Source organism: Haemaphysalis longicornis, unplaced genomic scaffold, assembly GCF_048455015.1.
Source record: "Haemaphysalis longicornis isolate Haplotype H1 unplaced genomic scaffold, Haemaphysalis longicornis Haplotype H1 scaffold_15, whole genome shotgun sequence".
Taxonomy (NCBI): domain Eukaryota; kingdom Metazoa; phylum Arthropoda; class Arachnida; order Ixodida; family Ixodidae; genus Haemaphysalis; species Haemaphysalis longicornis.
The window spans coordinates 25723208-25795296 of record NW_027526257.1 but is presented as its reverse complement, the minus strand read 5'-3'; the positions used below and the strand labels follow the sequence as shown (position 1 = coordinate 25795296).

The 72089-nt window shown below is 45.5% G+C and overlaps 9 non-coding genes across 9 annotated transcripts; all 9 read right to left on the bottom strand.

Annotated features, from left to right (window-relative positions):
- Nucleotides 1-53519: 53519 nt before the first annotated feature.
- Nucleotides 53520-53591, bottom strand: Trnag-ucc (transfer RNA glycine (anticodon UCC)). The gene has a single exon. It is a non-coding gene; the product is annotated as a tRNA-Gly (tRNA).
- A 2403-nt stretch (nucleotides 53592-55994) lies between these two features.
- Trnag-ucc (transfer RNA glycine (anticodon UCC)) lies at nucleotides 55995-56066 on the bottom strand. Its single transcript has one exon. It is a non-coding gene; the product is annotated as a tRNA-Gly (tRNA).
- Nucleotides 56067-58501: 2435 nt separating this feature from the next.
- Trnag-ucc (transfer RNA glycine (anticodon UCC)) lies at nucleotides 58502-58573 on the bottom strand. The gene has a single exon. It is a non-coding gene; the product is annotated as a tRNA-Gly (tRNA).
- A 1413-nt stretch (nucleotides 58574-59986) lies between these two features.
- On the bottom strand, nucleotides 59987-60058 carry Trnai-uau (transfer RNA isoleucine (anticodon UAU)). Its single transcript has one exon. It is a non-coding gene; the product is annotated as a tRNA-Ile (tRNA).
- A 420-nt stretch (nucleotides 60059-60478) lies between these two features.
- On the bottom strand, nucleotides 60479-60550 carry Trnag-ucc (transfer RNA glycine (anticodon UCC)). Its single transcript has one exon. It is a non-coding gene; the product is annotated as a tRNA-Gly (tRNA).
- Nucleotides 60551-62483: 1933 nt separating this feature from the next.
- Nucleotides 62484-62555, bottom strand: Trnag-ucc (transfer RNA glycine (anticodon UCC)). The gene has a single exon. It is a non-coding gene; the product is annotated as a tRNA-Gly (tRNA).
- Nucleotides 62556-63509: 954 nt separating this feature from the next.
- Trnag-ucc (transfer RNA glycine (anticodon UCC)) lies at nucleotides 63510-63581 on the bottom strand. The gene has a single exon. It is a non-coding gene; the product is annotated as a tRNA-Gly (tRNA).
- A 5834-nt stretch (nucleotides 63582-69415) lies between these two features.
- Trnai-uau (transfer RNA isoleucine (anticodon UAU)) lies at nucleotides 69416-69487 on the bottom strand. Its single transcript has one exon. It is a non-coding gene; the product is annotated as a tRNA-Ile (tRNA).
- A 409-nt stretch (nucleotides 69488-69896) lies between these two features.
- Nucleotides 69897-69968, bottom strand: Trnai-uau (transfer RNA isoleucine (anticodon UAU)). The gene has a single exon. It is a non-coding gene; the product is annotated as a tRNA-Ile (tRNA).
- Nucleotides 69969-72089: the final 2121 nt, after the last annotated feature.

Genomic DNA, 72089 nt, shown 5'->3' with positions numbered 1-72089 from the left:
CAAATTTCCGAGCCCAGATTGCTACAAATGACGATCAGCCATTTGCGGCCATCGGGATGGTAGGTCTCTTTCTAGAGGAGGCCACCAAGATTAGCAGACTCGGACGCTTGGCGTCGAAGTGGTCGAGGTGCCGAAGCATTCGGCGGGTCCAAAAAGTAGTCGCAAGGTGACACGACCCCCGAATGTTTACGCTGCTCAGACAGCATGTTGATGACGTCAAGGGGCGAGAAAAAGCATGCTGATTGGGAAATTGTCGTCTCTTCATGCAATATCGGGCCCAGGTGAGGGCGCCAGCATCATTATTGCGACAAAAACGATGCACCCCACGAATGTCAAAATTTCGAAAGAGGAGAGCCCAGCGCCTGTCGGCCACACGGGTCCTGCAGGGAAGACAACTTGGAAAGCGCATAATGATTAGTAAATACATCGAAAGGACGGCCACGCTTCTATGGACGGAATATTGCGTGCGCCCTGCCAAGAATTCCCGCTGAGTGCCAGAATATTTCTACTGCGCGGTCGTCAGTGCTCGGCTCACGTACGCTACCAAGTACTCGTCGAACCCGGGCTTTCTTTCAGCCACAACAGCACCCAAACTGACTCCATGTGCCTCGGTGTGAATTTCAGTTCGGGCCGACGGATTGAAATGCCAGAGAAATAGCGGGGACGTGTGGAGTATCCGCTTAGCATGTCGCATGCCGCTTACCATGCCGATAGACCCAGCTTGTTGTCAAGAAGTGGTCCCAATGGCGCAATGGTAGAGCAAAGTTGCGCACAAAGCGGCAGAAATACGAGCATAGCCCAATAAAACTACGAAGCTATTTGATCGTGGTCGCTTCAGGAATTCAGCTAAAGAGCAAAGCTTGGCCCGATCGGGAAGAACGCCGTCTGTGGAAAAGTTGTGGCCTAGGATTGACAACCAGCGAGCAGAAAATCGGCACCTTTTGTGTTTAGTTGAAGACCTGCGTCGTTCATAAAAATCAAAACTTCTTTGAGGCGCCGTGTATATGTCGGGAAGACGGGGGAGGACACTATGACGTCGTTATGGTAAAAAAGATTTATCTTCCATATGAGGGCGCGAAGAATATTGTCCATCATGCCTTCGAAGTGGGCGGGCAGGTTGCACAGACCAAACGGCATGACGTAAGATTCATCTAAACCGTCCCGAGTGACAAAGGCTTTTTCGTACGATCCGCCTTGCCTATCGGCACTTGGAGTAGAGCGGAGCCTAGGTCAAGGAATAAAAAATGTTCTCCTTCTTGAAGGCAATCTTTGGCGTCGTCGTTCAGCGGTAGTGGATCGACGTCCTTGCGAATTTTTTTTAGGCGATAGTAGTCAACACAAAACCGAATGTAACCGTCCCTTTGACGCACGAGCACTACCGGTGACGCCTAGGGGCTATTCAAGAGATGCGTGAGGCGATTTGTCAAGAGATGCGTGAGGCGAGATGCGTGAGATGCGTGAGGCGTGAGATGCGTGAGGCGTGAGATGCGTGAAATGTGTGAGGTGATTTCTCAACTTGCCGAAACAGTATCAGCTTTTCCTTTAACCAGAAAGTCGCAATACTAACTGAGCCTAACACACCGCTATCGAAAAGTCAGTACCAACATATATGCTGGTATCATCGGAGGATGGGAAATAGTGCATTTAAATGTGTTTCACCATGCGCGCACTTGAGAAACAGCCGCGGCCAGCACTGACGGCGACCAGACGTACGAGGTTGAATCCAAGTCGTCCCTCGGTATTCTTTTTCACCAACCGGAACAACGGAGTACGTTTCTTAGTCAGCCGAGGCGCCGAGGTGACCGTTATATCGGCGTCACAAGCCGAAACAAAGATACCTAGTACATCACCCCTGCAAGCTGTAAATGGCACGGTGATAACAACATATGGTCATCGTTTACTCTCACTGAACTTCGGTTTCGCCAGAACGTTTACTTGGCGTTATAGTTGCCGATGTCAAATTCGCCATACAAGGCGCAGACTTTTTTTAGTACTTCGGTTTGTTGGTCGACGTCCGCAACAAACGGCTTCAAGATCCCGTTTGCGGAGCGGTACAAGGCACGCCGTGTTGGCACTCTCCTATCACCCCAACCTTGCTTAGTCCGCCTGCACAAGCGTACTTCACCTCCACATTAAAAAATTCCCAGAGGTGACACGAGAGCCACAGGCATTTCCTGAATGAAAGCACGCCGGACAGCATCACATCTGAACCATAGGCCCAGCAGTCTATGCGCGACCACGGGACTGTCACTCGAGAAGTTACGGCTGGACCGACAGGTGTTTGCCCACATGATAGAACTCTTGATAGTAGGTCCCTCGTCCAGCCCATATGCCTCACCTCTTCACATGGTCTCCAAATCAACAGACGCTGACTGGCGCCCTTGCGGGGAATATCGAGCGCTTAACCGGGTAACCGTACCAGACCATTACCCAGTGCCGCATATCCATGACATCACCTCCTTCCGGAACGGTTCTACCATTTTCTCTAAAACAGATCTAGTACGAGCATATCATCAGATACCAGTAGCCTCCGAAGATATTACCAAGACCGCAATAGCAACGCTATTCATAATGTCCGAGTTCCTACGTATGCCCTTCGGATTACGCAACGCCGAACAAACTTTTCAACGATTCATGAATGGCGTTGCCCATGGTCTCGACTTTGTCAAAGTATACCTGGATGATCTTCTGATAGCTAGCAGCACTCCTGGAGAGCACGAGCGGCCTCTGCACTGTGTACTTCAGTGACTGACAGAGAACGGCATCATTGTCACTGCGCCTTAGTGCGTGCTTGGGGTACCAACGCTATCATTTTTGGGCCACAGCATTTCAAGTGCAGGAGTACAGCCTCGGAAGGGCAAGGTGAAAGCAGTACGGCAATTTCCACAGCTGAAAAACATCGGCCAGCTTCGAGATTTCCCGCCCAGGCGGCACAGAAAGTGTGTCCCAAGACCGGCCCGTCTATGGCCGCTTTCTGGCATGTCTGTCCAGCATCCAGGTTCTGGCAGCCACTGATCATGCGATGAACGGCCAACATTCGGCAACCAGAGCTTCGGTATTTCTCCGGCCGCCCGTCTTCAGACGCACAACGGCAGCTGCCCGGCTGCCAGATATTCAGTTGCCTTTCGGCTGCCGATGTTGATAAAGAAATCGGCAGGACTATGGCTTTAGGGCATCCGTTTTTCCTTGTGGAAACTGTGTTAAGCCGAAGCAGGGCAAGCGACTGGCCACAGTATATCCGTATTCTTGTGGCAGTTGGTGTTTGAAAGGAGACCGGCCGTAGCGCGGCTGCCGCGCATCCGCTCTTTCAACGGTGAACCGCGCGTCCGGCGGAAGAATATTCGGTTTCTTCGGGCAGCTGGTGTAATAGAGGAGACCGGCCGACTTACGGCGTCCGAATGTACGTTTTTCATTTGGTTAGCAGTTCTCGGCTGAATTAAGGCAAGCGAACGGCCGCAGAATTTTCGGCAACCGGTGTTCAACAGGAGGCCGGCCTTCGTAAGGTATCAGGTTATACGTGATTATGCGAACAACGGTGCGCGTCTGGGCGCCGAGAATTCATGCACAGACGTGCTTTGAAGAAGACTCGCAGATGTAAGACCGGTTTTCCCTGGGTGAAGAAATAGCCGTTAGGGAGTCCAATGGCGCAGACACGTTTTTCATCCGCTGGGTCTTCCTACGTTTAAACGAACGAACTTCGTTTGTCAAACAGTAATGAGTTTTCTAGATGAACGGGCAAGGTGCAAGGACTCACTCGACATTACCAGAGAAACATTTAGGCCATTGAAATTTCATTTATTGCCACAAGAAGACTGTACCACACCGACGGGTGAGCTAAGCCTCGCCAGTCATAGCTGCTACAACGCCTCGCCCGTCGGCTTCGTCGACGCATCAGCTTGAGGCGATTCGCCCCCTCAAGAAATGGAGACTATTGGAGACATCGACCCGGCAGCGATGTCCGACTCGAGATATCGGTGGTTCAGCAATTTAAGTGGCCTTAAAGGGTGTCGAGCAAGCGGCCACCACGCAGGAGCTCAACCGGCGCCATGTCAAGGACTCCCCACCAAAGAAAGGCAAGGGCTATTCTTCTCACAAAAATTCATATTTCTTCTCACAATTCTTCTCACAAGGAAAGTTTGCGGCTATTCTTCTGACAGTAATACGGCGAAAAACAATGTGCACTATATTGTTTGTGATAAACGTAGACGAGGCTAAGCTCGTGCATTGGTAGGCTCACCTTCGTGCCCTGCACTATGTTACTTCATGGAATTTTGTGATTGCCTATTTACAAAAACAAGTGTTATTTTGAATTTGCCATAACAACAGAGCCTTGAGAATGACGAAGCCTGGATGTTAATTTATTTGCGGTGTTTGAAATTAAGATTAGCTACACGTGGGATATGACTCATTTGGTTAAGCATAATCACCAGCATCCTAGCAAACACAGATTTTCTTCCTCAACGCATCTCGTTGAGTTCACGCACAATTTGGCTGTAGCAATAGATAAGCTTAAAGTAGCTGACTATTTTCTTGCGCGGCAAAAAAGCATTTGACGGTGTTTTATATCACCTTCTTGTTAGTACATTGCGGGAAATAAACTAAATGAATAGCCGAGTATATCTCTCTAAGACCGGAGTTGGTCGCTCTCAATGGTTTTTCGTCTGGATATGTTCCCACGACGTAAGGAAATCCCCAAGGCTCAGTTTCTGGCCCTCTTTTGTTTGTGTGGCCTCAAATATTTGTGAAAACTGTTCGCGAATGAATGTGTAATATACAGGACTATAGCGAATGAACGTAATTCCGAATACTTGCAGCATGATTCAAATTAATAGAATTATGGTGTGCTTATTCAGAAAAGTCGTTGAATCTCAAAATGTGTGTTAACGTCAACTTGACAAGAAAACCTTCATTCGAATAGAATGCGTATACAGTAAATTATACTGCTTTAAGAACGGCTAGGGAATATAAATAACGAGGAGTTTATTTAACGAGTTGTTAGAGAAATAAGCCCATTCACAACATAAAAATTACGGCTGCACATGTTTTTGGATCTCCGAGATAAAATTTCAGCGAACCTCCACCTAACTTAAAAGAACAACAGTATTTCACTCATCTGCGCTCAATGTAGGAGTACGCATGTGTTTTCTGGGATCCCCACAGCAAAGAGATGGTTGATACGCTCGAAATCATACAGAATGGGGTAGTGCGATTCGTATTAGGTATTGGCACTGTCAACTCAGGATGAGGGAAAGTAAAAGTAAACTTAAATGGTAAGAAGGGAAAGATGATAGGCGAAACCAGAGTTTGAAATTTTTTCGTAATATCTATCATTCGAAAACTGGATAGAAGGGGAGAAGTATATTCAAGAACCATTCTACATATCCCAAAGTGGGATGGCTAGCTTGAAGCAAATTATTAACTTTCCTTTAAGGTGACGCCTTGCGCGATTCATTTCATTTTAGATCAATATGAGAGTGTAATTATCTTCCACGTATGACTTTATCCACTGCTTATAATGATGATTTTCACCGCGCTTTGTAGAATTTTTTTGTTATTTGGTCTCATATTTGATGCTTAGTGTTATGTATCTCCCTGCTGTAAAGCATGCAAGCGCAAGCAGGCATCAAATAATTAAATAACTAAATAAATAAATAACTGAACAAATCAATAAACAAACAAATAAAAAAATAAACAAAAAATAAAATCAAAATAATAAATAAAAATAAATAAATAAATAAACTTGCGGAGTCGCAAGTTCGCCTCCGACAGGTTGAGAACCCTACGCATTCGAACTTGACCAATGAAAAATTTATTGCTTTATTCTTCGCAGTATGCAAGGTTTGCTGTATGAATACTACAATGGCTAAGTTATTTGTTTGAAAGAAAATATGAAACACTCGTCTTACGCCTTTCCTTGCGTGAACACAGAGGGATACAACTGCAGCCATATGAAGAAGGGCGTCATTCGCAACACGTCTAGAATTTTCTTAACGTAGTAAATTAGGTTCTTTTGGACTATTAAGGAGTGTGCATGTAACTCATGAAAACAACATCAAAAATTTACTGAAACTGAAAGTACTTCTTTGATCTCTAGTAATATCAGCCCTGTGAACGACCATCAGAAAAGTTGATCGAGTAGAAAATTTCTTTGCAAGAAAAATGGGCAAATACTGGACATACTTTTTGTGTGAAGTAAATTATATTTAATGCTGCTAAGTGTTTTGTGGAGTACCGAACCGCTTCGTAAAGGCATTCGCCCCGGTTTTATATACAAAAAAACTGGTCAAGCAGCTGTTTTAAAATTACTTGATTTAGTCAGCGCATGAAAGTATTGTCTTAAAAGAAATTGCCTAAAAGCGGCACTTTCATCTTTATGAAATTCAACCCACTAACGTACGCGCCTTCCGTCCCCCTCCCTCCATCCTTCCTTGTTTATTACAGGTAAGCCGCCCCACAGAAGATATCACGATCTGGACAATACATCTATTCCAGCTCTACAAAGAAATGAATATTTGCTGTATTCGACAGTAAAGGAGGCACAACAAATAAAAGAAAGACCATTTGTGAGCACTGTTGAATAAATATTTTGGTGTAAACTGGCGCTGATAATTAGGCCAGGCTGCGCTGAAGGCTGGACGGCTGGTAGTTTCGCGCGGGCTCACTTTGATGTGGGTGCAGTGGACCCACAATGGTGGGTTTGTGCTGCTGGACAGTGCGATTGAGTCATCTGCTTGCGCTGCATGCAGTGGTCGTCCACCGGCCTCAGTACAGTTAACGTACTGTGCCTGAACTACAATGCCCGTAGCACGGCCGAATTCCCGGCAGCTTTAGTCCGGCTGGAGTCCGACGACCGCATCTCGGCTGTCGTCCGGTGGCCGTACTTCGGCCGCACACGGGAGGCTTTGGGATGGCTGGAGCCCTACGGCTCGAATAAGCCGGTCGACTGGCCGACGGACACTGGCCGTTGGACAGTGAAGGGAGTACGGCCGTATACGGCCAAAAGGCCCACATTTAGACACGGGACGAAAATGGTTGCCGGAGAAAGGCCGGTCAGAAAATCACTGGCCAAAGTACACCGGCTTGAGTAAGGCCGAACAGTCCTGTGCTGCCTGGGAGGGACTCGTGAAATTCTACCGTAGGTTTATCCCGAAAAGCGCCAACATCCTTCACCCTCTTCGGAGCCTTCTTTCGGCACCTGGATTTAAGGCAAGTGCCATTCAGTAGAATGACAAATCCATACAAGCAGTGCGGATGATTAAGGAAGCTCTTGAAAATGTTACAATGCTCACGTACCTGCAGCTATGTGTTCCTCAATGCTAATGGGGGACGCTTGTGATGCAGTGATTGGAGCCGTGTTATAGCAGAAGCTGAGCGGAATGTGGCGACCAGTTTGCCTCGTCTCCAGAAAATTGACCTCGCCCTAAAAAGGCTGGAGCACCTTTGGTAGGGAACTCCTAGAGATCTAAGCTGCTATACATTTCCCCCCTTATGTAGAAGGGCAAGAATGTTTTGTGCTCACGGATCACAATACGCTTACCTACGCATTGCGCGTGAACTCTGATACTGGTGCAAACGGTTCACATGGAGTGGGCTGTGTACGAGACCTAGGTGCCCATGAACCTATGAACAGCAGAGGGTCGTCAGAGTGCGGCCGTTGTGCGCGCACTAAATAGGGGAAAGTGCTGTGGTGACGCAAAGCGGCGCTTTTGTGTCTGGTGCAAAGAGCGCACGCGCAAGCAAGAGAAAGTTACCTTCCAGAGGAAGGCTGATAATAAAAGTTCTGTTGTTGTTTGGGACGCGGGTTCTTCACTTGCGCTGCTCTGTTGAGCAGCGCAACGCAGCACAGCGGTTTGAGATAGGTGGTGAGGCAGTGAAGTGGTAAGCGCATATATCTTCTTTCGCCAAGTTGTGACCCCGGATCCCAAGCATGAGGCAGAGATGATTAGAAGGATAAGAATGGGGTGGAGTGCGTATGGCGGACATTCTCAGATAATAAATGGCAGCCTACCATCGTCCCTCAAGAAGGGAGTGTATGACAGTAGCATCTTTCCGGTACTCACACACGGGGCACAAACTTGGAGGCTCACAAAGAGGGTTCAAATTAAATTGAGGACGACTAAGTGAGCAATGGAACGGAAGATGATAGGTTAACCTTAAGAAAATAGACAGCAGTGGATCATAGAAAAAACGCGTGTTAAGGACATAATAATAAAAATTAAGAAGAAATGGACGTTGGCAGGGCATGTAATGCGAAGGCAAGATAACCGTTGGTCATTAAGGTTAACAGATTGAATCTCAAGAGAAGGCGAGCGTGGTAGGTGGTGGCCGAAAGTTGGATGGCCAGATCAGATCAAGAAGTTTGCGGAGATAAATGGGTTGCAGTTAACACAGGACCGGGATAATTGGATATTATTTGGAAGAGGCCTTTGCCCTGCAGTGGGCGTAGATAGGTTGGGGATGATCACCATGAGAATGCTGCCGTAAAGCACTTGTAACGAAGGCCAAGGGTGCCGTCTGAAATTGGCATACCCAGAACTAAGGAAAGCTAACTAAAAATGCGTGCGGTCACTAGCAGCACTCAGGCTCAACAATACTCAACCAAATGATCGCCGTGTCAGAGCACGCGGTTTTGCCAGCTCGTCATTGCTCTCGCAAAGGCTGACGACATCGGCAAGAGTACGTGGATTCTTCGCCAGCAGCATTCGTCAAGCGTATTCACAAATACCTTCCAGGCGGTGCTTGATTTTATCCTCTTCACTTATCGTGGTGCTCACCCCTTGAACAAATATACAAAGCTGTAAATACAACTGGGGAACATCACACCTGGCTGCTTGGTCGTTCTCGCAAGCACTGCTCTGTGCGATGTTGCCATGCTGCAGGGTGACCAAAAACTTCCGAAAATCCTAATTCACATGTGGACCACGTCGGGTATTACTTTTAGTGCTTATCGTACCAAAGATCTGACACAGCGGTTATGTAAAATTAATTGTTGCGTTTAGTTTTGTCTTCCCAGATATTGTGGCTCCTTACTCCCTTATGTGGCAAGCCAGTCATCCACGTTTTGGTTATGTGTGCTACGAAAAAAGAGTGGACCACGCTGACGAAGCTAAGCAGAGCAGACGAGTGGTGTCGAACTAGGCTCCGGATTCTTCTCAGTATCCCGAGGAGAAGCCAAGCCATGGTGCTGGGGAGCGTCCTGTTGTGGAGTTCCAGCATAGAGAGCTCAGGACCGCAGCAACCTGTAAAAAATATAAGGATATGTATTGCTCACCGCACGATAGCTGGCGCAAGGCTTTATTAAGAGTGATCCAAGATGGAGCAGGCCGAAAGGCTTGCGTCGGTCGTCTACATCGTCAATGCTCGCAACGCGCCTGACACTGGCGATGCAGCATTTGCGGCTGCTGCATCTTGCATATTGCTCTTTTCCGGGGTCTGGTGGCTTGCTTTATTAGACTCCATTAAAATATATATATATATATATATATATATATATATATATATATATATATATATATATATATATATATATATATATATATATATTAACCCCAAGGACCCGGAGCTGTGGTTCGCGCTCATGGAGAGCCACTTTTTCATCCGCGGCTTCTTCAGCCAAGCCACAAGGTACAGCATCACATGCCGCGCTCTCTTGAGTGAAGTTTTTACCCAGCTCGACACGATACCATCGAGCGCACAACCCTACAGCGAACTAAACAAAGCGGTGCTGGAGTGTTTCAGCATACCGATGGTTTGTCTTCAGCCCCTCGCTACTCAACCGATCGCATCCACTTCGAAGGCATAACCGCCAGCCCCTCTGATGAAAACCGAGCCTCCTACCGAATCCTCTGAACTCAATGACACAGGTGTGCCTACGGAGACGTCGTCACCAGACCCTTTGTACTCCCAGTCACTTCGAGTGAGTCACTTGTCGCAAAGATGTCGAGGCCCATTTCATTCACGCCGAAATGAAGACGCCGAATCCCTTGCACGGGAGTGACATTCAACAAACGCCTCATTGACACGACCCTGCATCATTGGTTGCGTGCTCACTCATCTTCAGCCGAACGATTCTGCTCCTCAAATAGCACAGCCGTTCTCCACTGAAACGCCAAACAAACCAACAGATTTGCCTTGCTCAGCTCCAGTTCTCTTACCTGATGCACTGCCGTGTGTCTCTGACGACCCTGACCACAATTCCTCTTCAGCTGCCAGAGGCCACCTTAGAACTCGTGCCATTGGTTTTCGTATCCGCAACTGTGGTTTCCATTTCCCGGCGTATCAGGCAAATGGTTCTCATGCGAGGTTCGCCTCAGTCGTTGACCGCCGTGGCGCGAAGGAGGCATTCTCTCTGGCAGTGAGAAAGATAGCAAGACGTGCGAAGCGCAGCCCGTGGCGTCGACGCCGTGGTCGACCACCACGTCGTCACTCAATCTTCACGTCCTTGTCTCCTTCTCAACTGCACGTCTGTAGGTGGCACCATCCCAAACCTAGGATTCTATTTCCACCTGCCTATTGTCGAGAGCGTACCCGCATCATGTTCCCTCGAACTCATCTGAGAGTCCCCGTTCACAGACGTACGCACAGCGGCCTCTGTAATTCGCGGAACTGCGTTATCGATCACGCGACCTGACCTCAGCGGCACTCCCAGCTCAGACCTCCCGAACTCGCTATGTGGTGGCCGGGGCCGCAACGGCGACGACTGGACATAGACATTGGACATATCGCCTTCGTATGGACATGGACACTGCATGTACATATCTTTACCGAGTTCTAGCGCTTTCTAGTGGGCTAGCGGGCTAGCTGTCTAGCGGGCTAGCTGTCGGAACTCTTCACGTTGTCAGAAGAATCAGGGGTGTAAGGCAGTAATGTGTCAATTGTGAGAGATGGCTCGCATCCATAAAGGAAGAAAAGAGGCAACAGGCTAGTAGCGGTGTGTGTGGCGGTGTTGTAAGCAACCGTTACAAAAGTAGAACCACATACCAGTTTTACTGATCACGAACGACATACATGGTGAACATGTCCCCGAGTGTGCGGTTGAATCTCTCGGTGAGGCCGTTCTTCTCTGGGGGTAGGCGGTCGTAATGCGATGAACAATTCTGCATTACGTGAGAAGCAATTCAACAACCTCAGGGAGTTACACGCACCCTCTGTCGCTGAGTAATTCGCGTGGTGCGCCATGGCGCAAGACGACGGAGCGCAAATAGAACCCAGCAGAATCACGCGTAGTAGCAGCTGGTAGAGCTGCTGTTTCGGCGCAGTGTGTGAGAGAGTGGACAGCAACAATATTCCAGCGGTTGCCGGAAGGAGTGCAAGGCAAGGGGTTAAAATTCGATGCCGACACGATTGTAACGACGAAGCCGACATGACAAAGGCAGCAGAGGGCTGGCTGGGTGCGGTGCAGGCGTCTTGCACCGCTGACAGTCAGTGCAGGCACGAATGTATTTACACAGGAAGGTGTACATTTTTCTCCGACAGTATCGCTGGAGGAGGCGCGAGTTCGTTTTAGGATATCCAGCGTGAGCGGTTTAGGGATGAGGGTGGTAAGCAGTGCATACATCTGCAGGCAAACTTCACGGAACCTCAAGAAGGCACTTGCGATCATCCTACATATAATTGGGGCGATAGAGAAGGTGGTCATCCCGTATGGCGGAGTGGGAATAATGGCTCCGAAGCACCCTAGGCTGTGTGGGGGTCTGTGTAGTGAATAGAAACTAGATCATTTTCGCAATCCATGGATCACCTCGCTGCCTGGAAGCTATAGCTGTGAATGTCACTGACACTTCAAGCACATCGTTTTACGCGAGACGTTCCAGGTTACCAGGAATGGGAGAATGACAGTGCATCAGCGTCAGAGTGCTTGCGGCTGGATCTATAAACGCCTCGAATATCATATTCCTGCAGGCAGAGCGTCCAATGACCAAGGCATCCCATAGGGTCTTTGAGGGACTACAGCCAGCAAACCGAGTGATGGTCGGTAACTACATCAAAAACAATTCCTTAGAGATATGGTCGAAATTTAGAGAGCCCATACGATGGCAAGTAGTTCTTTTTCGGTAACCAAAACGTTTGTTCAGCTGTGGTAAGACGTCGTCTTCCGTACGCGCTACCGTACGCGTCGTAGTGAGGCTTGCATTGACCGGGCACTCCACTGATGCCTGCGGTGCGGTAATCAGTATGGACTCCCATACGGGCATTCGGATCGTAGTGCTGTTGTATGGGTGGTAAAATCAACAGACGCCACAAGGTAGTAAACGCTTCATGGCACTTCTTGAACCACAAGGACATTCCGTTGACACCATCGAGGAATTTGTGACTTTTGCGGTGATAGACGCGATATTTTGTACGAAGCGCCAAAAGTACGAACGGAGCACGATGAAGCTAGGGATGGCTGTCATTGAAGTCGGTTTGGGAAAGTCGCGGACAGCACGATACATTTCGGGATTGGGTGGGATGCCATCCTTTGACACGACACGACGGAGGAAAGATACGACATAAATACGACACTTGTAAGGTTCAGTTAAAGCCCTGCAGCAGTTAGGCATGTCATGATGATGAAGATATGTGGGGATTTTTTGGCGCAAGGCCGACTATGGGCAAAGAGCGTTAAAGAAGAAGTTATGTAATGGTTAAAAAGAATAAATACTAAAACTTGGGAGTAGAAGTAAGGGTCGTGTAATAAAAACACAACGGAGAAGGCTGGTGTATAGGGCGACGATGGTTACACGTGGTATGAAAAAAGCTGTAGAAATTTTATATCCGCTAAAAACTTAACAACACGTTCAGTAGAAAACATTGGCTCGTCGGCTAAAAAGAATGATGGGCGCAAAGGAATTTGTCGTCTGTATAATTCAGGGAAATGTTCGTGTCGTGTTGTGTAAAGTGCCTTGAATGTGATTAGTATATGTACTATGGATTGGCCCTTTCCACACCTGCTACACATGGGTTCCGAAGCTACGGTAAGCAGGTGGGAGTGCGTCACATGTGTTGGGCCTATCTGCAGCCTAGCCAGGGCGACTTCAGTGTATCTGTCTTGTGAGTCAGTTGTGTAGCGTCTTAATTGTTGTTGTGTGGTCCCAATTGTGGTCTCACTTGGGGTCAACAAACAGACAACAGAGTTTGTTGACTGTTTGTTGACTCCAGAGTAATCGCCATGTGTTACGAAGCTGTGGTCTGATGTGTGTCTTTAGGTCGGCGTAAGGTACTGTGGTAATGCCAACTCTGGTCATGACAGCAGCATCACGAGCCATTTTATCGGCGGCCTCATTGCCAGAAATTCCACAGGGCCCTGGTACTCAGCATATTGTTATTTGAAGGTTGGAGGCATATGCAGTCATGATTACCTTGAAAAGAGCATTGATCACATACTGGTTTGAAACAAGTAAAATGCCATACGCTTCTGCAATGTAAATACTGTTACGAAAAATTAATTGTTTTGATAACTCAAAATATTGGTCCGTGCGCAGCACAAGAGATTGTAAAACCAGATGTGGATGCGTCGCTGTGGAATTCGGCTCTCCTTAACTTGTCCCGCAGGAAGAGGAAGTGCTGCAGAATTGCATTTGTGGGTACCTTTTTTTTTCTACTAGTCTGAATGATAGGTTGCATAATATAGGATGCAGATACCATGGTGCAAATAAACAATAGATGAGTGTATTGTGCTTGTCTGAAAGAGGAACCGTGATTCCAGACGCCTCCTCCCTAACTAGGAGAGAGAAAGGTAAGGGAATAGATGGCCTGTTAAAAAGATTCGCGAGTTTCATGTATTGTTTATGATGGGAATAAAAGGATGGTTGGTGAGAGACACAATATTCGATGCATAAAGAAGGTCAACATACTCCCGCTGATGCCCTAGGCCCTATTTGTCGCACTCGACGTAAAGACTTTTGAAAAGGCTAGTGCGGAAAGCGCAGCATGAGAGGCGAAGGCCAAGAGGCAGCACTGGGTCGAGCATTATCAGTGCTGTCTTTGTCGCCGACCGATACACGACACTGCCGTAGTCGACCAAAGACCCCACCAAGGCTGTGTAAAGGCAAACCAGGAGTTGTTTCTCGCCCCATAAGAATCATGGGAGAGGACCTTAAGAACATTCATTGTTTTAAAGCATTTGCATTTGAGCTGTTTGATTTGAGGAATGAATGTAAGTTTTTTATCGAATAAAATACTAAAAAACTTGTGCTCCTTGCTCACAGGAATCGCCACTTTCTCAAGAGGAATGTCTGGGTCCGGGTGGACCCCATGATGCTTCCTAGAGAACACAACACAAGAGCTCTGTCCGGGATTAGTTTTAAAACTATTCTTTTGAGCCCAGCTGGAAAGTTTCCTCGCACAAAGCTTGAATTGACGTTCGGAGATGGAGATGTTAAACGATTTAAAGGATATCTGCACGTCGTCTACATACATGGAATAAGAGATTGTAGGTGCCAATTTTTTTCCAAAGACAGTTCATCTCTTCTACGAAGAGAGTGTAGCTCAGCCCGCCACCTTGCGGCACGCTATTTTCTTGCACGCGGACATTTGAGAGTGCACAACTAACTCTCACTCGAAACGTCCTCTGCGACAAGTACCTAACAAGAATATTTAATATGTTCCTAGAAGCACCGAATGAATTGAGCTCACTAAGGATCCCATAACGCCAAGCAGTGTCGTAGTCCTTCTTGACATCGAAAAACACAGCTAAACAATACTGTTTACGCACGAAGGCATCATTGATGTATGTTTCAAAAGCTACGAGTTGATCTTTTATGGATCACCCCGCCCTAAAGCCTGCCTGGAAGCTCTCAAAAAGACCGTTGTACTCAAGGCAGTACATGAGCCTGCGATTTATCATCTCCTCGAGAGCCTTGCACAGGCAGCTCGTCACAGCTATAGGACGGTAGCTCGAAGGCGAAGACGAGTACTTCCAATGTTTCAGGAAAGCTACAACTATACCCTCCCTCCAAGACTTTGGACTGTGCCCCCAAAGCCATATCTTGTAAACATGAAGGAGTGAAACAAGAGGGTTTGCATGAAGGTGCTGTATCATTTTATATGTGATGTCTGGACATAGACCTGAAGGTTGACAGGTACTGAGAGCACCACTCAGCTCATAAAGTGCGAACTCAGAGTTATTAAAAGTGGCTTATCTGTCATTGTCACGTAAAGGCTTTTTTTCAGCAATAGGTTTGTGTTTCTTGAAAGCGTTTGTGTAGCGTGCTGAACTGGACTCGTGTTGGAAGTGTTGTGCGAGTGTGTCAGCCTGGTCTTCGAGTGTGTCCTCTGTTGTGCCGACTAGAGGAAGGCTCTGTGTTTTGTCCTTTGAGTTTGCGTATTCGTGACCATACCCTACGTTTGTTTGTGTATGAGTTTATTGATGTTATGAATGAGCGCCAACTATCTCGTTTTGCCTCACGGCGCGTCCGTTTACCCATCGTCGTTGCCCTGTTGAACAAAAAAAAGGTTTCCTTACATTGGGTACCTACAAAGGATACCCCGTGCCTTGTTCTGGACCTCTCGCGACCGCCTACAGTCGTCATTGCCCCACGGCCTCCTCTGATTGCCCAGGGCACCAGAGGCGTGGGGAATGGACTTTTCGGCGGCGTCGAGGATGTGCACCGTAAGGAGTTGAGTGGCTTCATCAACGTGTAGGTGTCTTATGGTTGTGTAGTTCAGTTTGGATGTCTCTGTAAATGTATTCCAGTATGATCTTGCTTCATTGTACCTGTTCTAAGAAAATGGAGTGCTTTTGCCCTTACCTATATATGTTAGTGAAGTTAGGTAGTGGTCACTACAATATGGATCTGTGCCCACACCCAACTCAAGACACGGAAAACGAATTGCAGAACCAATAGCCAAGTCAAAATTTGAGTATTTATAGTGTCCTAGATTATGTTATGTAGGCTGTTTTTTGTTGAAGAGGCATGCTCCCAAAGATGTTAGGAATTTCTCTATCAGGGGACACCTGGCATCTGTGCCAAAAGAGCCCCAAAGACAATTGTGTGCATTAAGGTCGCCTGTGAGAATGAAAGGTTCAGGTACCTGATTTACAAGACCCTCGAAATGTGAGCTCTAGAGCTGGAAGTCAGGAGAGATGTAAAGAGAGCATAGTGTTATAGGACCATTAAAGATTATTGTTCGAATGGCCACAGCCTCTTGGATGGTTTGTAGTTGAACAGTGTGGCACGCCAAGACTTTTCAGGCAATGATGGCCACACCACCTAAGCATGTTCCACCGCAATCTCTGTCCTTCCTAAATACAATGCAACTGTTCAAGAAATTTGTGTGCCAGGAGTGTAAATGCATTTCTTGGAGACACATCACACTTTGCTGATTTGAATGCAATACCTCATACACATTATCGACATTTTTAAGAAGGCCTCTGCAGTTCCATTGCATATTTTCTCTACCAATTATTCAAGTTCAAAGCTACTACAGTATGTGCGTATTTATGTGTCGACGTTCAAGACTGGAACTCTTGGAAGGTGTTTTTTGACCTTCTCTACTGACCTGGACGCCGTAGCCCGTTCCTTCCGCTGTGGGGCACGCCCGAACGGCTCCACATGAATGTCGCCATCTGAAGGCAAGGGGGTGCCCTGCGGACTGGGCCCCCTAGACATGGATTTTGGCATCTTCCCAGTGCCCTTCGTTGGAGTCGCAACCGCTGAGGGCGTGAACCGCTGGAACTTGTAGCAGCGACGCGGATTCTGGATGTACGCACCGACAGAGCACCAGATGAAGCCTGCTTTAATGGATTCAGGCATTGTGGAGCGGTTGAAAGTCAAGATTATATGCTTTATGGGGATTTCCTCCTGATGATGGTGATGCGTCGACGTTAGTGGCGCAAGGCCAATTGCGGCAAAGACCGACAAAACGAGGGTTAAATATGAAAGGTAAAACTGTAAACACTAAGATAATGCAGCAGTAACAGAACTGAAATCACAAAATATCTATGAGCATGGCTGGTGTATAGTGCCAGGAACGGATCGCCCGTGGTATGAACTGAGGTTTAAATATTTAACTTCTCATTATTTAAAACGCACTTGATAGAAAACATGGGATTTTCAGACAGGAATAACGCTGGGTGTAGTAGGACGTGTTGTATGTATAGCTGTGGGAAGTGTTTGCGTCATATTGTGTCAAGTGCTTTGCATTGAATGAGTATGTGAACTACAGTTAAGGCCTCTTTACATAGTCTACACAGAGGTTTAAAGACCCCGTGAGGAGTTACGAGTGTGTGACATGTGCTTGCCTTATCTGTAACTTAGGGAGGGCACCTTCTTTGTATCTGATGCGTGTGTCAGTGGTGTGTGCTTCCAGCGTGGTTTTACAACGTGTAACTTGTTATCTGTTTGTTCACTCCAGTGTGTTAGTCATCTGTTGCGAAGTTGGTGTCTGATATATGGCTTCATGTCTGTGTATGGCGCTGTTGCTAGGTCCATTGTATTCAAGATAGTAGCAGCAGTGGCCATTCTATTTGCGGTTTTGTTACCTGCACTTCAAGAGAGCCCTGGGACCCAACAGAAAGTTATTTGAATGTTTGATGCAGATGCAGACATAATAGCCTTAGAAACATGATTGATACCAAAGTTTGTAGAATGCTTTCCTGATGCAAGTGCTTGTTCAACGTTAAGAGAGTCCGTGTACACGATAGAATATAAGATTTGAAGTTGGACTTTGTGATTTAGTACCCTTAAAATACCGTGTGCTTCCGCTGTGAATATACTACTATAAAGGTTCATCGTTTTGCTGACCCTAAAATTTGGCCAGTGCGCAGCACAAGCCAGAGCAGTTGCAGCCTTGGACGCGTCACTGTAAAACAATTCACAGTGGTTCTTATGCTAAACAAATAAGAAATGCAGCAGAAGGGCAATTCTTCGTGACCTGTTCTTGTTAACTTGCGTAAAGGACAGGTCACATGACACAGTGCGGAGATGCCATGGTGGAATGGAATCAAGGATGGGTGTCTTGTGGATGCCTGAAAACAAGGCGTCTAGCTCAGACGCTTCTCACGCTCTTAGAAGAAAAGGAATGGAAACTGGTGGAAGATCTAGAAAGAGTTGTTGTGAGGATGCATCAATAATGGCAGGAGTAAAAGGATGATGTGTCATAGATGTAAATTTTGAGGCAGATAAAACGTCCTTATACACTCTCCGGGAATCTAAGGATCATCTCGAACACAGGCGCCGTCCTGTGTATTACTCTTCTTAGTCTACGTTTTTCCGCGCCTGTGTTCGAGATGAATCAGCACCAACTCGCCCAACTCGCCATCCTGTTAAGGATCATCTATTGCATTCTACATAAGGACTTTGGACATAGCTAGCGCGAAAAGCACCACAGGCGAGTCGTAGCCCTAAATGCAGCACCGGGTCCCGCATTTTAGTACCATTTTTCTTCCGCACCCATATAAAACACTGCCGTAGTCCAAGCAGGATCCCACTAGGGCACTATAAACATGCAGAAGGTGTTGCTTGTCTGCACCACACGACTGGTGGGAGAAAACTTTGAGAACATTCATAGTTTTTAGTCATTTTTGCTGAAGTTGTTTCAAGTGTGGAAGAAATGTTAGCTTGTTATTGAATATCATGCTTAAAACTTGTGCTCCTTTTACAAGGAATTCAAACACCATTAAGAGTAACACCTTTGTTCGGGTGGATCTGGCTCTTCCTGAAGAACACAAAACAAGAACTTTTTTATGGATTGAGTTTAAAACCATTCTTGTCTGCCAAGCTGGGAAGTTTATTAACACCCAGCTGAACCTGACGTGCACAGATTGACATATTACAAGATATAAAAGATATCTGTAAGTCGTCTACATACACAGAGTAAAAAAGGGTAGGTGGCAATGCCTTACCAAGAGAGTTCATTTCAATTAAAGAAAGTGCAGAGCTTTGAAATCCACCTTGTGGCACGCTGTTTTCTTGCACCTGAATCCTTGACAGTGCATTACCAACTCTCATGCGAAACGTTCTTTCAGGCAAATAACTAGCAAGGGTGTTGAGCATATGTCCTGAAACACCGAACGACTTCAGGTAACTGTGGATCCCGTAACGCCAAACGGTGCAATAGGCTTTCTCAAGGTCAAAACAAACCGTTGCGAAAAAAATATTTTTGAATGAAAGCGTCCTTATTAGAAAGTACACGAGTCTCGCGTTTATCATCTTCTCGAGGAGCTCACACAGGCAGCTTGTCAGTGCGATGGGACGATAACTGGCGGACGATAACGGCTCATGGATTTAAAAGGAGAATTGTAGGAAGTGTGCGACTTGTTGTTACCACGGAGGAACTTCTTTTCCGCAGATGTTTTGTGTTTTATAAAATGGTTTGTGTAGTGTGATGAACTGTACACGTTTTCAAAGTGTTGTGCAACCGTGTTTTACCACTCTTCGAGTGTGTCCCCTGTTGTGCTACCCAGGGGCAGGCTGTGTGTGTTGTTGCTTTAGTTTGCGTGTTCGTGTCCAGACTTTGTGAGTGTTGGTGTATGATTGATGGAAGTGAGGAAGGCGCACCAATTCTCTCTTTTCTTCTCACTACGCACACGCTTCCCAAAAGCACTGGCCCGTTTAAAGGAAGGGAGATTACCTGACGTGGGTACCGGTGAAGGACACCCCACGCTTTGTTCTGAACCTGTCGCGCCCGCCTACAGTCCTCGTTCCACCAGGGCCTCCTGGGTGGCGGGATGCACTGCAGTCCTGGGGAATGGACCTTTGGACGGCGTCGACGATGTGCGCCGTGATGAGTTGAGCGCCTTCCTCTACGTGTAGGTGTTTGATGTATGTGTGGTTTAGTTTAGATGTTTCTTTGAATGTACTCTAGTTTGCTTTTCGTTCATTAAACCTGTTGTAGAAGATGGGCTGCTTGGTCCTCTACCTATATGCGTTAGTGAAGTGGGGCAGTGGTCACTACCATATGGGTCCCTGCCCAAACCCCACTCAAGACATGGAAAGAGGATTGCAGAACTAATAGCCAAGTCAAAATATTAGTATGTATTGTGTCCTAAGTTATGGTATGTAGGCTTTTTTGTTGAAAAGTCATGCTCCCATGGATCTAAGAAAAATCTCTATCAGCCGACCTCGGGCATTAGTTTTGGAGGAGCCCCAAAGTGAGTTTCGTGCATTAAGGTCACCTGTGAGGATGTATGGTTCGGGTAGCTAGTCAACCAGTGCCTCGAAGTCAAAGCTCGAAACTGCAAGATCGGGAGGAATGTAAATGGGGCACACCATTATCAACCTATTAAATATCGTGCGGATGGCTACAGCATAAATAGCAGTGTTTAAAGAGAGAGGGTGGCATGCTAATAGTTTCTGGGTTTTAATGGTCACATCACCCGAAGTGTGTGTGCAACCAACCCTGTCCTCTCTCAGTACCATATACCTACTTAAGAAATTTGTCTGTTTGTAATTGAGGTGTGTCTCAGGAGACACATGACACTTGGCTGATTGGCATGCAGAATCTCATACACATCGTCAAGATTTTAAAGGAGACCTCTGCAGTTTCATTAAATTATATTTTTGTTCCCATCATTCACATTTAGAATGAATGGAGTGTGTTTGTGTGAGTCATGTGTCGTATTTCGGGGCTGTGACTCTGGCTTGTGACTTTATGGGCCTTTCTGTAGGCTTGAAAGTTGGAGGCCGCTACTTGCGCTTCGTTGCAGGCAGGAACGACTCGACATCCTTCTCCTCGTCAGATGTCAGTGAGGCGCTCTATGCGCCGGGCCCCCCAGACATGGCCCGGCCTCCTTCGGGGACCCTTCGTTGGAGCCGCTACGGCCGAGGGCGCCGGGGGTGCCAAGGTGGCGCGGGTGCTGCGGTGGCGGTGGGAGCCGATGCGGGGCCCCTGGTGTCCATCCCCTCGGCCCCCTAGTACGCACTGGAGGCCTAAGAGGCCGAGCAGGCATCGGCATCGGTCCCGACGGAAGCGGTTGGCACCACAACCACTGCTGCCTTACCAAGCGGCGTGTTGATGGGTTGGGCTGCCAGAGCCAACCCAGTGGGATGCGCCAGAGGGACCAAGTAAGACTAGCTGAACTTAGTCCTTGTGGAACCCAGACGCCACTCCGACCCCTGGCGAGCTGCGTCAGAGTACCTTCCCTGGGGAAAAGAGGCGAACCTCTTTCGCACCTATGAGAAGGTGATGTTTTTGTTACATTGAGATTGAGTTTTTTTCTATTTGGAACTTTTCGCATTTGCTCGAGTAGGCCGCATTTGGTCCCTTGAAGTTTGCACAAGTGAGGATGTCACAATTACAGTGGTCGGTGGGGTGGTCCTGTATGGCGCAATTCGCACACGTTGTTTTGCCACAGCAAGAGGTTGTACTGTGCCCGAACCGCTGGCACTTGAAGCAGCGGTGCGGGTTCGGAATGTAAAGACGGATCAAACATCAAATGAAGCCTGCGTTGATATGTTCAAGAAGCGAGGACCGTTTAAAGTCACGATAATATGTTTCTTGGGGATTATGTTATGGTCCCTGCCCATCGTGATGCGGCGCACTGCTGTGACGCCCTGATTCTTTAAATTTCGAAGAAAGTCGGCATGTTTTCGTAAGATCTGTTTCAGAAATCACACTCTGGGAGCTGTTGAGGCTCCGTTGGGGTGTGACCTTGATGTCCAGATCATGAATGCTGGTTTGTGCAAGAAGAGGTCGGGCTTGTTGTTCGGCATTGAGTTCTACAAGGATCTCTCCCGTCCACAGCTTTCTAGCTGGATACTTTCCACCTATTGTGCTTTGCACAAATTTTGAAACCACGAATACAGATTCGCAAGTTACAGGACTTGCTGACTAAGCTGACTCGATCACAAGAACACGAGAGCAGTTATTCATAATTGTTGAAAAGACAGTTGTTGAACGCTGTGAGACTGAAACTTTGGTGCGGCCCCTTTTCGGGGGCCAATTACCTTTGGGGGGGTGACAACATCATACAATATAGTATAATGCAGGGAATGGGGGTACTTCCTTTGTCAGCCTTACCCTGATAGCTGAAGAGGTCCCGGAGCTCTCTGCCCGGTAAACAGACCGGGAGCCCATCCCCTGGAGCTTGACCTGGGCTCCGACGGCCACCGTTTGTGGTTTCTCATACGCACATCGCCACGGTTTATTACAGCTTATGTTTGGGGGCTCGTGGTCTGCGGTGTCGCCAATACCATCCCCAAGATTACTCAAGGTGCCCGGTGCGGGGAGTTAGGCATGTCAATATTTGGCGCCGATGAGTTAGGTTGCTCTTGAAATCTGAAGAAAACACGGCACATCGCCGAGGTAAGAGAGACATGTCTGCCATTTGACAGCCGAGAAATGTTATCCACCATTCTTTCAAACGTCGCAGACCAAACGACACAACATTAACTTATATAGTCTGTCTGGCACGACAAAAGCTGTTTTTGGTCTAGCAGATTCAGAAACAGGGACCTGCCTAATATCCGGAGCGTAAATAAAAGGCTGGAGAAGTATTCCGCACTGTGCAAACAATCGAGGGCTTTAACTATTCCAGGCAGAGGATTTACGTCTTCTTTCCTTGTGATCTTGCTAAGGCGGCAATAGTCAAGACAAAATCTGAGCGACGAATCTTTTTCTTCTCACTAGTACCACAAGTGACTACCAGGGGCTTTTAAAATGTCAAAGCCACGTCCGAGCATGTCATCTACATGCTCGCTAATAACGACACATGACGATGCCAACCCCCTGTAATGTCGCTGCCGCAACTGCATGTGGGTACCGTTGTCCATGTGATGGGCGACCATTATTGCACTACCCAAAAGAGCTTGCTTGAAATCAAAAATACGACCTACACTTCCTAAGAAGAGCTACAAGGTCTTTGCGCTGCATAGCGTCGAAATCGAAAGAGAGAGTCTTCTGGAACACGTTGTCAGAGGTTGGCATAGCGGTGGGATCAATGGAGGCGAGCGCATTTAGCTGCTGTGGAAGGGCGTTGTAGGAAGCGTCAGCGCTGGAGAGGGAGTCAAAAGGTAAGATATTGCCGATAGTATCCCATCCAACTGACATCAACAGGCACCCATCTGATTCTGTGCAAGGTTCACCTTGCTGCACCTGCACCGTTCTCGTAACAACCAGGAGAGTACTTGAAGGAGCACCTACGGCAACCCAGGCTTCGTTTTGTAGCAGCAGTTGCGGTGACGAGACACGCTTCTAATCACGTCTGCTCTATTTGCAGGTTGGTTGTGTAAATATTGCTACTGCTGGTTATTGTCCTTATTGTCCACGAGTGCATCGAGTCTCAAAAATGTCAAAAACAAGAATGACAAAAACATCTTCGTCAGTTTTTGCTAACGCGACAAAAAGAATCACTTCCTCCGAAGGCTCGTAAGGCAAGGCTGGGCACAAGCAACATAGGGTTTTCTCGGAAGAACTTTGTGCCTGTCTTCGTCAATGAGCATTTGACATTTGAAAACCAGAAACTTCATTTCAAGGCCCTTGATCTTAAGAAGGAACACCACTGGCAATTTCTATGGACCGACAACTGTCGCATCAAGACCAGGAAAGCCGAGGACCACTACGTCTTTCGCATAGAGACAGAGAGAGACATGAGGGTATTTACATAATCCTCTGTCGTCTATCTTTCTGAGTAACTACTGACAACCTGCCTCCAATGGCTTTCCTGGCAGCCGATGATGCAAAAATTCGTATTTCTTACATGCAGTCTCTAAATCACTTCAATGCACGAAGCCTAAAGAAGAACATCGACACAATCAATAAATTTATTGCTTCGCTCAGACAGCCCTTCTCGTTCATATGCATATCAGAAACCTGGCTTTCTGATTCTGACAGCTATATGTAACGTTTCCCGTCATATCAAACCGAGTATTGTCATCGAGCATAAGATAGCCTTGGAGGAAAAGCAAATTTCATTCCCCCTACTATCTGGTACAAGCGTAAAAAGGATCTATCGTTTACGACTACTCTTTGCGAATCAGTGTTTATCAGAACGGATAGGTCCCTTCTTCCATATAACAATAAAAATTTTGTCATTGGTTGCATCTATGATTCCCCTTCATCTTCTCTCGCTGAATTCCTGCTTCAGCTTGATACCATTCTTAATCAGCTAGTATTTGAAAACAAGGATGTTTTGTTAGTTAGCGATCATAACATTACCTTGCTTGATACCGAGTCTAACTCATTTGCGGTATATACAGATGGCTTTATTGTATTCCGATTCAAATCTCTGATACATTTGCCAACCGGATGCACCCGCAATGGTCCTTATACTTTATTAGACTATGCGTTATCTAACCTATAACCCCAACCTTTTCTAGCCGTTCTAGACACAGACATCAACGATCATTTTCCTATTTTGCTTATTTCTGATCCGGACGTGCCTGAAAAATGCAGTTCTCACTTTACATCCGTAATTGATTCAGTAAAATTTAGAGACGCTATAAGGGCGACTGACTGGTGTACAATTAACTCATTGGATGATGCAGAAGTAGCTCTTCAGCAGTTTTCTTGTGCACTTTTATAAGCTGCGTCATCTAGCACAACTACGGGTAAATGTAAAAAAAGATTCAGCTACCCTACTAATCCTTCGATTACTAATGGTCTTTTAGAAAGCATGCGAAAGAAAGATAGCCTCTACAAAAAAAGAAAAAGAAACCCTTCAATACCAATTTACTATACATTACAAGAAATGCTGCTCCCACCTAAACATTATTTTAAAACAGGCAAAGAAACTTTATTATGAGAATGAATTTGTCAGACACGAAAATAATCCCAAAAACAATAGAATCAGTTTAACACCTTTCTTAACACAACTACACTTGATGCCTCAATACAAAAAATTACCCACAATGAAATAAACCTAAATCAGCCAACTGACATTACCGAAGCTTTTTGCCTATATTTTTGTTCTGTCTTTAACAATACCCCTCAGTCTGTGAATGCGCAACTTGATATGCGCCGTGCTAGCCAATCATTCTTTTTATTCCCTGTTACGCCAGAAGAAGTTCTGTCGACGCTTGGTGCACTCAAAGGCAGGAGCCCCGGCCTAGATAACATTTCTATTCGCAATTTGAAGTTAGTGGCCGATTTAATGGGAAATACACTCAGGCATATAATAAATCTTGTATTTAAATCTGGAACTTTCCATCATCTCTTAAGAAAGCGAAAGTGATACCCATTTTTACAAAAGCCGATCGATTATTATTATCTAATTACCGCCAAATTCCATTCCCTGTTGTTTAAGTAAACTTATTGAAAAGCTATTTTCCAAACGTATCAACAGCTACCTCACTAAGTTTACTATACACAACGCCTGTCAATTCGGTTTCCGGTCTGGACTTTGCTCTAACCTAGCTTTACTTCCGTTGACTATATTAAGAAAACAATTGACTCTGGAAATTGTGTGGGTTCAGTTTTTTTAGACTTGACTAAAGCCTTTGATACCAATTATCACGAAATCTTGTTTAATAAATTAGAACCTTATGGCATAACCGGACCTGAATTGTTATTTTTGAAAAGGTACTTAGTAAACAGACAACACACTGTATATGTTGCTGATGCTTTCTCTAATACAGGAACTTTTAATCAAGGCATACCCCAGGGATAAATTTTAGGCCCTTTAGTTTTTCTTTGCTATAATAATGACCTTTCACATTGCGTTAATTCCTCTCACTGCGTCTTGTATGCGGACGACATAAGCATGTCATTATCAAATAAATCAACAATTTTCCCCACCTCTAACTTGAATGCATTGCTTAACAGTATTGTAGACTGGTGTCATGACAATTACTTAACTATTAACGCGAAAAAACTAAATTTATGGTGTTCAGGTCATGTCAGAAAACCATCGGTATTTTTCCGGAAATAAAACATCGGCCTTTTTTAATGGCGCCATGTGACCGTGTTACATTCCTTGGCATTCATGTCGGCCTTAACCTTACATATAAATATCACTTTTAGAATTTCAAGCAAAAACACGTTTTCGGCATTGGAGCTTTATTCAAGGCGCACCGCTTTTTCCCTCATCTTGCTTTGCTGTCTTTATATTTTTCTTTTGTCACAGTCACTTCCTTTATGGCATTATTTCATAGGGCAACGCTTGCTCTTCTCACGTTTTGTCGGTTCAAAACATTCAAAATCATTGTATTCGCATATTAACGTTTAGTTCAAGTCGTTCCTCTGCCTTAGGTCTACTACGTCAGAATAACATACTATCAATTAATGGAGTATTTCAGTAAAACTTGGGAGTATTTTTTACAAATTATTTCACTGTTACCATTCACATAATCTCACTGATCTTGTTAGTTTAAGAAGCATACGCTTCACTAGATTTTCAAGTAATATAATTTTTATTACCAACGGTTTGCACTAATAATGGTAACAAAACCTCTTGTATCGCAGCTGTCACATTGTGGAATAGTTTGCCTCTCACAATCAAATCATCGTCATTTATTACGGGCTTAAAAAATCTGAGAGTTACTTTTGATTTATTATTATCCTGTTTTGTTTGTATTTATGATAGTTGTTCTCTTATGTTGTCTTATGCTTTTATTTCCTTCGTGTTATCTTCAAACTGTTTGTATAACATTTGGTATTTATTTTGGGCTTACTTTTTGATTGTATGTACATTGGAGATTTACTTCACTTGTCTTTTATACTGCTTTGAATATATGATGAGCTCTCACGTCCATTTGCTGCTTTTACGAATTTGTTTGTGCAATATTAATCGATGGTTTCCTTACAGTCTGTTGACTCTGCGACCCTCGTCTGTATATCAACATGGTTGTAGTGTTTGTTATGAAATAAACTCCCGCCCCCTTCAAGCAGCAAGCTGAAAGGGCGTGTTGGCGGCTAGGAAACGAACGTCGCTGTGCAGCCAGATAGGCGTATTAGTGCAGGAAACGGTAGCGGCAAACCCTCCGAAGCAACGACAATATCTAACGGCGTAAATAAAACGGGTCCATTCGCCATAGCACTGACAAAAAGGGCGACTATAACTGAACTTCGCCGTGGGATAGCCACGACTTCGTCGATGACCAGCTTTTCCGTAGTAGTAGAGGAATAGTCTTCGGGACGGAGCGTCTATTTGTGAAGTGAATTCGACTTCGCAACGAACGCAGTGAATTACGGCATTCTGGCTCGACAAAAAGTCCCACCCAAAAAAAACGTCATGTCAGCGCATGAGCACGACGGCGAATTTAATTGCTTAGAGAATGTTTTGAATGACGACTCGAGCAGTATACGTAGCCAACAAGTAACATCTTCTTTGCTTCCCGTTTGAAGAGAAATTCCAGAAAGTGGCGTCGTGACTTTCTTCTGGGAGCGACATAGTCCAGCACTGACGACCAACACTGCTGCTCCTGTATCAAAAATCGCGAGCGGCGTGACTCTATCTATTAACACATCAATTAAACTTGGCGGAGGTTCCTGAGCTGTTCGGTAGTTTTACGGCTACGCCGTCCGTGCCTGAAAAACTGCGCGAATAATTTTCCCTCTAGAGTGGGTTAATCACTTTGGTCATGGTTCAATGGTTCTTCAAAACGAGCATCAGGAACGCTTCGTCATTTAGTCCTTTTAGAATGTGCTTGATCTTGTCAGCCTCGCACATGTACGTGGTTACGCGACGACAACTATCCACAACGTCTTCAATGTACCTACTGAAGCTCTCGGCCGGTAGTTGCGCCCGTGCACGCATGCGTTGTTCAGCCTGTTCTTTGTGCGGTGGGTTGATCAAAGTCCTGGGAGAAGTCCGTTTTGAAGTCACACCAGGTCTTGAAGGTAGCGACTTTGTTGTTATACCACAAGAGGGTCACTTCTTTGAGGCAAAATATGACGTTGTGCAGCTTTGTAGCGTCGTCCCATTGGTTCTAGGTGCTAACTCGCTCGTAAGAACACAAGCAATGTTCAACGTTATAGTCACCTGTACCGTTGAAAAATGGCGGGTCGCGCTGATGGAACGCCCCTGCGCAGATGCCGGAGGGCATCTGCGGAACCGTTGGACGGAAGCGACCATAAGAGTGACGGGCATTGGTAGCTTCCTGCCGTGGAGTTCCCTGCTATACGACGATTCACCCCAACCCAGGCTTCTTTACCAATTTCAAGGGAGTTTTTTAGCAGGAGAACTGAGACGCCCTAGGGGGATCGATATTCAAGCAGTCCAAAGTGAACCATCCGGACGATTCTACTCTCGCAGAGCGATCACTAACCGGTGATGCTAGAGGTCAGTACGTGCCACATACTAATTCACGGATTCGACGGTCCGTAAAAGGGATTCGACAGCGTCATTGCTTAAAGCAATCTTCAATAATATAAATATATATGAATATATATATATATATATATGCGTCCATGTGACAGGGTGGTACGTTTTATTCTGCTCGAGTATCACTCCCTTCCCTCCCTTACAGCTTGACCCTGTTTCATATCTTTGCTGATCGATTGCCCAAAGACCGCTGCGCTTCAAGTGCCGGGGCCATTACACTGGGCCACGCAGCGAAGATGAACGAAACATTGGGAAATGTTAGTCCGTCCCTCGAGCCATTTTTTTTTTTTCATTCGCCACATGTGAACAGGGAATTTGTGTCTTAATTGAGTGATTGTAGGGATTAACGCACCGACGCAACGCAAGCGATGAGGCGCCCCGTAGTGGAGGGCTCGGGATTATTTTGACCACCTGGCGATCTTTATCGTGCGCCGAAATCTCAAATGCACGGGCGTTTTTGCTTTTCGCCACAAACAAAAACGCGGCCGCCGCGGCCGGGATTTCAACCCGCGAACTCGTGCTCAGCCACGCAATGCCTTGGCCACTGAGCCACAGCGGTGGGTATTTTGTGTCTTCTACGGCCACGGTCGCCAAAAGTAAAGGGAACGGGAGCGACTTGCCAAGTGTTTGCCCCAAAATGGTTTGCTATTACAAATCGTCATCTGAAACTTTGGTACTAACTTCTGGCCTGCTGCCTGTGTTTCCTGATAGACCAACATCTCGCATCCACAGCGTATTGTGGTGCGCTTTGATGCTGGCGGTCGTAGTTCGCCTTCTGGATCGTTTGTCCGGCGTTAATGTTAATTCACGCTTCTCTCCTTAGGCTGCAGCGCCCCACCAACCACTTGACAGCTTGTGCGGTTTTCAGAGAAGTGTATAAGCTGGCCGCGAGGTTGAACTTTTTAAGCTACCTTCAAACGATTTCGTAGAGTGTTGTTCCCGTCGAAGAATGGAGGGATGTGTTTATAGTGCAAGCAACAGATCGCAAATGCTTGTCCCAGTCGGCTTCTACCAACTTGTCGCTCTCCACATCCGCAGCCAGCCTGGCTTGGATTGCTTGATTTGTCCTTCCTGTAAGTGCACCGACCAGTGTAAGATAGGGTGATGAAAAATGCATTCCATTCCCGCCTAATGCAAAAAAGCACGTAGCTGCCGACTAGAGAAATATACTGCAGATCGCTGCCAGCTTTTTCAGAATTCCGTGTCATCACTCAAACTGACTTGACGGGCATCCACTGAAGGTATGGCCGCTACGTCCACGTATTTTGACTGGTAATTCACGGCCACAATGATGAACCTGTTGCCGTTGTTTGTAGTGGGCATAGGCCCCACATGAGCGATGCCGACGTGTCAGACAGCGTCTTTCAAGTCCGGACCAGGATGAGTAATCCGGGGAGACTTCCAAGCATCCATTATACATGTTGGACAGTCTAGGAGCTGTCCATATGCAAGTTAACTTTGTTTTGATTCTTCGGCCACCGTTGTAAGAAACTGTTGTAAGGACGGAACGCTTTCTTTTGTTCTTCTGCTTGGATCTCGCTTCCTTCTTTTCTTATATAGCTTTACTTTGTTGCATATCCTTACTGGTCAATTGCACGCCCAGCGATGTGTTTCTACCTTTGGCCTTAGAATGCGCCGCGGCAATCACAATACCAAATATATAAAAAGAGAGAGACAACAAGAGAGAGAAACCGATGGTATTAATAATCACAAGTCCTCGCAAATTGCGTCTCAAAATGAGACAGGCGCGTAAGAAGTCTCTATGAGACGGAGACTAATTTATTTAGACAAGACGATTAATTAGATGGACACTACAGTTACAAAAGGAATGCGACAATAAATTGAACCTTCAAGTCACCAATCTCCGTAACTGCCAAAACACCAGCAAACGTTCACAGTTCTGTCTAGAAAGCACACCCTTAATAGAATATACTGCTCACGCTGTCTGGTGAAGTAGAATTAGTGGATATTGGTACATTCCCGGTGGTCGGCAACCTCTTGGGGAGTTTCCATGGGGTAGAGAACGTTCCACAGTCGAAGCGGGAGATTTAGTGCGCTGTCGGCAAACAGCTTGTGGGCAGGGCGGGCCCTGCAGCCTGGCTGGGTCTCCGGGCATGCTGACCACACCCTCGGGAGTCCACAATCAGCTGATCTTAGCAGAAGTCTTTTGAACCATGGATCCTTCGAAACCACGCCTGCTTCTTCATGAAACTCAATTATCACATATTCCTCTTGATCTAGTATCTTATATGCCGTTAGCTGTCCTGCCGGTTATTCTGTTGGATGACATGTGACCCGCATCTATAAAAGGCGATTGACCATGGTCTGTACACTCATCTTCTTAATCAACGTCCCCGTCGTCAATGTGTGGTCTGACGCACACCCTCCTACTGCCCTATATCTCATAACAACGTTTCCCACTTAGTATGTTTTTAGGAACGCAACACACTTTCAAAGCAAGTCACACGAGGAGGAAACGTCACGTCCGCGCACAAACGAATGGTCCCAAATAGTTCTAGAAAATGCTCGGAAAACAACGTACTCTGGGCAGTCACATGACTCAAGTCAGTTATTTCACAAAAAGGATGGGACGTCTCCTTTAGTTGTGCAGTTTTGCGGTTATGCAGCCAGAGGGCGTTTAGATTGAAAAGGAAATCCACACATCTAATCACTCTTGTTCATCCGCCCTTGTGATTTGAGAAACGACATTGTAAATGATTTGCACGGCTTGTCTGGGCATTTGCTTGAACCTTTTCTATTTTTGATTTCCACACATATAACGGCATACTGTGATGCTGGCTGCTGGTGAGGCGCTGCGTTTTAAATACTTTCTGGCGTTGTCTGTATTCTCAATCTATATATGAAGCGAACGTTGGCGACTTTCTAAACAGTTGTTCTGTGCCTTAACTAGCTCACATTTTAGCGGAAATGCGTTTTCCCTCAACCACGGAAGTTTTCGGTTCCAAGACTGTTTTCTGCAGGCTCCTACCCTTGTTGAAAGTAGTTGCGGGAAAAGCTTTTGCGTTAACTTTTGCGACCTGCTTTCCGCGAACGGAACTCCCCTAGCTAAATTGGTGATAACAATTTCGGTTGTTTTTAAAGAGGTATTACAAAAGGTGAAACCAGCAACTGGTTGTGATAAATAGCGAATTTAAAAGTTTCCCCGGGTTTCTCGCAATTCTCAACTTACTAAACTAACTAAATTAAACCGGTATAACGGGACATCACGAAGCTGACATGCCGAATTAATTTGGAGTTTGCACTTCTGTCAAGCGGTAGTGTAGACCGAGTTAGCACGTACGAACTATGAGGTCCCGCTGTCTCACCCTTCGAAGGATGGTCCTCTTCGTTTTCTTTCTGCGGACGCACTGCCGGGATCCAGCTGCGGCGTCCACCGCTCTATCCCTGCCGTCGACGACAAGGCTGCATTCGGAATTCCGCCACCAGAAACTCCAGATAACGGCTGGCCGATTCTCTTGCTGCACCCTTTGTAGAGCCAGGTGTGTGAAAAGTAGGGTCGCCGCATGTGCAATAGTTGTGGGTGGCGTTCAAAGCTTTGCTTTTCCAGCCACCTTCACAGCGTAGATTTGAGTCACTATTTTTGGCATATTGAAGATCCTAAGTTCTCCTTAGAGGCCTTAATGCCAGTGACTTTTATAAAAGCAAAGGCACCCCGAGAATCCGCATTTGGTCATAATTGTTACTCGTTTGTAAAAAATCATATTACTTGTCATAAATACTTGTCTGCAACATTAACCCATTTTGGAACGCCGAAAGATTTGCGTCTATTCGCAGGAGTCTGGACACAGCATTACCACACCGTGGTGTCTGAAAATGTCCTTATATTCTCTTTGTGAATCCGGCACTGCTGAACCATCTGCTGTTTTTTCGGGCACTTAATTAGTACCACGGCCACAGCGGTCTTGGAAATCGCCGAAACAATGTCGCAATACTACAATGTCAAAATACTACCTCTATACCGCCTACCATTCTATATGGCGAGATTGTTAGCGGCTTATCACGTTACGAGCTAATTATTTTATGCTGTTTAACGGCACCTCTTTTACAATTCGCGTGAAAGTCCCCCGCAAGTTCTACCGCACGAAATTGGTACACAATCGCAATGACCAGAGATAGCAGTCTCCTATTCTAAAGACAATATATGGTCACGTATGATAAAATTATATTCTGATTCACGTAATTTCCTTCTGGTTTAATTGGATTTTAAGCATCACCAGTCCATTTCCGACTCTCTGCAGACTTCTTGAAATAGTAGCATTCCTGTGGTTGACGTTTGCGTATCTCTATGTGTCTTTTTTGTGATCAAGAAACCTATCTATCCAATCCAGCGTCATGTGTTTTCCTGTCCTTGCTATTATAGTTTCTTTATTTTAGCACAAGCATTTGTTTTTTACATTTACCAATGCAAGAGGAGTAGGGGTGGTTTTCGAGCGCAATAAAAAGAACACATAAATGAAGGAATGAAGAAACGAGTAAATGAACGAAGGAACTACTTCTGACAGTCTTCTGAAGTGTATAGCCACATTTAGTGATTTTGGATGCTTTCCAGTATGAACTATTTAAGCTAGACGAAAACACCGGTTCCAGAGAATATAAGTATTTTCAAGCGACAAATATATAAGAGTTTTCTGTAATTAACCGCACAAGAGTTATATTATTACATCCCATATTTTTAATGCTGGTGGTTGGGAAACACTTAAAAAATCAATTATTCACAAAGTGGAAATCTCTGTATAGTATTACCGATTAACAAAAGACAATTGTATGAAGTTCTAAAACCATTTTTGGATGTTTTGCACACCACACATTCCTGTGTTCCTTGACTAAAAATATGTTTTCAATATCCTAATGTGCATAATGCCAATTTCATTTAAAGTGTTGACTAATATATGTCGTTAATTTGTGTAAAGACCCTAAAATATTTTTCACAAGGTTATCAAAAGAGTAGGGCTTGTGCACAGACTGCAAAATTTTTATAAATAAATTGTAATAACCATACACACTTAAACAAGGAAATAAATCATTATACATCACATCTCTTGTCGCTTACAGAATACACAAGCGCATATATTTTATATTTTCAATCTTTCGCAAGTACTGCTCATTTATTTTCAGCTGTATGCAAAGGTATGAATTGTTAAAACACTAGTCATTTTTTCACTGCTACCATATCACAAGAATAAAATGGAAAAGTTCATGAATGTGTGCAGATCTTAAAATTTTATAAATATTCCGCACACTCTACTGATGTGTCCTTAATCCTACACACGATGATAGGTATGAATACCCCGCAGATGATCAAGAGGCCCGCTTATTCTGAGTACAATATGGCTACAAACTGTTGAAAATGAGCCGAAGTCTGGCGTGAAATGCAACACTATACTAAAAAATCTAAGCGAGGTATGATCACTGTTGACCAACTGTGTTTAACTATTTGTCGAAATATTTTTATCAATAGCCTAGCCTTGCTGAGGGTTCGTTAGTGTGGTATGTATTCCGGACTAGATGCTACACACAAGCTACACAAAAGAAGTAAGACTATATAGAGTCATAGTGGAACAAGTTTCGTTTGCTAGAAGATAGTGATGGCGTGGGCTTAAAAATGAAGCAGGGTCACATTCGAAAAGAGGTTGGGATAAGGATGTTTTTCAATAAACTGAAATATCATTTTAGTTTTACTATTGTAAATTAGATAATGAATATTTCCAGCTTGTTTGTGAGACAAAACAAGGCATCAAATCCGAAACCGTCTCGGATAATTTGCTGATACTACACAGGAATATTACAATTGACATCGCAAAATATACATGTTTAAAGCATAATAAAAATCAACATAATAGTTTAGGAGAGCCATTAGATTCACAGATCCAAAAATACAACAAAAGCGTGCAACACATCTCAAATAAAGCGGTATATCCTCAACAAGATACACAAGAATAAAAACGAAGCAGTATATTTATATATAAAAAGAAAGTTTTTTTAGAAGAAGATAGTTCCTTATTGCAGATTTAAACCAGGAGGCGGGATCTGTTTGTAAACTGGTAAACATAGAATACCAAAATTATATACCGTAGAACTGAAATCTGCCTCTTCTATGTTTGCTTGGAATATTCGTAAACAAAGAAATATTTACACTTGCAAAACCCGTGCTGTTTGTACCGGAAATCTTGCGACCAAAAACATTTTTAGGAAGAGTTGATGATCAAGAATTTTCGAAAACCATACAGCAAGGCTACTGCGAGAACTTTGATTTGGTGCTAAAATTGCTCTGGTCGCTAAGTTGGTGAATTAAAAGAACAAAGCAAATGATAGGGGAATCGGGTTGACGCCAACACGTTGTGTCTGTAATAAGGAAGTCACAGATTAGCGCTGTACTAGCTGCCACAGGACATTATACAGCACTTTGTTCGCAGTAAGCAAACGCAAAGACCAGCTGGGAAGGTTTGGTTGTGTACCTAAACGTCCGCAACTCAATGCCGTTGTACCAAAATACGCATTTTATAAATAGAAAATTATGCTTACTAATACCTTGAAATAAAATCGATGAGATGGGTTAAAAATTCCGACTGCTGAATGACTTTTTTTAGAAATAAATCAAATTTAGAAAAGTGGGGAAGGTTTTCATAGGGGAGCCGTGACGCACAACGCAGGGATTTTTTTAACCGTTATTGAAATGTAGAAAAAACACCATGAGGTGTATTTGCTAGTGCATCAGACTCCCTTATGGTTAGCAATAAGTTCAGGTTCACGTCGGGAATGGGTTGGAAATAGCGAAGGAACAATAGTGGGTTGGGATATGAAATGCAGGAATGTGTCCCAAACTGCCTTTCCCTAATTAGGAGGGTAGGAGGGACGCAGGGGATCATTTATAAATTTGATTGTAAGTTAGTAGGAAGGGTGTCTAGGAAAATCTGTCTTTCATTTTGAAATCGAGGGCATGTCATAATAATTCCACAAGGGATACACATGCCTAGGTGACGAACGAAAAAACTTTGCAGGTGACGAATGCAAGAACTGTTGTCGTTTTGCAGCGGAAAGGTACGTAAGTGTAATTAGCTGTCTTATGCGGACTTGTTGAGAGCGAGAATAGGACTTGGGAAAGGGAATGTAATTGACCAGGGAGCCGGGATTTTTAACCATATTACGTTGCATTTTTAAACACCCTCAGTTCAGCGATGACCCGTGCGCTACTAATTCAGAGAGTAAGAAAACAAACTTAAACCAAAATCACTGGCTCCAATTCACACTCTGAAGGTTATTTGAAAGCAAATTTTTCAAGGACACCCATAATGATATCCCCTCGGGACGCCACTAAAATTCCAACACGTGACTCTACAAACAGTGAAACAAGAGATTCTTCCAGCTATTACCTGTAATTTGTGGGGACGGCTTCCCGAACATCACAGCATCGTCCACGACCACGCAAGGGTAGCAGACGCCACCGCTGTAGATAACCTGTGTGTCGACAGAAAGAAAACGGCCAGGAGCATCTTCGAAGTGTGAGAGATCGGAAGGTAACCATCCGTATGTGCTAGCTCGGTGCTACACCACACCGCGACACAAACGCAAACACCGAAACAATTGGTATGCAAGCTTAGTGATTTCAAGTTTACTGATTTAAACTAGTTAGTTTAGTAAGTTTGAGAATTCTGAGAAAGCTTAGATAACTTTTATAATCCCTATTGATCAGAACCAGCTGCTCCTTTCGCGTTTTTAATAACTCTTTAAACACAACCGAATTGGTATTCACCACTTTAGGCAACGAAGCCCCATTCGTGGCAACCAGTGTGCAAAAGGTCGCGTTTCTCTAGCGGCCAGATGTCTGTATGTAGTTTGTACATTTTGTTTTGCTGCCCTGCTAAGGAATCCGCAACGTATCTTTGCAGTAAGACCCCTTCATTGCGTCGGGTAAGGGTTACCCAAGAGTTGCAGTCGACCACGTTAATCAAGACGAGTGAAGGAACGCGCACTGGACGCGACGCTGCGCAAAAACAAGCCCAACACAACCGTCGCTAAAGCAGACGACAAAGCTGTACCACCGACCCGCCCTCCGTCGAGCAGGCACCTCATTTGCAGGAACGCCGGGTAGCCAATGGCTCCGCAATCGAAGTTGTGCTCCGGGAGTAGAAAGCGCTCTTCCTCTTCTCAGCCGCGTTTGGAGTTTCTTGTCGCGAACGCCATGAAGGAACCGTTGGATGGTAGGCGTAGAAAGCTTTGATATATAACATACTTCTGTCTCGGCCTCCAAAGTCATTACGACGTTGTACCAAAAATCGTAACTAAACTGTGTCGCATCTAAGCTCTGCCGCTTGTTGAGTTAGTCACTGCCGATTAGCACGCCCGACACGGTTGGTCGACGAAATTCAGCGTAACACGCCGCCTGGACGTGAGGGGCTGCGCGGAAGCCTGAGAATCTCACAGGGCATATTTGGAGTACGCGAGTCGTAAGGCACTATGAGGAGTAGTACGTGTGTGGTGGTCCAAAAAATTCACCCACCCGAGTACACCTCTGGCTCAAGGGAAGATGCTACGGTACAATCTGTGGGTCCGATCACTAGCAAGAGCACCTTGTAAGGGACAAATGTAAGGGATAAAACCTCGATTAGATCTCGAATGCCTTACCAATTCGGCATTCGAGATGTAATCAAAAGGCGTGGGTTCAGTCCCAACTCTGGGCGGGTGTTTTTCTTTCTTGCTTTCTCACGTATTTTATAAAAAAAATACTGTAACGTCACTAACGGTAAAAAATAGTCAAACCATTCCCCTATGCCTTCTTTGGCGTTGTAGACTGCCACCATTTCTTTCTGTATTTCCTAACGAGCCCCTCATTTCCACACCCTATACATATATAAATATATATATATATATATATATATATATATATATATTTATATATTGATAAGATCTGAACAGATTTGCAGTTAACCTTTTTATTGGAAATTACTCCAACTAAACTTCCTACAGACCCCACAAAAAAGTTCGTATTGAAAATCCCAAGTAAATTCAAAATGCCTCTTCAAATGGCCATATCACTAAGGACATGTTCAAAGCAAGGACACCCACCCAGTCAGCACATGGGCGCTTTTTCCTCCCTACAAAATTCAGAAATCTCGCTATCCATGCCGCCCGATTGTCTCGTCAAATGGTATTCCAGCAGAATCATTTTCAAGCTTTCTAGATTTTATTTTGAAAAATGCAGTCCCCACAATTCCGGCCTAAATAAGGGACAAAAACCTCTTTTTGAGAGAGGTGTCTGGATTGGTAATCCCCACTGGCAGCTTCCTGGTTACAACGCATCTCACGTCACTGTAACCTGTATCCCCTTTGAGGCGGCATCAAGTATACGGTATCAACGAGTCAGAGCGCTAATAAGCCCCTAAAAGTTATGATCCCGCCCTTGCTACACTACTCTACCTGGTGCTTGGTAACTATAGTTTTGAAATAAAAATAAACGTACCCTCAAATTAGCGGCACGAGTATGGGCCAAAAATGCCAGCAAAGTATCCGAACTTGAACATGGCGGTAATCGATCGACCCTTTTTGGAAGCTCAACCCATTCGCTCGCTCATATATAAGAGATTCCTGGATTACATCTCTTTTTGTTTGACAGCATGAATAGGCGAGATTGCATAAGTGCATTTCGGACATCGATGCGGTCCACCCTTCTGTATCTTTCAAATGAAATATCTCAAGGACATATGAACTCCTCTAGACATCATCATTCAGGTAGAGGCACGCCCACGACCACATCATTAAATAGAAAACCCACGGATTGTCAGCAGTACCTGCGCTTTGAAAGTGACCATGCACAGCATTGTAAGGGGAGGATTTCCTATTACCAGCCCACAGATACCGCACAATTAGCTCTAAGACCGACTTTGACCACAACTCCCAAACACTCAACAATGCCCTCATTCGTAAAAAGTACCCAGGCGGAGTTTTCGATGACTCCATCAACAGAGCTTGTAACGTAAATAGTGAGAAATTACTACACGGAAGGAATCCCAGGAATGAAGAAAGCCAGACAAACCTTGTCCTCAACCACTCACCTGCCTTCCTATAACTTAATATTATTCTTTGGAGGCATTCTTCATACTGCAACAAAGTAGCCTCCTATCTTCAGTCTTCCAACCCCCCCACCTAGAGTGGTTTATTACCGCGGGAAAAAAACTTGAGGGATATGCTAATCCGAGCCAAGAACAGTGAAACTGAAAGCACTCAACGGGGATGCCTGTCATGCTAGAAAACGCGTCGTAAGGTCTGTTCACACATGACAACCAGCACTACTTCTAAAGTCAGCTCCTCAGATTACGTAAAAATAAATGCGCATCTAACCTTTCACAGCGGTTATATTGTCTACATGTTTTTCTGTGACGTCTGTGGCATGGAGTGCATCGGACAAACAGAAACCGCCTTCTGTTAATGCTTTAACAACCACCGGTCTTATGCTAAAAGACAACAGAACTTGCCTATTTCAAGACATGTCAGCCTCCGTGACATTTCGTCGGCCAAATAAACGTTATTCTGCTAGAGACAGGATTTCACATAAAGTGGACCGGGAGCAGAATAAATCGTCTCACTTTCTAGGTTCAACACGCTGACTGATGGCACCAATAAGAGTGCTGGCGGCATGTCATGCCACTAGAGGAGCACGAACGTTGACAACAGGACATGGATGCACATTGTTTCACCCACATCCCTCCATCACATTCATTCATTCATTCATTCAGCTTTATTCACTTTTGTTTTACATAGTTTTTTCTCTGGTCTGCCTAAGCACCGAATGCTTGTTGGCTTTCCAGGCAGTTGGTGTAAACATACACAAAAGAGAATAAGCACACTCTCAAATTTGAACATGACAAATACTTCTCAGTCAAAAATCACATAGCAGAATTATGCATTGCAACACAATATAAACAGCATAAACGTACTTGTGGACAGCACAAATGTATTCCACTCTTCACCCATATGAGTTTCCTGAGACACAATATTCGCGAATTTTCGTAAACATTTTCCTCCGTGTTTTTAAATTATACAAATCGTTTCGGAGAGCATTGAAAAATTCTGGCACGTAATGTTTCCGCATTTTTTTCCCATAGTTTGTGATCACTCGCGGCTTCACGAACCTTTCTGTTTTTCTTAGCGTTCTACTTTTCCTAACCGGAACTTTGAACTGGTTGCAGAAGTAATATCGAGTTAGTACCTCATACCGAAAAAGCTGGTGCACCTGAAGTATACCTAAATAAGAATACTTGTCCTCTATTTTTGCATCTTGAAACTTTGTTCCATAGGCAATACTCTTTGCTATTCTGTTAATTACTCGGTTTATACATTGTTGTTTATGATCTGAGCAGGAACCATACAGGGTAATTCCATAATTCAAAATTCCTTCCGCCAGCGATTTATATATGGTTTGTCTTAATTTCAATGGGGCCTTACCTCTTAAGTTGTGAATCATAGCTGCTACACCCCTTAATTTCTTGCATACAAACAGCACATGTTTATTCCACGTGAAGTGTTGGTCAAAGAAAAGTCCTAAATATTTTACTTCGGGTTCTAATTCAAGGGGCCTACATTAAGAAGAGCTGCACTCTGACGTATGCAAATATACAGGCCTATCGAGACAAACAGCTTTATGTGGGTTCCTGAAGCATACCAATTTTGTTTTCTGGAGATTTACAAAAATTGAATTTTGTTTGAACCAATCCACGACTTTGTGAATGTCATTTTGAAAAGTGTCTGTTCCGCAAGAGGAGTCGGTGATTTTCAGAGCCAGAGCAGTGTCATCTGCATACTGGAACACGTTCGACTTCAGTGGAAGTAAGCTAAGATCAGTAACGTATATATTGAAAAGTATGGGCCCTAGCGTGCTGCCCTGAGGCACTCCACATTGTATTTCCTTAAGTTCGCTGTATTCCCCATGGAGTTTTACGCAGTGAAATCGTTGTGAGAAATAACTCGTTAAGAACTTCAGAAATTGCCCACGAAACCCCAAAGAGCTAAGTTTTTGTAACATCAATTTATGGTTTACTGTATCGAATGCTTTCGATAGGTCTAAAAATAACACTAAAATGGCTTCGTTATTTTCAATACAGGCGTTAACGAGGTCCGAAAATTCTTCTAAGAGTAAAATACTGTTTCTGTTTTTTGTGAAACCAAACTGTGCAGGGTTATTTAAGTTGTACTTTTCGCAAAAGGATTGCATTACAGACGCTATATGCTTCTCCACTACATGAGACAACACTGATAATATTGCAATCGGTCTGTAGTTACCGAGCTCGCCTTTTTTCCGTGTTTGTAAATCGGCCTCACAATGGAAACTTTCACTTCTTTGGGTATGTTTCCCGTTTCAAATATTCCATTAAGAATCTTTAAAAGCACATGTTTTAATCTGCTGTAGTGACACAACAAGTCCCTTAGTCTAATGTTGTCAAATCCGGGCGGTTTAAACGGTTTCATTCCGCGGATGATGTTCCAAAGCTCTGCTTCAGTAATCATCGGCAGATAAGCTGTGCTAGCGCACGCGCGTAGTGGCTTGTACTCTTCCGTGCGCGTTCCATCGTCGCCCCCCTTTTCCATCAATGCCTCAGCGGCTTGTATAAACGTGTCGTTAAATTTATTGCACAACTCACGCGTGTTTTCTTTCGGAAATTCTTTCTGATTCTGTCATCTACGCTCGCTTGCTTAATTCTTCCCATTAATTCGTTCGCCATCTTCCACGTTTTCTTACTGTTTTTCTTATGTTGGGAAAATTGGGACAAAAGATATTTGCTTTTAGCCAGGCGTATTTTGGCTGTTACCAAATTCCACAAAGTCCGAAACTCTTGCCTCTTTAGCGTATCCTGCGGTTCTTTCCGGCATCTTTGCCATGCTTTATCTTTCAAATAACAAAGTTCCATTATTTCAGTTGTGATCCATCGGTTGTTCAATTGTATTTGTTTTAATTTTACACACCTACTGGAACGCTCGTAGATGTCACGAAAAATTTCAGTTACCCTAATGTACAAGCTTACGTGATCCAGAGACAGCAAGGTGTTCCAATTAGTCTCACTTATGTAGGCATCAACTTTCTTATCGTCTGAAATTTTTTTCATTGTAAAATGCTCAACATTTTCACTCTCGGCCTTAGAACAGATCGCTATTGCTATAAAGTAATGGTCAGCCAACTTTAGCCTAATCACTCCAGACTGATGTCTTTGCTCCGTTCTACGTGTTATAATATCATCTATGCATGATCTGGTGATTTGGTCCCTTAAGTATTCTTCCCTTGTGTAGTCACCGATGACCACTGAAAGCCCGAATTCCGATAATAAGTTGAGGTAGTCTATTACTGCAATTTTTGATTCTTGCATAACATCAATGTTAATGTCTCCTATTATTATAAGGTTCTTTTCATTCATCTGACGGTTTAGCAATTGTTTCATTTCAACTAAAAACAAGTTAACATTCATGTTAGGTGGCCTGTAAATTGCACATATCGTGTACGTCACGTTTTTCTTACTGATCGAAATCAGCAATGCCTCTGCATATTCAAAGTTTAGCTCAGTGGAACCTAACAGCCAGTTTTCCTTTACGAATACGAAGATTCCTCCACCTTTTCGATTTTCACGACACAGCGATGCTCTGGAATACTCATTAAGTGAAAAAGAAAACTGTCGTTGCGCATCAATGTTCACTTCAGTTAAAACAATTACATCGACAGCAATCTTTCTTTCATTCAGATGCGCGCATAACTGATCCCAGTTTTTTTGTGATGCTTCGGATGTTAATGTGCAAAACGGCGACGTCTAGTTCAAGGGAGTCCTCAACCATCACTGATTGGAAACAGTCCTCCCATTCGCAAAATGAATCAAAAGAGGTCATTAAACAAGTTTTGCAAGATCTTTTTCAGTGTTGATTCTGATTCCAGTCGCTCCCTCAATTTTCGGTGCGAAAATTTTGCCGTTGGTCATCCACACGAACTTGTAGTTTTTTTGCTTGCCAACTTGACGGCATTGCCAGAACAGCTGTTTTTGCGCTGTTGTCAAGTTTTCATTGATGAAGATTTTTTCGTTCCTGAGTGTCTGTTTCTTAGTTAACCATAGGTCGCGTTCGTCTCGGTCTCTGAAGCGAACAATGATAGCTGGAATCTTATCTTGCTTCGCCTTGAGCCTGTGTATCGCTTCGACAGAATGCTTTTCGGGTGCTTTTAATTCCAGCTTACGGCTAAGATCTACAAGAACCTGATATAAATCCTCTTCTGGCAGCTGGGCAACACCGTGTATCTCAACGTTCTTTCGCCTGGAATACTGCTCAAAATTATCGACTGTAGCCTTTAGCTGCGTTATTTCCGCGTCTTTTTCCGCAAGCTTTCTGGAAAGTTCGGCTGACTCCTTGTTTAAGGAGTCAATTTGCTTTTCATGCTCGGCGTTCTTCACCAGAAGTTCGTCATACTTAGAGGCTAAGAGTTCCATTGACTTTTCAATAGCCTGCGTTGTTGTACATTGCCTATCGACTTTCTTTTCCAAACTTTCTAGTCTACTTAAAGCTGTTGGTAGCATCTTGCTCATTTCAGATATCTGCTTACTCAAGTCACAAGCACCGCTGTCTTTATCTGGCTTAGCGTTCTCTTCATCGGTTTCTTCGGATTCAGATGACGCCTCTAACTCTTCGTTTGTACATCTTTCACATTTCCAACCACGAACAGCGGTTGAAGCCATGGTTTTTAGCTTCTTTTTGGGAACACCTGAACATTTTCCAACATAAAACCACTTTTTGCACGAGCTACAAACGAGATGCTGTGCATCATTTTCGAAACCTTTGGAACAAGACAAACACTTTTCCGACGGCATATTTAATGGCAAAACAGTGCAGTCCAGTGGAGCATAGAATCAGGGCTATGAAAGTATCACAGGCGTTTCTTACCTAGAAACAGAAAAGAACAGTCTCAGCTCCGTTCGATGCTCCACCGGACTGCGAAGGCGGCGATTCCTTGAGTTGCTTTTGTAGCTTCCCGGCCGTGACGTCACACCGCCTCGTGCACCAACGCTGCGGCTATCTTTCGTTTCTGCAGGCCGGTGTTCATGGCTGTGCAGACCGTTGCTTGCCGCCCACTTTGAACCCGGTCCGAAGGCAGGGATGGACGATCAGCAGGAAAATAGGCAGCAAGGTGACGACGGTAGGCCAAGCGGACGTCAGGCTAGAAACAGAAAAGAACAGTCTCAGCTCCGTTCGATGCTCCACCGGACTGCGAAGGCGGCGATTCCTTGAGTTGCTTTTGTAGCTTCCCGGCCGTGACATCACACCGCCTCGTGCACCAACGCTGCTGCTATCTTTCGTTTCTGCAGACCGGTGTTCATGGCTGTGCAGACCGTTGCTTGCCGCCCACTTTGAACCCGGTCCGAAGGCAGGGATGGACGATCAGCAGGAAAATAGGCAGCAAGGTGACGACGGTAAGCCAAGCGGACGTCAGGCTAGAAACAGAAAAGAACAGTCTCAGCTCTGTTCGATGCTCCACCGGACTGCGTGGAGCATCGAACATAAGGGATATTTCCCCTTTAGCGCCACTTACCATTAGCTCGGACAACGGGTGCATACCGAGGGGAGCGCCGACCAAGAAAGTCGCCCAAGCCTCGCACTGGAGCTGCTCGATAAACGCTGTTTGAGTAGGAAAAATTGATAAGAGAAAGGGAGCTACGGTGGAACGGGAGTGGCAGTCTGGCGGTACCTTAAAATTGTCGCGTTGTTTTATGACATAGCGGTGGCGTAATTCAGAGGTTTTCTGTCTACGACCCACCATTCAACTTCACGTAGGTAACGCCGTAAATGTACATTTTGGTTGCTCTACGCCGCAGTGAGGATAGGCGTAGCATTACTCGTCTTCGCCAAACTCACCGCGCCACTGTGTAATATGATCGCTGTCTGTCGCGAGGTCTAACAGTTCTACGGCTCGCTGCTGGTGGCTGGGAGTGCCTTTCTCTGTCGCTATGTCGTATATGTTCAAAGGGCAAAGTAGAATGATCGCTGGTTTCTTGGTAAAAGTAATGCCTCTCCGCCTAATTGATGCTACCTGGGTTAACTCACGAAGCAAGTGCCAGGCCAAGAGCGCGTCCTTGGTTTCCCCTTCGCCCCGCTCTTAAAATCTGTGCACATGCGTTTTCTGTATTTTGTTTGTCGGTTTTTTTCATCTCAGCCGAACCAGGCTGATACAAAACTTTGCTCCCGCACCGTTCACCCACCAGTCCCGTTTTTTTCAGTCCAACTCACCTCCTTTCCTGCCTTTTTATCGTAGGCTTCTTTCCGTTTTCTGGCTGTTCTTAGTCTTTACCCTTTCTCTCTATGCACCAAGCGCCGCAACTACCGCGTTGATACCGAATTAGTTACTTCCTCTGACCTATTTCCCTCGTTAGAGAGGGACAGGGAAAGAGAAATCCCACCCATCCAAAGTGTGCATAATTGTGCTGTGTCCATCATAAGATTGTCTCTGAAAAAGTTAGTGTCACTTCCGAAACGGTGGGACTAATTTTTAATAAGCAAGATCACCACAAAGTTTTTCACATCTTTTAACTGAACGTTCTTACGGGCCCTTCGCGAAACTCATCCAATTCCATAACTAAACACACACACACACACACACATTTATATATATATATATATATATATATATATATATATATATATATATATATATATATATATATATATTTAAATATATATATAAATATATTTTATATATGTGTGTGTTTAGTAATAGAATTTGATGAGTTTCGCAAAGGGCCAGAAAGAACATTCAGCTAAAAGATGTGAACAAATTTGCGGTTAACTTTGCGAAACTCATTAAATTTTATAACTAAACACACACATACACACAAACACAAACACATATATATTTCTCTCTCTCTCTCTCTCTCTATATATATATATATATATATATATATATTTATGTAAATATATATATATATATATATATATATATATATATATATATATATATATATATCTATATATATATATATATATATATATATATATATATATATATATATATATATATATATATATATATATATATATATATATATCAAGGTTGCAGTCGTCATTGCCAGTGCTATTCGGCTTTTTTCGAAATATATAATAGGGCCGAATGACGTGTGCTTGTCACGTTTCTTTGATTCATTGATAAATAAGCGAAAATATAAGTCGAGAAAAAATCCGCCGTTTTCCGGGAGCGGGACTCGAACCCACATCTCCGCATAACCGGTGCGGTGCGTTAACCAATTACGCTATCCCCACAGCGGCTTCTCTCTCGACTTTAAAGCGGGGGTTTATATTTACAAGAGCTCTGAGGCCGGTCAACTAGCGCCGCCCCTCGACTACCGCGGGAGACGTAGAACGTCTTCTTTCCCAGCGGCCGCCACGTAGAACGTGGTCGGAGGTCGGGGTTAGCAATTGGCATATCCGAACTGCTGGAGCCAGTGCCTCGTAATGCATGTAGCAGAACAGAGAGATACGGGACGAGGGACTCGGTAAAGATACATATCAAGGTTGCAGTCGTCATTGCCAGTGCTATTCGGCTTTTTTCGAAATATATAATAGGGCCGAATGACGTGTGCTTGTCACGTTTCTTTGATTCATTGATAAATAAGCGAAAATATAAGTCGAGAAAAAATCCGCCGTTTTCCGGGAGCGGGACTCGAACCCACATCTCCGCATAACCGGTGCGGTGCGTTAACCAATTACGCTATCCCCACAGCGGCTTCTCTCTCGACTTTAAAGCGGGGGTTTATATTTACAAGAGCTCTGAGGCCGGTCAACTAGCGCCGCCCCTCGACTACCGCGGGAGACGTAGAACGTCTTCTTTCCCAGCGGCCGCCACGTAGAACGTGGTCGGAGGTCGGGGTTAGCAATTGGCATATCCGAACTGCTGGAGCCAGTGCCTCGTAATGCATGTAGCAGAACAGAGAGATACGGGACGAGGGACTCGGTAAAGATACATATCAAGGTTGCAGTCGTCATTGCCAGTGCTATTCGGCTTTTTTCGAAATATATAATAGGGCCGAATGACGTGTGCTTGTCACGTTTCTTTGATTCATTGATAAATAAGCGAAAATATAAGTCGAGAAAAAATCCGCCGTTTTCCGGGAGCGGGACTCGAACCCACATCTCCGCATAACCGGTGCGGTGCGTTAACCAATTACGCTATCCCCACAGCGGCTTCTCTCTCGACTTTAAAGCGGGGGTTTATATTTACAAGAGCTCTGAGGCCGGTCAACTAGCGCCGCCCCTCGACTACCGCGGGAGACGTAGAACGTCTTCTTTCCCAGCGGCCGCCACGTAGAACGTGGTCGGAGGTCGGGGTTAGCAATTGGCATATCCGAACTGCTGGAGCCAGTGCCTCGTAATGCATGTAGCAGAACAGAGAGATACGGGACGAGGGACTCGGTAAAGATACATATCAAGGTTGCAGTCGTCATTGCCAGTGCTATTCGGCTTTTTTCGAAATATATAATAGGGCCGAATGACGTGTGCTTGTCACGTTTCTTTGATTCATTGATAAATAAGCGAAAATATAAGTCGAGAAAAAATCCGCCGTTTTCCGGGAGCGGGACTCGAACCCACATCTCCGCATAACCGGTGCGGTGCGTTAACCAATTACGCTATCCCCACAGCGGCTTCTCTCTCGACTTTAAAGCGGGGGTTTATATTTACAAGAGCTCTGAGGCCGGTCAACTAGCGCCGCCCCTCGACTACCGCGGGAGACGTAGAACGTCTTCTTTCCCAGCGGCCGCCACGTAGAACGTGGTCGGAGGTCGGGGTTAGCAATTGGCATATCCGAACTGCTGGAGCCAGTGCCTCGTAATGCATGTAGCAGAACAGAGAGATACGGGACGAGGGACTCGGTAAAGATACATATCAAGGTTGCAGTCGTCATTGCCAGTGCTATTCGGCTTTTTTCGAAATATATAATAGGGCCGAATGACGTGTGCTTGTCACGTTTCTTTGATTCATTGATAAATAAGCGAAAATATAAGTCGAGAAAAAATCCGCCGTTTTCCGGGAGCGGGACTCGAACCCACATCTCCGCATAACCGGTGCGGTGCGTTAACCAATTACGCTATCCCCACAGCGGCTTCTCTCTCGACTTTAAAGCGGGGGTTTATATTTACAAGAGCTCTGAGGCCGGTCAACTAGCGCCGCCCCTCGACTACCGCGGGAGACGTAGAACGTCTTCTTTCCCAGCGGCCGCCACGTAGAACGTGGTCGGAGGTCGGGGTTAGCAATTGGCATATCCGAACTGCTGGAGCCAGTGCCTCGTAATGCATGTAGCAGAACAGAGAGATACGGGACGAGGGACTCGGTAAAGATACATATCAAGGTTGCAGTCGTCATTGCCAGTGCTATTCGGCTTTTTTCGAAATATATAATAGGGCCGAATGACGTGTGCTTGTCACGTTTCTTTGATTCATTGATAAATAAGCGAAAATATAAGTCGAGAAAAAATCCGCCGTTTTCCGGGAGCGGGACTCGAACCCACATCTCCGCATAACCGGTGCGGTGCGTTAACCAATTACGCTATCCCCACAGCGGCTTCTCTCTCGACTTTAAAGCGGGGGTTTATATTTACAAGAGCTCTGAGGCCGGTCAACTAGCGCCGCCCCTCGACTACCGCGGGAGACGTAGAACGTCTTCTTTCCCAGCGGCCGCCACGTAGAACGTGGTCGGAGGTCGGGGTTAGCAATTGGCATATCCGAACTGCTGGAGCCAGTGCCTCGTAATGCATGTAGCAGAACAGAGAGATACGGGACGAGGGACTCGGTAAAGATACATATCAAGGTTGCAGTCGTCATTGCCAGTGCTATTCGGCTTTTTTCGAAATATATAATAGGGCCGAATGACGTGTGCTTGTCACGTTTCTTTGATTCATTGATAAATAAGCGAAAATATAAGTCGAGAAAAAATCCGCCGTTTTCCGGGAGCGGGACTCGAACCCACATCTCCGCATAACCGGTGCGGTGCGTTAACCAATTACGCTATCCCCACAGCGGCTTCTCTCTCGACTTTAAAGCGGGGGTTTATATTTACAAGAGCTCTGAGGCCGGTCAACTAGCGCCGCCCCTCGACTACCGCGGGAGACGTAGAACGTCTTCTTTCCCAGCGGCCGCCACGTAGAACGTGGTCGGAGGTCGGGGTTAGCAATTGGCATATCCGAACTGCTGGAGCCAGTGCCTCGTAATGCATGTAGCAGAACAGAGAGATACGGGACGAGGGACTCGGTAAAGATACATATCAAGGTTGCAGTCGTCATTGCCAGTGCTATTCGGCTTTTTTCGAAATATATAATCGGGCCGAATGACGTGTGCTTGTCACGTTTCTTTGATTCATTGATAAATAAGCGAAAATATAAGTCGAGAAAAAATCCGCCGTTTTCCGGGAGCGGGACTCGAACCCACATCTCCGCATAACCGGTGCGGTGCGTTAACCAATTACGCTATCCCCACAGCGGCTTCTCTCTCGACTTTAAAGCGGGGGTTTATATTTACAAGAGCTCTGAGGCCGGTCAACTAGCGCCGCCCCTCGACTACCGCGGGAGACGTAGAACGTCTTCTTTCCCAGCGGCCGCCACGTAGAACGTGGTCGGAGGTCGGGGTTAGCAATTGGCATATCCGAACTGCTGGAGCCAGTGCCTCGTAATGCATGTAGCAGAACAGAGAGATACGGGACGAGGGACTCGGTAAAGATACATATCAAGGTTGCAGTCGTCATTGCCAGTGCTATTCGGCTTTTTTCGAAATATATAATAGGGCCGAATGACGTGTGCTTGTCACGTTTCTTTGATTCATTGATAAATAAGCGAAAATATAAGTCGAGAAAAAATCCGCCGTTTTCCGGGAGCGGGACTCGAACCCACATCTCCGCATAACCGGTGCGGTGCGTTAACCAATTACGCTATCCCCACAGCGGCTTCTCTCTCGACTTTAAAGCGGGGGTTTATATTTACAAGAGCTCTGAGGCCGGTCAACTAGCGCCGCCCCTCGACTACCGCGGGAGACGTAGAACGTCTTCTTTCCCAGCGGCCGCCACGTAGAACGTGGTCGGAGGTCGGGGTTAGCAATTGGCATATCCGAACTGCTGGAGCCAGTGCCTCGTAATGCATGTAGCAGAACAGAGAGATACGGGACGAGGGACTCGGTAAAGATACATATCAAGGTTGCAGTCGTCATTGCCAGTGCTATTCGGCTTTTTTCGAAATATATAATAGGGCCGAATGACGTGTGCTTGTCACGTTTCTTTGATTCATTGATAAATAAGCGAAGTCGACTATATATATATATATATTTATGTATATATATATATATATATATATATATATATATATATATATATATATATATATATATATATATATATATATATATATATATATATATATATATATAGAGAGAGAGAGAGAGAGAGAGAGAGAGACAGAAAATAAGGGTTGGCAGTCAAGAAAACCTCGGAAAGCAAAAAGGGGAGGTTGTGGTGGGTCATCGCACCAGACCGGTATTCTGGAGGTCGTGGGTTCGGATCCCACCCAGCGGGCATTTTTTCACCACTTTCTTTTCGACTCAAGAAATTCTTCATCTCTTTCTATGACCCACCACAACCTCCCCTTTGCTTTCCGAGGTTTTCTTGACTGCCAACCCTTATTTTCTGTCTGATTTCACGGAGCCCCTCATTTCCCATTTCCTGATTCGCTATAGATATATATATATATATGTATATATATATATATATATATATACATATATATATATATATATATATATGACAGAAATAAAGTTCGAAAGTCAAGAAAACCTCGGAAAGCAAAGGGGAGGATATGGTAGGTCATTGAAACAGATGAGCTCCCAAGCATAGGAAAAACTTACATTGACCGAAAACTCCACAAAGAGGAGGGGGAAAATAGCCCCGCCGGCAGCGTAGTGGTTATCCCAATAGACCGGTATTCTGGTAGTCGTGGGTTCAGATCCCACCTGGCGGGCATTTTTTCTCCACTTTCTTTTTCCAAATTCTTTATATGTTTCAATGACCTACCATATCCTCCCCTTTTATTTCCGAGGTTTTCTTGTCCGCCAACCCTTTTTTCTGTCTCATTTTCAACGAGCCCCTCATTTTCCTACTCTGATTCACTACTGCAAAGCGAGGGCCTCTGTTCGGGCAGTCTAGGTGCCATAGGGAGCTTACGAGGGTTCAACCCTGCTCGACCACTCGCGATATATTGTCGACACTCGAGTCACGCCACGGGGTTTAAAAAGAGGTCCCGTTCACCCCGAGAAGTCGGAGTGGCGCTGGTTACCACCCCCAAGCACAATAGAAATTACATTTCCATAAATGCCACAGAAAGTGGAGGGGAAAAATAGCCCCGCCAGTAGCGTAGTGGTTATCGCACCAGACTGGTATTATGGAGGTCGGGCGCTCAGATCCCACCTTGCGGGCATTTTTTCTCCACTTTCTTTCGAAATTCTTTATCAGTTTTAATGACCGACCATTACCTCCCCTTGCTTTCCGAGGTTTACTTGACTGCAACCCTTGCTTCTGTCGTATATGTATATATATATATATATATATATATATATATATATATAAATATATATATATATATATATATATATATATATATATATATATATATATATATATATATATATATATATATATATATACAGAAAGAAATAAGAAATTCGGGCAGCCTACAACGCCAAAGAAGGCACAGGGGAATGGTTGGACTATATTTTTTTTACCGTTAGTGAAATTATTTTTTCATATTATTTGAAGCGAGAAAGAAAGAAAGAAAGAAAAACACGCGCCCAGAGTGGGGACCGCACCCACGCCTTTCGATTAGATCTCGAATGCCTTACCAATTCGGCTATCTGGGCGACTGTGTTCTGCTTCCCTTTCTGGGGTATTTATATTTACTACAACTGTATCTGACGCTTGAGGGTGGTAGCCAGCGCCACTCAGACTACACGGCGAGAAGGGGACCTTCTCTTCAACCCCCGTAGCGTGACGCGAACGTCTACAGCCTGTCATAAGCGGGTAACTGGCGGGAAACCCTCTTATGCTACCTTGGCATCAAGGCTGCCACAACCGAGGCCCTCGCTAAACTTTCGCAGGATAATATGGTTAGGAAATGAGGGGCTCGTTAGGAAAATACAGAAAGAAATGCGGGCAGTCTACAACGCCAAAGAAGGCACAGGGGAATGGTTGGACTATATTTTTTTTACCGTTAGTGAAATTATTATTTTTTTTCATAATAATTGAAGCGAGAAATAAAGAAAGAAAGAAAGAAAGAAAGAAAAACACGCGCCCAGAGTGGGGACCGAACCCACGCCTTTCGATTTGATCTCGAATGCCTTACTAATTCGGCTATCTGGGCGACTGTGTTCTGCTTAACTTTCTGGGGTATTTATATTTACTACAACTGTATGTGACGCTTGAGGGTGGTAGCCAGCGCCACTCAGACTACACGGCGAGAAGGGGACCTTCTTTTCAACCCCCGTAGCGTGACGCGAACGTCTACAGCCTGTCATAAGCGGGTAACTGGCGGGAAACCCACTTATGCTACCTTGGCATCAAGGCTGCCACAACCAAGGCCCTCGCTAAGCTTTCGCAGGATAATATGGTTAGGAAATGAGGGGCTCGTTAGGAAAATACAGAAAGAAATGCGGGCAGTCTACAATGCCAAAGAAGGCACAGGGGAATGGTTGGACTATATTTTTTTTACCGTTAGTGAAACTATATTTTTTTCATATTATTTTAAGCGAGAAAGAAAGATAGAAAGAAAGAAAGAAAAACACGCGCCCAGAGTGGGGACCGAACCCACGCCTTTCGATTAGATCTCGAATGCCTTACCAATTCGGCTATCTGGGCGACTGTGTTCTGCTTCCCTTTCTGGGGTATTTATATTTACTACAGCTGTATCTGACGCTTGAGGGTGGTAGCCAGCGCCACTCAGACTACACGGCGAGAAGGGGACCTTCTCTTCAACCCCCGTAGCGTGACGCGAACGTCTACAGCCTGTCATAAGCGGGTCACTGGCGGGAAACCCTCTTATGCTACCTTGGCATCAAGGCTGCCACAACCGAGGCCCTCGTTAAACTTTCGCAGGATAATATGGTTAGGAAATGAGGGGCTCGTTAGGAAAATACAGAAAGAAATGCGGGCAGTCTACAACGCCAAAGAAGGCACAGGGGAATGGTTGGACTATATTTTTTTTACCGTTAGTGAAATTATCATTTTTTTTCATAATAATTGAAGCGAGAAAGAAAGAAAGAAAGAAAGAAAGAAAGAAAGAAAGAAAGAAAAACACGCGCCCAGAGTGGGGACCGAACCCACGCCTTTCGATTACATCTCGAATGCCTTACCAATTCGGCTATGTGGGCGACTGTGTTCTGCTTCACTTTCTGGGGTATTTATATTTACTACAACTGTATCTGACGCTTGAGAGTGGTAGCCAGCGCCACTCAGACTACACGGGGAGAAAGGGACCTTCTTTTCAACCCCCGTAGCGTGACGCGAACGTCTACAGCCTGTCATAAGCGGGTATGTGGCGGGAAACCCTCTTATGCCACCTTGGCATCAAGGCTGCCACAACCGAGGCCCTCGCTAAGCTTTCGCAGGATAATATGGTTAGGAAATGAGGGGCTCGTTAGGAAAATACAGAAAGAAATGCGGGCAGTCTACAACGCCAAAGAAGGCACAGGGGAATGGTTGGACTATATTTTTTTTTACCGTTAGTGAAATTATATTTTTTTTCATATTAATTGAAGCGAGAAAGAAAGAAAGAAAGAAAGAAAAACACGCGCCCAGAGTGGGGACAGAACCCACGCCTTTCAATTAGATCTCGAATGCCTTACCAATTCGGCTATCTGGGCGACTGTGTTCTGCTTCACTTTCTGGGGTATTTATATTACTACAACTGTATCTGACGCTTGAGGGTGGTAGCCAGCGCCCCTCGGACTACACGGGGAGAAGGGGACCTTCTTTTCAACCCCCGTAGCGTGACGCGAACGTCTACAGCCTGTCATAAGCGGGTAACTGGCGGGAAACCCTCTTATGCTACCTTGGCATCAAGGCTGCCACAACCGAGGCCCTCGCTAAGCTTTCGCAGGATAATATGGTTAGGAAATGAGGGGCTCGTTAGGAAAATACAGAAAGAAATGCGGGCAGTCTACAATGCCAAAGAAGGCACAGGGGAATGGTTGGACTATATTTTTTTTACCGTTAGTGAAATTATATTTTTTTTTCATATTAATTGAAGCAAAAAAGAAAGAAAGAAAGAAAGCAAAACACGCGCCCAGAGTGGGGACCGAACCCACGCCTTTCGATTGGATCTCGAATGCCTTACCAATTCGGCTATCTGGGCGACTGTGTTCTGCTTCACTTTCTGGGGTATTTATATTTATACAACTGTATCTGACGCTTGAGGGTGGTGGCCAGCGCCACTCAGACTACGCGGCGAGAAGGGGACCTTCTCTTCAACCCCCGTAGCGTGACGCGAACGTCTACAGCCTGTCATAAGCGGGTAACTGGCGGGAAACCCTCTTATGCTACCTTGGCATCAAGGCTGCCACAACCGAGGCCCTCGCTAAACTTTCGCAGGATAATATGGTTAGGAAATGAGGGGCTCGTTAGGAAAATACAGAAAGAAATGCGGGCAGTCTACAACGCCAAAGAAGGCACAGGGGAATGGTTGGACTATATTTTTTTTACCGTTAGTGAAATTATTATTTTTTTTCATAATAATTGAAGCGAGAAATAAAGAAAGAAAGAAAGAAAGAAAGAAAAACACGCGCCCAGAGTGGGGACCGAACCCACGCCTTTCGATTTGATCTCGAATGCCTTACTAATTCGGCTATCTGGGCGACTGTGTTCTGCTTAACTTTCTGGGGTATTTATATTTACTACAACTGTATGTGACGCTTGAGGGTGGTAGCCAGCGCCACTCAGACAACACGGCGAGAAGGGGACCTTCTTTTCAACCCCCGTAGCGTGACGCGAACGTCTACAGCCTGTCATAGGCGGGTAACTGGCGGGAAACCCACTTATGCTACCTTGGCATCAAGGCTGCCACAACCAAGGCCCTCGCTAAGCTTTCGCAGGATAATATGGTTAGGAAATGAGGGGCTCGTTAGGAAAATACAGAAAGAAATGCGGGCAGTCTACAATGCCAAAGAAGGCACAGGGGAATGGTTGGACTATATTTTTTTTACCGTTAGTGAAACTATATTTTTTTCATATTATTTTAAGCGAGAAAGAAAGATAGAAAGAAAGAAAGAAAAACACGCGCCCAGAGTGGGGACCGAACCCACGCCTTTCGATTAGATCTCGAATGCCTTACCAATTCGGCTATCTGGGCGACTGTGTTCTGCTTCCCTTTCTGGGGTATTTATATTTACTACAGCTGTATCTGACGCTTGAGGGTGGTAGCCAGCGCCACTCAGACTACACGGCGAGAAGGGGACCTTCTCTTCAACCCCCGTAGCGTGACGCGAACGTCTACAGCCTGTCATAAGCGGGTAACTGGCGGGAAACCCTCTTATGCTACCTTGGCATCAAGGCTGCCACAACCGAGGCCCTCGTTAAACTTTCGCAGGATAATATGGTTAGGAAATGAGGGGCTCGTTAGGAAAATACAGAAAGAAATGCGGGCAGTCTACAACGCCAAAGAAGGCACAGGGGAATGGTTGGACTATATTTTTTTTACCGTTAGTGAAATTATCATTTTTTTCATAATAATTGAAGCGAGAAAGAAAGAAAGAAAGAAAGAAAGGAAGAAAAACACGCGCCCAGAGTGGGGACCGAACCCACGCCTTTCGATTACATCTCGAATGCCTTACCAATTCGGCTATGTGGGCGACTGTGTTCTGCTTCACTTTCTGGGGCATTTATATTTACTACAACTGTATCTGACGCTTGAGAGTGGTAGCCAGCGCCACTCAGACTACACGGGGAGAAAGGGACCTTCTTTTCAACCCCCGTAGCGTGACGCGAACGTCTACAGCCTGTCATAAGCGGGTATGTGGCGGGAAACCCTCTTATGCCACCTTGGCATCAAGGCTGCCACAACCGAGGCCCTCGCTAAGCTTTCGCTGGATAATATGGTTAGGAAATGAGGGGCTCGTTAGGAAAATACAGAAATAAATGCGGGCAGTCTACAACGCCAAAGAAGGCACAGGGGAATGGTTGGACTATATTTTTTTTTACCGTTAGTGAACTTATATTTTTTTTCATATTAATTGAAGCGAGAAAGAAAGAAAGAAAGAAAGAAAAACACGCGCCCAGAGTGGGGACAGAACCCACGCCTTTCAATTAGATCTCGAATGCCTTACCAATTCGGCTATCTGGGCGACTGTGTTCTGCTTCACTTTCTGGGGTATTTATATTACTACAACTGTATCTGACGCTTGAGGGTGGTAGCCAGCGCCCCTCAGACTACACGGGGAGAAGGGGACCTTCTTTTCAACCCCCGTAGCGTGACGCGAACGTCTACAGCCTGTCATAAGCGGGTAACTGGCGGGAAACCCTCTTATGCTACCTTGGCATCAAGGCTGCCACAACCGAGGCCCTCGCTAAGCTTTCGCAGGATAATATGGTTAGGAAATGAGGGGCTCGTTAGGAAAATACAGAAAGAAATGCGGGCAGTCTACAATGCCAAAGAAGGCACAGGGGAATGGTTGGACTATATTTTTTTTACCGTTAGTGAAATTATATTTTTTTTTCATATTAATTGAAGCAAAAAAGAAAGAAAGAAAGAAAGCAAAACACGTGCCCAGAGTGGGGACCGAACCCACGCCTTTCGATTGGATCTCGAATGCCTTACCAATTCGGCTATCTGGGCGACTGTGTTCTGCTTCACTTTCTGGGGTATTTATATTTATACAACTGTATCTGACGCTTGAGGGTGGTGGCCAGCGCCACTCAGACTACACGGGGAGAAGGGGACCTTCTTTTCAACCCCCGTAGCGTGACGCGAACGTCTACAGCCTGTCATAAGCGGGTAACTGGCAGGAAACCCTCTTATGCTACCTTGGCATCAAGGCTGCCACAACCGAGGCCCTCGCTAAGCTTTCGCAGGATAATATGGTTAGGAAATGAGGGGCTCGTTAGGAAAATACAGAAAGAAATGCGGGCAGTCTACCACGCCAAAGAAGGCACAGGGGAATGGTTGGACTATATTTTTTTTTTACCGTTAGTGAAATTATTATTATTTTTTTCATAATAACTGAATCGAGAAAGAAAGAAAGAAAGAAAGAAAGAAAGAAAGAAAGAAAGAAAGAAAAACACGCGCCCAGAGTTGGGACCGAACCCACGCCTTTCGATTAGATCTCGAATGCCTTACCAATTCGGCTATCTGGGCGACTGTGTTCTGCTTCCCTTTCTGGGGTATTTATATTTACTCCAACTGTATCTGACGCTTGAGGGTGGTAGCCAGCGCCACTCAGACTACACGGCGAGAAGGGGACCTTCTCTTCAACCCCCGTAGCGTGACGCGAACGTCTACAGCCTGTCATAAGCGGGTAACTGGCGGGAAACCCTCTTATGCTACCTTGGCATCAAGGCTGCCACAACCGAGGCCCTCGCTAAACTTTCGCAGGATAATATGGTTAGGAAATGAGGGGCTCGTTAGGAAAATACAGAAAGAAATGCGGGCAGTCTACAACGCCAAAGAAGGCACAGGGGAATGGTTGGACTATATTTTTTTTACCGTTAGTGAACTTATTATTTTTTTTCATAATAATTGAAGCGAGAAAGAAAGAAAGAAAGAAAGAAAGAAAGAAAGAAAGAAAGAAAGAAAGAAAAACACGCGCCCAGAGTTGGGACCGAACCCACGCCTTTCGATTAGATCTCGAATGCCTTACCAATTCGGCTATCTGGGCGACTGTGTTCTGCTTCACTTTCTGGGGTATTTATATTTACTACAACTGTATCTGACGCTTGAGAGTGGTAGCCAGCGCCACTCAGACTACACGGGGAGAAAGGGACCTTCTTTTCAACCCCCGTAGCGTGACGCGAACGTCTACAGCCTGTCATAAGCGGGTAAGTGGCGGGAAACCCTCTTATGCCACCTTGGCATCAAGGCTGCCACAACCGAGGCCCTCGCTAAGCTTTCGCAGGATAATATGGTTAGGAAATGAGGGGCTCGTTAGGAAAATACAGAAAGAAATGCGGGCAGTCTACAACGCCAAAGAAGGCACAGGGGAATGGTTGGACTATATTTTTTTTTACCGTTAGTGAAATTATATTTTTTTCATATTAATTGAAGCGAGAAAGAAAGAAAGAAAAACACGCGCCCAGAGTGGGGACCGAACCAACGCCTTTCAATTAGATCTCGAATGCCTTACCAATTCGGCTATCTGGGCGACTGTGTTCTGCTTCACTTTCTGGGGTATTTATATTACTACAACTGTATCTGACGCTTGAGGGTGGTAGCCAGCGCCACTCAGACTACACGGGGAGAAGGGGACCTTCTTTTCAACTCCCGTAGCGTGACGCGAACGTCTACAGCCTGTCATAAGCAGGTAACTGGAGGGAAACCCTCTTATGCTACCTTGGCATCAAGGCTGCCACAACCGAGGCCCTCGCTAAGCTTTCGCAGGATAATATGGTTAGGAAATGAGGGGCTCGTTAGGAAAATACAGAAAGAAATGCGGGCAGTCTACAATGCCAAAGAAGGCACAGGGGAATGGTTGGACTATATTTTTTTTTTACCGTTAGTGAAATTATATTTTTTTTTCATATTATTGAAGCAAAAAAGAAAGAAAGAAAGAAAGCAAAACACGCGCCCAGAGTGGGGACCGAACCCACGCCTTTCAATTAGATCTCGAATGCCTTACCAATTCGGCTATCTGGGCGACTGTGTTCTGCTTCACTTTCTGGGGTATTTATATTACTACAACTGTATCTGACGCTTGAGGGTGGTAGCCAGCGCCACTCAGACTACACGGGGAGAAGGGGACCTTCTTTTCAACCCCCGTAGCGTGACGCGAACGTCTACAGCCTGTCATAAGCGGGTAACTGGCGGGAAACCCTCTTATGCTACCTTGGCATCAAGGCTGCCACAACCGATGCCCTCGCTAAGCTTTCGCAGGATAATATGGTTAGGAAATGAGGGGCTCGTTAGGAAAATACAGAAAGAAATGCGGGCAGTCTACAATGCCAAAGAAGGCACAGGGGAATGGTTGGACTATATTTTTTTTTTACCGTTAGTGAAATTATATTTTTTTTTCATATTAATTGAAGCAAAAAAGAAAGAAAGAAAGAAAGCAAAACACGCGCCCAGAGTGGGGACCGAACCCACGCCTTTCGATTGGATCTCGAATGCCTTACCAATTCGGCTATCTGGGCGACTGTGTTCTGCTTCACTTTCTGGGGTATTTATATTTATACAACTGTATCTGACGCTTGAGGGTGGTGGCCAGCGCCACTCAGACTACACGGGGAGAAGGGGACCTTCTTTTCAACCCCCGTAGCGTGACGCGAACGTCTACAGCCTGTCATAAGCGGGTAACTGGCAGGAAACCCTCTTATGCTACCTTGGCATCAAGGCTGCCACAACCGAGGCCCTCGCTAAGCTTTCGCAGGATAATATGGTTAGGAAATGAGGGGCTCGTTAGGAAAATACAGAAAGAAATGCGGGCAGTCTACCACGCCAAAGAAGGCACAGGGGAATGGTTGGACTATATTTTTTTTTACCGTTAGTGAAATTATTATTATTTTTTTCATAATAACTGAATCGAGAAAGAAAGAAAGAAAGAAAGAAAGAAAGAAAAACACGCGCCCAGAGTTGGGACCGAACCCACGCCTTTCGATTAGATCTCGAATGCCTTACCAATTCGGCTATCTGGGCGACTGTGTTCTGCTTCCCTTTCTGGGGTATTTATATTTACTACAACTGTATCTGACGCTTGAGGGTGGTAGCCAGCGCCACTCAGACTACACGGCGAGAAGGTGACCTTCTCTTCAACCCCCGTGCGTGACGCGAACGTCTACAGCCTGTCATAAGCGGGTAACTGGCGGGAAACCCTCTTATGCTACCTTGGCATCAAGGCTGCCACAACCGAGGCCCTCGCTAAACTTTCGCAGGATAATATGGTTAGGAAATGAGGGGCTCGTTAGGAAAATACAGAAAGAAATGCGGGCAGTCTACAACGCCAAAGAAGGCACAGGGGAATGGTTGGACTATATTTTTTTTACCGTTAGTGAAATTATTATTTTTTTTCATAATAATTGAAGCGAGAAAGAAAGAAAGAAAGAAAGAAAGAAAAACACGCGCCCAGAGTGGGGACCGAACCCACGCCTTTCGATTACATCTCGAATGCCTTACCAATTCGGCTATGTGGGCGACTGTGTTCTGCTTCACTTTCTGGGGTATTTATATTTACTACAACTGTATCTGACGCTTGAGAGTGGTAGCCAGCGCCACTCAGACTACACGGGGAGAAAGGGACCTTCTTTTCAACCCCCGTAGCGTGACGCGAACGTCTACAGCCTGTCATAAGCGGGCAAGTGGCGGGAAACCCTCTTATGCCACCTTGGCATCAAGGCTGCCACAACCGAGGCCCTCGCTAAGCTTTCGCAGGATAATATGGTTAGGAAATGAGGGGCTCGTTAGGAAAATACAGAAAGAAATGCGGGCAGTCTACAACGCCAAAGAAGGCACAGGGGAATGGTTGGACTATATTTTTTTTACCGTTAGTGAAATTATATTTTTTTTTCATATTAATTGAAGCGAGAAAGAAAGAAAGAAAGAAAAACACGCGCCCAGAGTGGGGACCGAACCCACGCCTTTCAATTATATCTCGAATGCCTTACCAATTCGGCTATCTGGGCGACTGTGTTCTGCTTCCCTTTAGGGGTATTTATATTTACTACAACTGTATCTGACGCTTGAGAGTGGTAGCCAGCGCCACTCAGACTACACGGGGAGAAGGGAACCTTCTTTTCAACCCCCGTAGCGTGACGCGAACGTCTACAGCCTGTCATAAGCGGGTAACTGGCGGGAAACCCTCTTATGCTACCTTGGCATCAAGGCTGCCACAACCGAGGCCCTCGCTAAGCTTTCGCAGGATAATATGGTTAGGAAATGAGGGGCTCGTTAGGAAAATACAGAAAGAAATGCGGGCAGTCTACAATCCCAAAGAAGGCACAGGGGAATGGTTGGACTATATTTTTTTTTACCGTTAGTGAAATTATATTTTTTTTTCATATTAATTGAAGCAAAAAAGAAAGAAAGAAAGAAAGCAAAACACGCGCCCAGAGTGGGGACCGAACCCACGCTTTTCGATTGGATCTCGAATGCCTTACCAATTCGGCTATCTGGGCGACTGTGTTCTGCTTCCCTTTAGGGGTATTTATATTTACTACAACTGTATCTGACGCTTGAGAGTGGTAGCCAGCGCCACTCAGACTACACGGGGAGAAGGGGACCTTCTTTTCAACCCCCGTAGCGTGACGCGAACGTCTACAGCCTGTCATAAGCGGGTAACTGGCAGGAAACCCTCTTATGCTACCTTGGCATCAAGGCTGCCACAACCGAGGCCCTCGCTAAGCTTTCGCAGGATAATATGGTTAGGAAATGAGGGGCTCGTTAGGAAAATACAGAAAGAAATGCGGGCAGTCTACCACGCCAAAGAAGGCACAGGGGAATGGTTGGACTATATTTTTTTTTTACCGTTAGTGAAATTATTATTATTTTTTTCATAATAACTGAATCGAGAAAGAAAGAAAGAAAGAAAGAAAGAAAGAAAGAAAGAAAGAAAAACACGCGCCCAGAGTTGGCACCGAACCCACGCCTTTCGATTTCATCTCGAATGCCTTACCAATTCGGCTATCTTGGCGACTGTGTTCTGCTTCACTTTCTGGGATATTTATATTTACTACAACTGTATCTGACGCTTGAGGGTGGTAGCCAGCGCCACTCAGACTACACGGGGTGAAGGGGACCTTCTTTTCAACCCCCGTAGCGTGACGCGAACGTCTACAGCCTGTCATAAGCGGGTAACTGGCGGGAAAACCTCTTATGCTACCTTGGCATCAAGGCTGCCACAACCGAGGCCCTCGCTAATCTTTCGCAGGATAATATGGTTAGGAAATGAGGGGCTCGTTAGGAAAATACAGAAAGAAATGCGGGCAGTCTACAATTCCAAAGAAGGCACAGGGGAATGGTTGGACTATATTTTTTTTACCGTTAGTGAAATTATTATTTTTTTCATAATAATTGAAGCGAGAAAGAAAGAAAGAAAGAAAGAAAGAAAGAAAGAAAGAAAGAAAAACACGCGCCCAGAGTGGGGACCGAACCCACGCCTTTCGATTACATCTCGAATGCCTTACCAATTCGGCTATGTGGGCGACTGTGTTCTGCTTCACTTTCTGGGGTATTTATATTTACTACAACTGTATCTGACGCTTGAGAGTGGTAGCCAGCGCCACTCAGACTACACAGGGAGAAAGGGACCTTCTTTTCAACCCCCGTAGCGTGACGCGAACGTCTACAGCCTGTCATAAGCGGGTAAGTGGCGGGAAACCCTCTTATGCCACCTTGGCATCAAGGCTGCCACAACCGAGGCCCTCGCTAAGCTTTCGCAAGATAATATGGTTAGGAAATGAGGGGCTCGTTAGGAAAATACAGAAAGAAATGCGGGCAGTCTGCAACGCCAAAGAAGGCACAGGGGAATGGTTGGACTATATTTTTTTTTACCGTTAGTGAAATTATATTTTTTTCATATTAATTGAAGCGAGAAAGAAAGAAAGAAAGAAAAACACGCGCCCAGAGTGGGGACCGAACCCACGCTTTTCAATAAAATCTCCAATGCCTTACCAATTCGGCTATCTGGGCGACTGTGTTCTGCTTCACTTTCTGGGTATTTATATTACTACAACTGTATCTGACGCTTGAAGGTGGAAGCCAGCGCCACTCAGACTACACGGGGAGAAGGGGACCTTCTTTTCAACCCCCGTAGCGTGACGCGAACGTCTACAGCCTGTCATAAGCGGGTAACTGGCGGGAAACCCTCTTATGCTACCTTGGCATCAAGGCTGCCACAACCGAGGCCCTCGCTAAGCTTTCACAGGATAATATGGTTAGGAAATGAGGGGCTCGTTAGGAAAATACAGAAAGAAATGCGGGCAGTCTACAATGCCAAAGAAGGCACAGGGGAATGGTTGGACTATATTTTTTTTTTCCGTTAGTGAAATTATATATTTTTTTTCATAATAATTGAAGCAAAAAAGAAAGAAAGAAAGAAAGCAAAACACGCGCCCAGAGTGGGGACCGAACCCACGCCTTTCGATTGGATCTCGAATGCCTTACCAATTCGGCTATCTGGGCGACTGTGTTCTGCTTCACTTTCTGGGGTATTTATATTTATACAACTGTATCTCACGCTTGAGGGTGGTGGCCAGCGCCACTCAGACTACACGGGGAGAAGGGGACCTTCTTTTCAACCCCCGTAGCGTGACGCGAACGTCTACAGCCTGTCATAGGCGGGTAACTGGCAGGAAACCCTCTTATGCTACCTTGGCATCAAGGCTGCCACAACCGAGGCCCTCGCTAAGCTTTCGCAGGATAATATGGTTAGCAAATGAGGGGCTCGTTAGGAAAATACAGAAAGAAATGCGGGCAGTCTACCACGCCAAAGAAGGCACAGGGGAATGGTTGGACTATATTTTTTTTTTACCGTTAGTGAAATTATTATTATTTTTTTCATAATAACTGAATCGAGAAAGAAAGAAAGAAAGAAAGAAAGAAAGAAAGAAAGAAAGAAAGAAAAACACGCGCCCAGAGTTGGCACCGAACCCACGCCTTTCGATTTCATCTCGAATGCCTTACCAATTCGGCTATCTTGGCGACTGTGTTCTGCTTCACTTTCTGGGATATTTATATTTACTACAACTGTATCTGACGCTTGAGGGTGGTAGCCAGCGCCACTCAGACTACACGGAGTGAAGGGGACCTTCTTTTCAACCCCCGTAGCGTGACGCGAACGTCTACAGCCTGTCATAAGCGGGTAACTGGCGGGAAACCCTCTTATGCTACCTTGGCATCAAGGCTGCCACAACCGAGGCCCTCGCTAATCTTTCGCAGCATAATATGGTTAGGAAATGAGGGGCTCGTTAGGAAAATACAGAAAGAAATGCGGGCAGTCTACAATTCCAAAGAAGGCACAGGGGAATGGTTGGACTATATTTTTTTTACCGTTAGTGAAATTATTATTTTTTTCATAATAATTGAAGCGAGAAAGAAAGAAAGAAAGAAAGAAAGAAAGAAAGAAAGCAAAACACGCGCCCAGAGTGGGGACCGAACCCACGCCTTTCGATTGGATCTCGAATGCCTTACCAATTCGGCTATCTGGGCGACTGTGTTCTGCTTCACTTTCTGGGGTATTTATATTTATACAACTGTATCTCACGCTTGAGGGTGGTGGCCAGCGCCACTCAGACTACACGGGGAGAAGGGGACCTTCTTTTCAACCCCCGTAGCGTGACGCGAACGTCTACAGCCTGTCATAGGCGGGTAACTGGCAGGAAACCCTCTTATGCTACCTTGGCATCAAGGCTGCCACAACCGAGGCCCTCGCTAAGCTTTCGCAGGATAATATGGTTAGGAAATGAGGGGCTCGTTAGGAAAATACAGAAAGAAATGCGGGCAGTCTACCACGCCAAAGAAGGCACAGGGGAATGGTTGGACTATATTTTTTTTTACCGTTATTGAAATTATTATTATTTTTTCATAATAACTGAATCGAGAAAGAAAGAAAGAAAAAAAAACACGCCCCCAGAGTGGGGACCGAACCCACGCCTTTCGATTTGATCTGGAATGCCGTACCAATTCGGCTATCTGGGCGACTGTGTTCTGCTTCACTTTCTGGGGTATTTATATTTACTAAAACTGTATCTGACGCTCGAGGGTGGTAGCCAGCGCCACTCAGACTACACGGGGAGAAGAGGACCTTCTTTTCAACCCCCGTAGCATAACGCGAACGTCTACAGCCTGTCATAAGCGGGTATCTGGCGGGAAACCCTCTTATGCTACCTTGGCATCAAGGCTGCCACAACCGAGGCCCTCGCTAAGCTTTCGCAGGATAATATGGTTAGGAAATGAGGGGCTCGTTAGGAAAATACAGAAAGAAATGCGGGCAGTCTACAATGCCAAAGAAGGCACAGGGGAATGGTTGGACTATATTTTTTTTACCATTAGTGAAATTATATATTTTTTTCATATTATTTGAAGCGAGAAAGAAAGAAAGAAAGAAAGAAAAACACGCGCCAATAGTGGGGACCGAACCCACGCCTTTCGATTAGATCTCGAATGCCTTACCAATTCGGCTATCTGGGCGACTGTGTTCTGCTTCACTTTCTGGGGTATTTATATTTACTGAAACTGTATCTGACGCTTGAGGGTGGTAGCCAGCGCCACTCAGACTACACGGGGAGAAGGGGACCTTCTTTTCAACCCCCGTAGCATGAAGCGAACGTCTACAGCCTGTCATAAGCGGGTATCTGGCGGGAAACCCTCGTATGCTACCTTGGCATCAAGGCTGCCACAACCGAGGCCCTCGCTAAGCTTTCGCATGATAATATGGTTAGGAAATGAGGGGCTCGTTAGAAAAATACAGAAAGAAATGCGGGCAGTCTACAATGCCAAAGAAGGCACAGGGGAATGGTTGGACTATATTTTTTTTACCATTAGTGAAATTATATATTTTTTTTCATAATATTTGAAGCGAGAAAGAAAGAAAGAAAGAAAGAAAAACACGCGCCCAGAGTGGGGACCGAACCCACGCCTTTCGATTTGATCTTGAATGCCGTACCAATTCGGCTATCCATGCGACTGTGTTCTGCTTCACTTTCTGGGGTATTTATATTTACTACAACTGTATCTGACGCTTGAGGGTGGTAGCCAGCGCCACTCAGACTACACTGGGAGAAGGGGACCTTCTTTTCAACCCCCGTAGCGTGACGCGAACGTCTTCAGCCTGTCATAAGCGGGTAACTGGCGGGAAACCCTCTTATGCTACCTTGGCATCATGGCTGCCACAACCGAGGACCTCGCTAAGCTTTCGCAGGATAATATGGTTAGGAAATGAGAGGATCGTTAGGAAAATACAGAAAGAAATGCGGGCAGTCTACAACGCCAAAGAAGGCACAGGGGAATGGTTGGACTATATTTTTTTTACCGTTATTGAAATTATATTTTTTTCATATTAATTGAAGCGAGAAAGAAAGAAAGAAAGAAAAACACGCCCCCAGAGTGGGGACAAAACCCACGCCTTTCAATTAAATCTCGAATGCCTCACCAATTCGGCTATCTGGGCGACTGTGTTCTGCTTCACTTTCTGGGGTGTTTATATATACTACAACTGTATCTGACGCTTGAGGGTGGTAGCCAGCGCCACTCAGACTACACGGGGGGGAAGGGGACCTTCTTTTCAACCCCCGTAGCGTGACGCGAACACCTACAGCCTGTCATAAGCGGGTAACTGGCGGGAAACCCTCTTATGCTACCTTGGCATCAAGGCTGCTACAACCGAGGCCCTCGCTAAGCTTTCGCAGGATAATATGGTTAGGAAATGAGGGGCTCGTTAGGAAAATACAGAAAGAAATGCGGGCAGTCTACAACGCCAAAGAAGGCACAGGGGAATGGTTGGACTATATTTTTTTTTACCGTTAGTGAAATTATTATTTCTTTTCATAATAATTGAAGCGAGAAAGAAAGAAAGAAAGAAAGAAAGAAAAACACGCGCCCAGAGTGGGGACCGAACCCACGCCTTTCGATTTGATCTGGAATGCCGTACCAATTCGGCTATCTGGGCGACTGTGTTCTGCTTCACTTTCTGGGGTATTTATATTTACTACAACTGTATGTGACGCTTGAGGGTGGTAGCCAGCGCCACTCAGACTACACGAGGAGAAGGGGACCTTCTTTTCAACCCCCGTAGCGTGACGCGAACGTCTACAGCCTGTCATAAGCGGGTAACTGGCGGGAAACCCTCTTATGCTACCTTGGCATCAAGGCTACCACAACCGAGGCCCTCGCTAAGCTTTCGCAGGATAATATGGTTAGGAAATGAGGGGCTCGTTAGGAAAATACAGAAAGAAGTGCGGGCAGTCTACAACGCCAAAGAAGGCACAGGGGAATGGTTGGACTATATTTTTTTTACCGTTAGTGAAATTATATTTTTTTTTCATATTAATTTAAGCGAGAAAGAAAGAAAGAAAGAAAAACACGCGCCCAGAGTGGGGACCGAACCCACGCCTTTCGATTAGATCTCGAATGCCGTACCAATTCGGCTATCTGGGCGACTGTGTTCTGCTTCACTTTCTGGGGTATTTATATTTACTGCAACTGTATCTGACGCTTGAGGGTGGTAGCCAGCGCCACTCAGACTACACGGGGAGAAGGGGACCTTCTTTTCAACCCCCGTAGCATGACGCGAACGTCTACAGCCTGTCAAAGCGGGTAACTGGCGGGAAACCCTCTTATGCTACCTTGGCATCAAGGCTGCCACAACCGAGGCCCTCGCTAAGCTTTCGCAGGATAATATGGTTAGGAAATGAGGGGCTCGTTAGGAAAATACAGAAAGAAATGCGGGCAGTCTACAATGCCAACGAAGGCACAGGGGAATGGTTGGACTATACTTATTACCGTTAGTGAAATTATATATATATATTTTTATATTATTTGAAGCGAGAAAGAAAGAAAGAAAGAAAGAAAAACACGCGCCCAGAGTGGGGACCGAACCCACGCCTTTCGATTAGATCTCGAATGCCTTACCAAATCGGCTATCTGGGCGACTGGGTTCTGCTTCACTTTCTGGGGTATTTATATTTACTACAACTGTATCTGACACTTGAGGGTGGTAGCCAGCGCCACTCAGACTACATGGGGAGAAGGGGACCTTCTTTTCAACCCCCGTAGCGTGACGCGAACGTCTACAGCCTGTCATAAGCGGGTAACTGGCGGGAAACCCTCTTATGCTACCTTGGCATCAAGGCTGCCACAACCGAGGCCCTCGCTAAGCTTTCGCAGGATAATATGGTTAGAAAATGAGGGGCTCGTTAGGAAAATACAGAAAGAAATGCGGGCAGTCTACAATGCCAAAGAAGGCACAGGGGAATGGTTGGACTATATTTTTTTACCGTTAGGGAAATTATATTTTTTTTCATATTAATTTAAGCGAGAAAGAAAGAAAGAAAGAAAGAAAGAAAGAAAGAAAGAAAGAAAGAAAAACACGCGCCCAGAGAGGGGACCGAACCCACGCCTTTCGATTAGATCTCGAATGCCTTACCAATTTGGCTATCTGGGCGACTGTGTTCTGCTTCACTTTCTGGGGTATTTATATATACTACAACTGTATCTGACGCTTGAGGGTGGTAGCCAGCGCCACTCAGACTAAACGGGGAGAAGGGGACCTTGTCTTCAACCCCCGTAGCGTGACGGGAACGTCTACAGCCTGTCATAAGCGGGTAACTGGCGGGAAACCCACTTATGCTACCTTGGCATCAAGGCTGCCACAACCGAGGCCCTCGCTAAGCTTTCGCAGGATAATATGGTTAGGAAATAAGGGGCTTGTTAGGAAAATACAGAAAGAAATGCGGGCAGTCTACAATGCCAAAGAAGGCACAGGGGAATGGTTGGACTATATCTTTTTTTACCGTTACTGAAAGTATATATATAATTTTTTTATAATAATTGAAGCGAGAAAGAAAGAAAGAAAAACACCCGCCCAGAGTGGGGACCGAACCCACGCCTTTCGATTAGATCTCGAATGCCTTACCAATTCGGCTATCTGGGCGACTATGTTCTGCTTCACTTTCTGGGGTATTTATATTTACTACAACTGTATCTGACGCTTGAGGGTGATAGCCAGCGCCACTGAGACTAAACGGGGAGAAGGGGACCTTGTCTTCAACCCCCGTAGCGTGACGGGAACGTCTACAGCCTGTCATAAGCGGGTAACTGGCGGGAAACCCACTTTTGCTACCTTGGCATCAAGGCTGCCACAACCGAGGCCCTCGCTAAGCTTTCGCAGGATAATATGGTTAGAAAATGAGGGGCTCGTTAGGAAAATACAGAAAGAAATGCGGGCAGTCTACAACGCCAAAGAAGGCACAGGGGAATGGTTGGACTATATTTTTTTTTACCATTAGTGAAATTATATTTTTTTTCATATTATTGAAGCGAGAAAGAAAGAAAGAAAAAAAAATCACGCGCCCAGAGTGGGGACCGAACCCACGCTTTTCAATTAGATCTCGAATGCCTTACCAATTCGGCTATCTGGGCGACTGTGTTCTGCTTCACTTTCTGGGGTATTTATATTTACTAAAACTGTATCTGACGCTTGAGGGTGGTAGCCAGCGCCACTCAGACTGCACGGGGAGAAGGGGAGCTTCTTTTCAACCCCCGTAGCATGACGCGAACGTCTACAGCCTGTCATAAGCGGATAACTGGCGGGAAACCCTCTTATGCTACCTTGGCATCAAGGCTGCCACATCCGAGGCCCTCGCTAAGCTTTCGCAGGATAATAAGGTTAGGAAATGAGGGGCTCGTTAGGAAAATACAGAAAGAAATGCGGGCAGTCTACAATGCCAAAGAAGGCACAGGGGAATGGTTGGACTATATTTTTTTACCGTTAGTGAAATTATATATATTTTATTCATAATATTTGAAGCGAGAAAGAAAGAAAGAAAGAAAAACACGCGCCCAGAGTGGGGACCAAACCCACGCCTTTCGATTAGATCTCGAATGCCTTACCAATTCGGCTATCTTGGCGACTGTGTTCTGCTTCACTTTCTGGGGTATTTATATATACTACAACTGTATCTGACGCTTGAGGGTGGTAGCCAGCGCCACTCCGGCTACACGTGGAGAAGGGGACCTGCTTTTCAACCCCCGTAGCGTGACGCGAACGTCTACAGCCTGTCATAAGCGGGTAACTGGCGGGAAACCCTCTTATGCTACCTTGGCATCAAGGCTGCCACAACCGAGGCCTTCGCTAAGCTTTCGCAGGATAATATGGTTAGGAAATGAGGGGCTCGTTAGGAAAATACAGAAAGAAATGCGGGCAGTCTACAACGCCAAAGAAGGCACAGGGGAATGGTTGGACTATATTTTTTTTACCGTTAGTGAAATTATATTTTTTTTTCATATTAATTTAAGCGAGAAAGAAAGAAAGAAAAAAAAAGACGCGCCCAGAGTGGGGACCGAACCCACGCCTTTCGATTATATCTCGAATGCCTTACCAATTTGGCTATCTGGGCGATTGTGTTCTGCTTCACTTTCTGGGGTATTTATATATACTACAACTGTATCTGACGCTTGAGGGTGGTAGCCAGCGCCACTCAGACTACACGGGGAGAAGGGGACCTTCTCTTCAACCCCCGTAGCGTGACGGGAACGTCTACAGCCTGTCATAAGCGGGTAACTGGCGGGAAACCCACTTATGCTACCTTGGCATCAAGGCTGCCACAACCGAGGCCCTCGCTAAGCTTTCGCAGGATAATATGGTTAGGAAATGAGGGGCTCGTCAGGAAAATACAGAAAGAAATGCGGGCAGTCTACGACGCCAAAGAAGGCACAGGGGAATGGTTGGACTATATTTTTTTTACCGTTAGTGAAATTATATTTTTTTCATATTATTTAAGCGAGAAAGAAAGATAGAAAAACACGCGCCCAGAGTGGGGACCGAACCCACGCCTTTCGATTATATCTCGAATGCCTTACCAATTTGGCTATCTGGACGACTGTGTTCTGCTTCACTTTCTGGGGTATTTATATTTACTTCAACTGTATCTGACGCTTGAGGGTGGTAGCCAGCGCCACTCAGACTACACGAGGAGAAGGAGACCTTCTTTTCAACCCCCGTAGCGTGACGCGAACGTCTACAGCCTGTCATAAGCGGGTAACTGGCGGGAAACCCTCTTATGCTACCTTGGCATCAAGGCTACCACAACCGAGGCCCTCGCTAAGCTTTCGCAGGATAATATGGTTAGGAAATGAGGGGCTCGTTAGGAAAATACAGAAAGAAGTGCGGGCAGTCTACAACGCCAAAGAAGGCACAGGGGAATGGTTGGACTATATTTTTTTTACCGTTAGTGAAATTATATTTCTTTTTTCATATTAATTTAAGCGAGAAAGAAAGAAAAAAAAACACGCGCCCAGAGTGGGCACCGAACCCACGCCTTTCGATTATATCTCGAATGCCTTACCAATTTGGCTAACTGGGCGACTGTGTTCTGCTTCACTTTCTGGGGTATTTATATATACTACAACTGTATCTGACGCTTGAGGGTGGTAGCCAGCGCCACTCAGACTACACGGGGAGAAGGGGACCTTCTCTTCACCCCCGTAGCGTGACGGGAACGCCTACAGCCTGTCATAAGCGGGTAACTGGCGGGAAACCCACTTATGCTACCTTGGCATCAAGGCTGCCACAACCGAGGCCCTCGCTAAGCTTTCGCAGGATAATATGGTTAGGAAATGAGGGGCTCGTCAGGAAAATACAGAAAGAAATGCGGGCAGTCTACGACGCCAAAGAAGGCACAGGGGAATGGTTGGACTATATTTTTTTTACCGTTAGTGAAATTATATTTTTTTCATATTATTTAAGCGAGAAAGAAAGAAAGAAAAACACGCGCCCAGAGTGTGGACCGAACCCACGCCTTTCGATTATATCTCGAATGCCTTACCAATTTGGCTATCTGGGCGACTGTGTTCTGCTTCACTTTCTGGGGTATTTATATATACTACAACTGTATCTGACGCTTGAGGGTGGTAGCCAGCGCCACTCAGACTACACGGGGAGAAGGGGACCTTCTCTTCAACCCCCGTAGCGTGACGGGAACGTCTACAGCCTGTCATAAGCGGGTAACTGGCGGGAAACCCACTTATGCTACCTTGGCATCAAGGCTGCCACAACCGAGGCCCTCGCTAAGCTTTCGCAGGATAATATGGTTAGGAAATGAGGGGCTCGTTAGGAAAATACAGAAAGAAATGCGGGCAGTCTACAACGCCAAAGAAGGCACAGGGGAATGGTTGGACTATATTTTTTTTTACCGTTAGTGAAATTATATTTTTTTTTCATAATAATTGAAGCGAAAAAGAAAGAAAGAAAGAAAGAAAGAAAGAAAGAAAGAAAAACACGCGCCCAGAGTGGGGACCGAACCCACGCCTTTCAATTTGATCTTGAATGCCGTACCAATTTGGCTATCTGGGCGACTGTGTTCTGCTTCACTTTCTGGGGTATTTATACAATACTACAACTGTATCTGACGCTTGAGGGTGGTAGCCAGCGCCACTCAGACTACACGGGGAGAAGGGGACCTTCTTTTCAACCCCCGTAGCGTGACGCGAACGTCTACAGCCTGTCATAAGCGAGTAACTGGCGGGAAACCCTCTTATGCTACCTTGGCATCAAGGCTGCCACAACCGAGGCCCTCGCTAAGCTTTCGCAGGATAATATGGTTAGGAAATGAGGGGCTCGTTAGGAAAATACAGAAAGAAATGCGGGCAGTCTACAACGCCAAAGAAGGCACAGGGGAATGGTTGGACTATATTTTTTTTACCGTTAGTGAAATTATATTTTTTTTCATATTAATTTAAGCGAGAAAGAAAGAAAGAAAAAAAAACACGCGCCCAGAGTGGGCACCGAACCCACGCCTTTCGATTATATCTCGAATGCCTTACCAATTTGGCTATCTGGGCGACTGTGTTCTGCTTCACTTTCTGGGGTATTTATATATACTACAACTGTATCTGACGCTTGAGGGTGGTAGCCAGCGCCACTCAGACTACACGGGGAGAAGGGGACCTTCTCTTCACCCCCGTAGCGTGACGGGAACGTCTACAGCCTGTCATAAGCGG